Source organism: Saccostrea echinata, unplaced genomic scaffold, assembly GCF_033153115.1.
Source record: "Saccostrea echinata isolate AGI-Se365-2 ecotype Australia unplaced genomic scaffold, CSIRO_AGI_Sech_v1 ptg000034l, whole genome shotgun sequence".
Taxonomy (NCBI): Eukaryota; Metazoa; Mollusca; class Bivalvia; order Ostreida; family Ostreidae; genus Saccostrea; species Saccostrea echinata.
In genome coordinates this window covers 6,190,520-6,251,467 of record NW_026889783.1, presented here as the reverse complement: position 1 = coordinate 6,251,467, position 60,948 = coordinate 6,190,520, and the positions used below count along the sequence as shown (strand labels likewise).

Sequence of the window (60,948 nt, the reverse complement as noted above, 5' to 3'; positions counted from 1 at the left end):
CAACAACATATGAAATATTGGGATTAATTGTTACTTTGCAGTGTAACCATGGAAACAACGTACCAGTTGTTTAAAGTGATATTTTTTTGCTGCTTTAAGAGTTTACTTACCTTTTAATCAAGAAACATATTATTTGACTCACCTTGAATAGAGCTTATTTGGTAGCATTTAAGTTGAATATCATATAATGATAAGATTTGTTGAAAAATACAACACTGTTGCTATGGTCACAAGAAGGGAAAATGTTCGATTTTGTTAATGTTATATCAATATTAAATCCTATATGCCAGCTTTTTGCATCCGGTTAGAGATTGGGTAGTAGTCAAAATTGAAAGTCAGGTTAGCTGTTCATATATATCAATCATAAAAGTTCTGGGAATCTACATATAAGGGTACGTATCCAAGGAAACAAAATATTTTAAAGATTTTTATGCATATTTTTTCGGCTAATTTCCATAGCAACGCTCCATTTAAAGAATTGAATTTGAATTTTTTGAAATGTGAAAATTAGGGTCACACCAGTGCCTTTAAAAACTGATCATCAGTTATATAGAAATATGCTTTTCAAAAAGGCAGAATAAGATTAAAACGCTAAGAGAGTAAATTTAAAATCCCTTTGTGGTATTAAGACCATGGCAACCATTGCCAACCTATAAGAAATATCATATATCGTCTTTGGTATATGTTACAAGGATCTGCTTGCATTTAAACCTATAATTGTTTTTATTCTTAAGTGTATGACTTAAAAAATTAAATGAACAAAATTAATACTTTTGAACACTTTGTTTCCATAGTAACGTATGTAATAATGATTTACCAAACATGTTTATCATGCATTTAAGACATCAGGCCTTCAATTTTCAGAAACAGTCATTGCCACTTGTTTGCTTTGCTGCAAACGTTAACTGTGGGACTCTGAACATGTTGAAAAATGCCATTTTTCAAACTTTAGGACATGTTGCTATGGTAACCATGATACGTAGCAACCAATTTTTGCCTGATTTGAGTTTACGGTATCAAAGACTTTTTTCATAGAGAGTTTGGAGAAATTCTGAGACTATGTGTGCCACAGCTCCTATATAAAAGTTAAAGTCATTACAGAGAATGGCTCTTAAATAACAGACACAGTTTAAAGTCAATTTAACTATGGAAACATGAGATTATTCAAGTTCAAAATCGGTGAATTAACATATATCATGTTTATCTACACTGAATTTCGTATATTTATTTTTTTTTAGCTCAGATATGCCATAACAAAAACTTTTTTTCGATTACTCAATTCTGAAGACGAGGAAATTCTTAATTTTGTGGGCAAATGTATTAAAGATAACATATATCATATATTAGTCTTATAATTTTATAAATTATTTTTACTGTGTAATTCAATAAATCTGATTGGTTTGCTTGCTAGCACGTGCAAAATTATATTTTACGATATTGACTCGAATTACTAAAAATAACTTAGGGGACAAGCAAAGATGTGTTTATAATAGTGAAAAGTCTTTATAACTTAATACAAATTCCTATATAATGAATTTGTCTCTATCCTTTCCAGAAAAATAATATAACAAATGTAACCCATTGACTCGGTCATTCCTTAAGACCCTTTCACAATTGGCGCACGAGCACTTTACATTACTTTGCGATCGAAATTTTTTAGCTTCGCACGAGATCTCGCATACGTTGCACGATATCTCGCATTCGTTGCATGCTAATCTCAGCGAGATCCGTAGAGAATAAAAATTTTGGTCTGCATGGTATTTCTACGGTAGAAATACCAGACCAAAATTTTTATTCTCTACGGATCTCGCTGAGATTAGTTGCATGCATTTTAGTGATCGCATCAAGTCTCCTCAAAATAGTGGACATGCACACTATTCAGACGCGACCAAATGCGATCCAAATTATCGCAATGCAATGCACGAACATTAGTACGAACGTCTTACAACGTTTTTTGTACTTGTAAGAGTGATGCACGATTTTTAAAGGTCGTAAGATGAATCGCAGCCGTCTATGCGTGTGTTTTGCGACCATGAGACTGTTGCTCAACGTGTCTCATGTAATCATGCAACGTTTTACTATCATTGCACGATTTATCAGCTTCAATTTGCCATGCAAAGATTATATATATACACCATATATATTATATATATATACCAATACGATATCAAACCGCCGAAACACTTTACTGTCATAACAATACAGTCAATAATTAATTGCGCACATTCTAAACGATAACAATATTAGACGAAATAAGAAAAATCGCAGCACTGTGTCGGGTTCTCTCAATTTAGAATTGCGTGGCTGATGGGTGTTGCCTAAATGCACTCGAACGAGCATTCGAACCATGGAACGCAGGATCGCACGAGCGCCGCACGTCCAATCGCATTGGCGCATGTTCAATCGTCCGATCACCTGATCACTTGCGCGATCCTATCGCATTATCTTACAACACTCGCTTTCATTGTATATCAGTCGCATATAGACGCAAGATATATCGCAAGATTTAATGCGTTTGCATCGCACAACGGTCGCTTTAGATCTTGCGAATTTCGTACGAACACTTTTTCATATGCGATTATTTCGGCAATAGTTTACGATCCAAATCAAATTTTTTCGGTCGCACGAATATTTTGTCGCGTCTGCTCGTGCGCCAATTGTGAAAGGGCCTTTAGGTATATCGACTTCACAGAAAAGCATATCGACTTCGCACTTCGTGCTCAGTCGATATATGCTTTTCTGTGAAGTCGATAGTGAAGTCGATATAACTATGGATTGACCACAGGTACTCCCCCTCCCCCTCCCCCTATACATTTTAATGTAAAGTGGGGTATTTTTTGTGTGGAACGATTATTTTGGGGTTTTCACGATTTTTTCCTATGGTACACATGATGAATAAGTGCAATAAATATAATTTGTGAAAAAAATGTCCAACAAGTCCCGGGGTTGAATATGGGGGGGGGGGGTCCTGTCCACAAGTACCTGTGGGATTGACCTCATAAAAGGGCAATATTTGCATAATATAATATCCTTTTGTCATAATAGATCATTGTTAAAATGAGCAATGCCATGTACTTATTGTTACTATATATCCGTTCAATGACTTGTCTTTTTCCTTATTATGGCAATAATTTCATATTTGTTTATTTTTGGGCTCTAAATCAGAGATAAATCATGTATTCTGTATACATTGGGGTCAGCAAGTCCTTGCGTCCGATATTTACTCAGATAACCTAGCTAATGGCGATGAATCACTTGTGAATTATTTTTGTTGTTTTGTTGTTTGTTAAATGTGTCTATTGATTTTTCAATTTTTGACATAACATGGGGGTAATGTGAGAACCGAGGTTTAAATGGATACGGAAACGATCTAATCTTCATTGTCCAAGGTACAAATACAACAAGCGGTTTGGGGTGAAAACGCTCCGTCTCAGATATAGAGATATATATGTGATAGAGATGGGGGAAAATCTTAATAATTCACCTTCTTTTACTCTAGGATATATGTTTTTTTGTTTACTGTAGGATACGTTTACAAGAATGAACATGCTTTTTTTTAAATATAAAATTACTACAAAATTGACAGTACTAAATCTAACCTGAATTTTATGTTATTTGTTGGTTGTTATTTTTTTTTATATATCAATTCATATACTAGTGTATATATATATATATATATATATATATATATATATATATATATATATATATATATATATATATATATATATATATATATATATATATATATATATATATATATATATATATATATATATATATATATATATATATATATATTGTAAATACTCATATGAGGTCAAAGAGAGTTGCATCAGTTGGCATAAAAAGGAGGATACGGAGAGTGTGTCTGAGAGAGGTACGAACGACAACTCTACCAGGGAGATTGGTTCTTCTGTTTGCATTAGTAGAGTAGCAATTTCACTGGGAACCCATAAAAAACAATTTCCGGTTCCGGTGCCCAGGTGAAAAAAATGGCTGAACCTTAAATGAAACTAAAAACAAAAACATTTCTTTTTAGGATAGAATCGTAAGATTACCACCAGTGTGAAGGTGGGAATTTTCTGCTTTTTGAATTAGTAAAATATAGAGTATTCCGACAGATCTGATAATATATCGTGGCATCAGTTACTATACAAGTTGCACTGACCAAGAGGTCACACATTGAATATTGAGGAAGGGTCGCGATGTAAGAACTGTGGATTGATCATGCCGGCGTACCACCTAGTCTGGCTGACACTCGAGATCTTTGTTTTTGGTTTGTTTCACTTTTCTTTATTTGGTGATGTCATATCTAGTTATCCTCTTTAAAAGTCACAGGTCCTATATATAGTATATATAGATAGGTTTCAAAAGCATATAAAATATTTTGCGATTATTAAAGGAACTATTGCAATATGGTCCAGTTTAAATTATATATGTAACAAATTATATTATGACATGAACATCTATTTATATCTTGTTTCACAAAAACTGTAATACTGCTCTTGCAGGGCTAATTGATGTAGTTTGGTGAAATATGATCTAACAGCAACATTATTTAATTATTAATTTGCTTTTCAAAAGAGCTGTGATGAGTACCTCAGTTATCTTGAAAGGAATAAAACATGTATTTTTATCTAATTTAATCTTGTTTATGTACCATATATTTCTAGTATTTCACTTTTTGATTAATAACACTTAAGCACAGGGGCTTGTGTAGAGAAAATAAATCAGTTAGAAAATTAGTACCTCGGAGAAAAAAAAAGTCTTAGTCAATTTCTCGCATAAACATCCAAAATCGACAACTCCTTGGCTTCTGCAGAAAACGAAAGTATGTCATGTGACGTAGAAAAAGTGCCAAATATGAAAAGAGATAGTAGTAGCACTTCTTGGTAAGAAAATGACAAAGTAGTGTCTGGCATTTTTTCTTCTTTTCAAAATTCGAAACTCTCGGATTTCATTCTTGGTAAATGTAAAGCTCTGAGACAAACCGAGCGACACTACGTCACGTGACATACTTTTGTTTCTGCAGAAGCCAAGGAGTTGTCGATTTTGGATGTATACGCGAGAAATTGACTAAGACTGTAAATGTAGTCGAACAAAGATTAAAACCGCATGTAAGACCTTCAAGAAAAAACATTTATTAAGGGATATGAACTGGCTTGTATGTCTAGTTTAATAATTTAAACGAGAAAATAGCCGATGAAGCAAGGTGGTATCCAAAATGGCGTCCTCCCTTGTTTTTTTCTCTGAGGTACTAATTTTCTAACTGATTTATTTTCTCTACACAAGCCCCTGTGACTTAAGTATGCAGTCCATTTCAAGTCGGTACAAAAAATGTATCCTAAATTAAACACTCTCACAACATCAAAGGTCTTGAGTCAACATATTGCTTGGACTGTTGCTGAGAAAGATCATTTGATATTTTCAGGCTTCCTTTTTCTCATTGAAAAGCACCAATCCAATTGAAGCTAAATTTATAAGTAGACAGATATGTAAACAGGAAGGGATCAGTTGACACCTCAAATGCATGTGTTACAAGTTGTTTATCACTGAAAGGTTTAATGTGATTGGTTGACAAATAAGGATAAAAAAAATTGCGAATTGCCCAGCAAGGCATCACTGCAGTCAGCCCATAAAATATCGAATGATCTTTGGGGTCCAACGGCAACATGTTGACTCAGGACCTCTGATGTTATGAGGATGATTTAAGGAACATTTTTCTAGCTTTATGAAATTAACCCTGATATTCCATGAACATAATTAATAAACACTTTTGAAATTTCTGGTGGTCACTTGACTCACTTTTCAGAATTTTGTTGTTGTTATTGTGACAGGGTCTTCCATCATAAGGATAAATAAGGCAAATCTACATAAGGAGGTTCAAATATTTTATTATGTCAAATAATGAAGAATGAATGAAGAAACAAATGAAGAAAAGAAGGTGACCTGTAATGAATGTGACACACTCATACAGACAAATTCACTCACACTATTATTATTTAATTTCAATAGTTTAAAATCAATATTAGATTAATTCTTACCAGATATGACCAAGATTCCATAAGGAATATCTTAGCTAGACTGCCTGCTTTGGTAGATTTTTTGCAGGAGAACATCAACCCTTACTAATTCAAAGTATTGTGCAAGTTCAAAAGAATGAGTCCGTGCCTATGTATTTATACTAACACACACACACATGCGTACATAGCAACTACCCCCACACTGTCTGGTTCTACCACGCTCACCCTGGAATCAACAGTAATCACAAGACAATCATGTGACATTCCAACAACACAATCATGTGACATTCCAACAACACGATCATGTGACACATACCACCTTACAAACCAGAGTACAATACAAACACGATGATGACAAGTATGAATGAAGGAATGAATGGAATTTTACTACAGCTATTTACTATTACATGTAATACCATACTAGCTGTACTAATTAAATAATAACTATAAGTAAAATAAAAATCAGTAATTTTCACTCTGTGACATTATTATTGTGTTTTTGTTTGTTTGATTTTTTTTTCATAATTTATCTTTCCTCAAAAATTATAAATTTATTTTGGCTCAAAATAAATAAAGTTTTGTTAGTATGTTTTGTTTGTTAAGTGCACATTCAAAGACTATTCAGTAGCTTGTTCTTGTGTGTCAAAAAAATTCACTGGTACTGAAAAATTGTACAAACTAGTGTATTAAATATTAGGACAGGTGTGAAAATTTTCTTATTCCAATGCACATCTAGTTTTATAAATCCACAGTAAATACATATGACAGGGCTTTCAAAATCTGCCGGTACCTGGTACTTTTACCCAGCTGAAATCAGAATTGTACCAGTCAAAAATATTCAGTGAAGAAAAATTTGATGACATTTTAATTAAATTGCTTCTGCCAGGTACCTCCTTGTAAACATGGTAAAAGTACCACCTGATTCAAATCTTTTTGGAAGCCCTGCATATGCCATGATGCTCTTTAGAAATTCAATAGATTTGAAGTATAGACAAATTATCAAAGGCTATTCTAAATAATAAAGATGATTATTGACCAGTTTTATATGTGTTAACAGTGATATCTGGGCAGGAGGATGTACAAACAACTGCTTGTGTGGGACGTTGTGACTTTGGCTACAGAATGGACTGTCCCCGAGGACATAGGGTAGCTCCTCGAGATTTGACGTACTATGCTAAACAGACCACAGCCCAGTGCCCTGACTCTGACAACCCGAGCCTGATGTGCCAGACCAGTGAGCAGTGTTGTAGTTACTATGGGGGTGACTGCAGTCTGCCCTTCTCTTATCAGAAAGCATTCCAGGTGTTTAACAACTGTTCAGGATACCAGAACTGTGGCTGGTTCCGTGCAGAGTCTGTACAGATTGGGTCACGCTGCAGCTATAGAGACAAAACAAATTACATCGCTGCCTCCTACAGCTGTATTAAAGGTCGGTCAAGTTTTGTATTATTGCAAATTTTATGCTCAGAGGTGGTTGTTTTTCAGATAGTTCAAAGAGGTGAGAAAAAATATGCCACACATCTAAGAAGTATACATGTCTTATTTTTATGATTTAACATGTTTAATATAAAAAGAACTAACAGAGTAATGATCTGAGTAAAAGCTGAATTTCCTGTCATGAAAAGACAGAAGAATTTATACAGTGTCTACAACAACTACATTGTAATAGATGATCTTCTTTGTACATTTCTCATCAAAATTCATTACTGAATTCACTTGTGAAGAGAGTATTTTTTAAGGAATCTTTGTATGAAAATTCCTTTCTAGAATGATCATGCTAAGATTTAGATTTGTTGAATTTTGTTCTTTTCAGAGGAGACTTTTATTGATATCTGCTCTGAGGCATCAAGACGGGGCAAGTCCGTCTCGCTCCTATACAACGGCTCCCGTTATGCCAATGCTACGGGGGATCCACGTGTCTGTTCCTGTGCTATTTCAACATCTGACTGTGATTCTCCGGGCAGGCTGAAGTTTCGTGCTGTAGATGTCAGACTTCATTCTCACAATGATATCAATCACTGTAATCGTCACAGTCGTGTGACCTTGACTGATACCAAAACATCAGAGGGTTACAGGTGTCAGAACAACTACTTCCAGAAGGGCTTCTATGATCTTTTCTACAGCGCCTCCCCCTATGCTAGGGTATCACTGTACAATCAACCAGGAGTATACCCCTCCCAAGTCTGGTTGGAGGTTTCAGGTAAATGCCTCACCTTTGCTTCAGTTTTCCCCATGTACATATAGGGTATGATGATACTTACATGTATGTGGTAATTATATATTCTGTGAAGCCTTTGACTACATTATAATGCTTCACCTCATTTCTTTTGTTTTAATTGTTTGATGTTGCAGCCACAGTGCGTAATATAGATGTGATTGTAACATGTGGGAGCAACCAGCCTGAGAATTTAGTATTCTGCGGACCCCCATCACTTCTCACCACACCAGCATTTGAACAAAAGACAACGACCAAAACACCAGGTAAGACTAGGCAAGCGCTTAATCTCAGGTGATACAATGGTTATTGAATTGAAATTGAAATACTTCTATGATAATGATATATTATAATATTTATATTTGCTTTCCAGGGGATATATTTGGTCCTTCTGGTAATGAAGGAGAAGTGCCATCTGGTGGAGAAAATGAACCCAGAGAAAAGGAGGATGCAACTCTCAATAAGAAGGGTAAGTGGTCTGATAATATGAGACTGACTTATGTACACATTTTTAGCTCACTTGAGCCAAAGCAAGTGAGCTTTTCTGATCAAAATGTGTAAGTTGTTTGTAGTCATTGTCATGTTCATTGTTTCATAGTTTCATCTCCAGAACCACTAGGCTAATTTCAACCAAACTTTGCACAGAACATCATTTTAATTAAGAAAAGGCAAAAATAGGGTGGGTGTTATAAAAAAATATTCTTCTCAACAAAAAATAAAAATGAAACTTATGTGAAAGCTTTTGACATAGTGTAAATTCAAGTTCAAATCATGACGCCCTGGGCTGGGCTGGGCTGGGCTGAGGCCGCAATAGAGGATCAAAGTTAAAATTTCTTTTCATATCTTCAGTAGACCATTATTAGAGATATGAATATGCAAGCATCCCCAGGTATTGCAGATTCAAGTTTGTGCAAATTGGCCCCCAAGGTATGGTTGGGTTCTAATAGGGGACAAAGTTTTACATGGGAATATATAGGAAAATATGTTTAAATATTTTCTTCTCAAGCATAGCAGGACCATGATTAGTGATATTAATGCAAACATTATCAGATGGTATAGATTCTACTATGTTCAAACCATGGTCGACAGAGGATAGGATGCAACCACAATTGGGCATCAGAGATTTACATGGGAAATTTTTTTTTAAAAAGCTTCTTTTCACAAACAGTGGGACCATGTTTAGTGATACTAATATGCAAACATTGGCATGTCTTGTAGATTTAAGTGTTTGACCCCATAGAGTAGGGTGGGGCCACAATAGAGAATTAATGAAAAAGACTCTACTTGAAAAGAACAACATGGTTATGATTAGTCATATTAATATGCAAGCATCCTATACCCTCTTCCCCCTCCCTCAAGGATAGGATGGGGCAAATATTCTGAAGAATAGTGACTCAGGTGAGTGTTGTGGCCTATGGGCCTCTAGTTATCTGCCTAACATATTGTTTTACAAACTGAAATAAATTTTGTGGAGTTGACAAGGATGCAAACAGATGATATGTCAATCAAATGACTATGTATGTTCTCAAATTGTTATACAATGTGATAAAGACAAAAGATGATACTTTTGAAGAGTTGATCACAGTAGTATTTTATGAATTATTTAAGGTTTTGCATGGCCTGGTAAGTTAATTACTGTGTTACATCTTATGAGGCAGTATGTGTCTGTTTATGACTGTCACCATTGTCAAATAGAGCAGGAATTATTATTTTTTAAATCAATTTTTCTTGAGGAAGCTAGCATAACCTGCAATTCTTACTGGCTAAATTTCATGTTAAAATTTAGTGTATAAACTTGTTCATAAATAAAAAGTTTATTTAAACATTCCTTATGATCAGGAAATAAGGAAGCAATAATAGTAAGCCATAAACAGAGACATTCTGTACCCCACCTTTATCAGCATCTGTGTAGTCTTGAACATATCCAGAGTAATCTCATTGAATGATATCACCACATATTGTTGATGTTTTGAGAGACATCACCAGACACTATTGATGTTTTGAGGGACATCACCAGACACTATTGATGTTTTGAGAGACATCACCGGACACTGTTGATGTTTTGAGGGACATCACCAGACACTATTGATGTTTTGAGAGATATCACCAGAAACTATTGATGTTTTGAGAGATATCACCAAAAACTATTGATGTTTTGAGAGATATCACCAAAAATATTGATGTTTTGTGAGATATCACCAAAAATATTGATGTTTTGAGAGATATCACCAGATACTGTCGATGTTTTGAGAGATATCACCAGATACTATCGATGTTTTGAGAGATATCACCAGATACTGTTTGATGTTTTGAGAGATATCACCAGACACTATTGATGTTTTGAGAGATATCACCAGACACTGTTGATGTTTTGAGAGATATCACCAGAAACTATTGATGTTTTGAGATGGTTTTGGTGTATGAGATACTGTATCAGATCCAGCACTTGTCACCCTCACTAAAGCATGATGTCTCTGTCACTGTTTATCACCAGATTATATTTACATGTACAAGCAGGGCTTATTGTGTACAGTTCAAGAAAAGTATATCATGTATTTTGTCTTGATGTTCTCAAAATGATTGTTTTGTTTGATACTTGATTCCATGTGAGGTCATAGTAATTAACAATACTATGTGTATTACTAATTATTATACTTAAAACAGTCAATCTGAACTATGCTGGATATATTCAAAAGCCTGTCAGAGAAATTTTCAGTATGACAAAGATGTGACACCATACATGACATAAATATATATGCTTATGTCTAATTTAGAAATATGTATGCTGAATACCATGATAAATCTAAAAGAATAAAACAAAATGGTCATTTTATTTTTCACACTTTTACAGGATCTTACTTGCCTAGTAAAAAGTGATGCCGGCTAGTAAAATTTTGCCATTGCTTGCTCGACTTGGCTAGTGCTGAAAAATGTTTTCGGTACACAATACTACAGGGTCCTGAATGACTTTGTTAGATTCATACAACTTCTCACAGATTTTTATTTTGCATGAAATTAAGATTCAGTCAAAATCACTATTTCTGTAGCATTGTTCACATTTTAGAGCTTTAAAATGTAATTTGGGCCCCGATCTGCCCTATAGTGATTAGTCTGTCTATCTGGTCCATCTATCCATCCGATTTCATTTGTCCAGAGAATATTTTCTCTCCCCTTGGCCCAATCAAACTCAAACTTCACCCATAGAATGCCCATAGGTAGAGGATGTGCAGTGACCTTGAACCAATTTCTAGCTGAAAGGTCAAGGTTGAAAAAACTCTCTATGTAAAATCCTTGTCTGGAGCATATTTTCTCTCTCATTGTTGAGTTCAAACTTCATTTATATAGAGTGACTGTGGGTAGAGGATGTGCAGTGACCTTGAACCAATTTTCTAGACAAAAGGTCAAGGATGAAAACTTCTCCGTGTAAAATCCTTGTCCTGAGCATATTTACTCTCGTTGGCCAAGATGAGCTCATGCTACATCTCACCGTTAGAGTGCTCATGTGTAGAGGGTGTGCAGTGACCTTTAGCCAAGTTTCTAAGTTAGTGGACAAATTATAACAAATCTTTGTTAAAAAAAAAAAATTGAGCTTTTTTTCTCCCATTGGCCCCATCCAGTGGCTAAAACTTCATGAAAGAGTGTCCTTAGATAAAGGTCTTTCTTCCTAATTTCCTTTGCTAAAAGCGGGCACTTTGAGATGGTCACCATTTCAAAGGTGTCCGGTTGCAAATTTATCTTCACAGGGATATACTGGAAACAATCATGCATATAATATTAACTTTTGATTTGAAGTTAAGGTCAAAATCTAATAAATGTGTGTTTGATGCTAGATTCATTATGATATCATAATTAATTTAAAAATAACTTTTCCCTTACTTTACAGCTGTGATTAAAGTGACACTGTGATGCAAACACAGGAAAAATGACAGAAATAAAATTTTTGCATGACAACCATGCATTTTGTTCAATTCTTAAAAGTATTAGGTTTCAGAAAGTTACAGGTTTCAGAACTTAAAAAATCTAATTTTATAGAGAAAAAAATAAATTCTTTTCTGCCCCAAGACCATCTTTGCTAGCCAAGAGTTTCTGATCTGCTACTTTTAAGAGTAGTGGATCAGAAACCCTTGGCTAGCAAAGATGCCCCAAGATGTATATTGTTTCTTCCTCCTTATTGTATGTGTGTGCAGAAAAGTTGAAGTTACAATGGTCTAAGTCCAAAGAAATGAGTTTCTGTAGACCGAGGATTTTAATACAATCTTCAAAAAAGATTATCAGAACATATTCCTCACCTTTGCATGCTCCAATTTTACACTAAAATGAAAGTCATGTGACCTTGACATGGACAATAACAATGATATGGTAGATACAACCTTTGTTTTTCTAGCACTTACAATTTGCCGTCTTTCTTGCTTTACAGTGCAGTTGAGTTTGTCAAAACTTCGCTATACTCATATTTTCCATACCACAGTAATTGTTTTGATTTATGATACAAATATCTTTTTAAAAAACACATGATTTTGACTCATTATGTAAGTTTGAATAATATTGAAAATGAAGCATGTTTTTTTTTTTTTATCATTTTTCATTGAAAATGATAGTTTAAAAATGTTTTTTTATTGTGTTTACCTAAAATTACTAGAATGTCCTGATACACCTTATTTTACCAGTTATAGTTATAAAACATCATTTGATTACAGGAATTCATCTCTCGAGAATTCTGTTGGCATCTTTCAGTTACTAGATCTTAACCTTTTATCTGATTCAGCTGCAGAACTATCTGGAACTGACTATCAATGTTTTGCATTAATTTTCATCAATTTAAAAAGAAATGGTTTGTGGAATTTTGTTTTCAACAGTAGACTTATACTTGACATTAGAAAATAAACCTTAAATTTTCTCACTTTAGGCAATTTTATGTTGGAAAATGTATGAAGAAGCCATTGACATTTTCTTTCCTTGCATATAAAGTTACTGTATATTGTGTAAGCACATTGGTTGAGATTTAACCTTTAAGTATAATAATAAATAGGTAGGGTTTGAACCGTTTGATGCTTTCTCCACTGACATTAATGTCAAACATCCTTGTCTTTCTTCTACTCTCCATTTACTCCTAAATACGTAAAAATTCATAAGAATTAATATATCTTACGTGGGGGTGATTGATTATTGGAAGTGTGTTTAACATGGTTGATGACCAAGGAAGATGACCTCAGTGACCTAGTATGGTCACAGTGGGTGATCAGGAGATCCCTAGTCATGCCTGACTGAGCACTGATGGCCTATCTATCAATGGTCAGCGATGGCTCCACGTGAGTCCAGTGTAACATTTCTTGTGTTAAGGAATAAACACCCAATGTTGGTTGACAGTAAGTCTTACAAAACAAAATATGTAAAACTTTGGGAGTCATTTAATATCTACAAAATATCAAATTATTGTGATTGTACATGTATCATTATTTTAATTTTATATATATATACGGTATATATTATGATTATAAATCCATCAGTATGTCATTGACATATCAACATGTTACATTTATTACATAATCCCGATACTGTCTTTAACATATTTATTGTGTATGCAATATGAAGTAATCCTCTCCCTTTATCTGTCTTTGTTACCAGTCATGTAAATGTCCCTTCTACTCTGAGTGAAGGCTCAGTGGGAACACAGTATACAGACTGCATGTTGTGAGATAATCATGTGTATTTTATATGTAAGACCACACGTTTTAGCTTGACATTAATGTTAAATATGTGAACAATTTCAAAGTACTTATGTAAGTAATCATTGTTATTTGACAAATTGGCGTTAGTTTGTTTCAGCACATGTAATGATAACCCGCTTTACTTGACAAGTTTTCCTATCTGTTAGGTGAAATCTGCTGTATTACAATTATATCTACACAACAAAGGAGGATATTGAGAGAAAAATTTAATCCTATTTGAGAACTTAGCATTACCCTGCTATACATTTATAGCTGAGATTGTTCATTGTTGATGCTGCTTATCTACCTTGATTATTTACTAATACAGGTTGTAATTTTTTCAGACCTTGGCCTCATTGTTGGTGCTGTGGCTGGTCTCTTGGTCATCATACTTATCATCGTTATTATCATCATCTGTATTAAACACAGGTTAGTCATCTCTATCAACCAAAAATTGTGTTTAAATAAGTTACATGAATAATGTACTCTTTTTTTTTTTTTATAGAAATTATACTATCTTAATATCTGTGAAATATTAGATGGTATCAAAAGGGAATGTCAGAGTTTGGATTTATTAAGTCCTATTAATGAGTTTTAATATGTGTTTATTTTACAGGAGAGAAAAGCTGCGTAAGAAGCCACCAATGTTGCCACACCCTGTCCCTCTGTCCACACCAAGCTCAGTCATTCCATCTTCATTCCCTTCATCAGACACTGAGGAACGCTACACAGAAGAGCAGTTTGGTGATGATAAATATGGAAATTACTATGAGAGCATGGCTCAGCCTAACGGCAGTATGGATAATAAATCTCCATTCACTCCAGGAAAAGCCATGGGGTCGTTCTTCCCCAATGATCGTCCTAGAGTACCTCCCCCAGCCCCTCCTAGTATTCCTGCCACCCCACCAGTGGGGAAATCTCAAGCCATACAAATCAGAAAATCACCGGAGAACAAATTGGATGCTAACCCTTACCATACTCCTTGGGACGGTTCTGTATTCCAGGCTCCAAGCAACAGAGTGAAGAAGAATGATCTGGCTTATGCCACCAGTGATGAGATTCAGGTGTTGATTCAGAGAATGGAGAACGAGCGTGGACATGTAGCAGAGGGACTCAATATTGCTAAACCTATTCCACAGAAAGGATATATTTACATTGATGATTATCAGAAAGGTCAAGGGGAAAGTTCAAAGGCCACAAATACAGACTTGTATGTCTATCAGAGTGATTCAGATGATTCAGAATCAGAGAGCGAGAACAAACAGGTGAATGGGGACCAATCTGATGAGGCCTCCAATCGGCCATCACAGGGGGAGCAGGGAGTAAGTGAGGGAACCCCCAGATCTAATGACAATTTCTGTGGGAGTGAGGACACTGGGTACCGCTCTGTGGGGAGCCCTGAACATGTGTTAGTGTCGGAGGATGATTATCTTGTGCCTGGGTCCGTGAAGTCAAACTCCAGTAAGGGGACTTCCTCGTCCACAGTAAAGGTTAGTGAGAGGGGGAGTGTGATCTATAATTCATCGTACGGAGAACCATATGATGCCAGACGGAGCGAGGCTGGGAGTAATTCATATGGAGATCCATATGACGCAGTGCAGAAAAAGGAGACTGTTGATGTTAAGACTAAATTCTAAAACTTTGTCTGCATTTATTTAGCAGCTTGCCTGAGAATTAACATACATTGGTAGTGTAAATATTAAGAGGAGTTTTGAAACCTGTGTAAATGTCAGATATAAAGAACATGTGAATATTTTCAGTTAATGTGATTTACAATTATGAAAGGTGGTTTATTAGTGTAAAGTAGAGAAAAAGACCAAGTTGCATAATGTAACAGTTGTATTTACACTACACACACTAGACTTTTACCTGCGAACTGCCAGTTTCCTGGATTGTCCCTGCCTTGTCTCGATGTTGTGATTGGTTGTCGTTAGTCCCTTAGTGTCCATTGTGCCATATACTGCGTGGTGCCGAGTGGGGCACCTGCCACCCCACCCCACCTTGTGGTGCTGTTAATGTTACAGACTGTATCTCATTAAGTTGGCAAAGGACACTGGATGTATAAGTCATAGTATTCTTACTAGTCATATTGGATTAACATGTTAACTGGGGCCTATTGTAGCTTAAAACGAAAGTGAGAGTTACGTAAATTTACCTCCCAAAAAGAAAGAGTGTTTTGTGCATCTACTCCGTTGTAGTGTTGAGAGTATGGTTGTGTCACATTATCTTACTATGCCAGATCTTAATGAGCTGGTCAGGTTGTCATGAAAAAGAAAAGCTTTTTCCCCCTACCAAAGAAGATGAGTGGGATTCATAAAGAGTTTGGGCTTTCAAGGTCAATGTATTTTCTAAATAACATAGTCTGTAGTTAGATTTTGTGTTCATTTGTTTCTTTTACACATAATATTGTAACATGTTTAACATATAATTTTGTGAATTTTATACATCAGTATTAATCTGATATAAAAAGGTTGTAAACAAGATAATATTGTAAACATATTACAAAGATTTCATATATTTGGTCATGTATAAGATATTTGTTGTGTTACATTGTTTCCATCATTTAGACAAGATTTCTTGAGGAAATAATTCTATTTTAATTTATTTTTATTTTTGTGGTTGTGAAATATTATTTACTAATAAAAACTTAAGAGATACAGGGATACTTGAATGATATACTTCTTTTACATTTTGACAAATCATATTTACATAACAATGTTTATGTTAACTCTTTAGCTTTAGAAGGAAGTATTTGTATGTTCATTGTTGTCTATAGTTTGAAGTACTAGGATAGGATCTGAATTTTATAAGAGATTTGAGTTCTCTCTCTTTCTCTCTCTCTCGACTTACTTAGCAGACAGACAGTCATATCAGAGTCAGTTGTAGGACAAGGTTGTGATTTTTAAATGAGGCATTTAATGTTGTTAGCTTCATTCCCTTTTTAGTATTTTTAACAAGGTTTTTCATCTTGATTCCTTCTCCAATAAAAATGTTGCAAAGAGTTTCCATTAGTTAATCATTGAATTACTTCATTGGGCCGATTAAACATTCCAGGTTTTTTTTAATTTTCAAAAAGCAGTTTTCCCTTCACTTTTAGGATTTATCTCCCCCTGGTGCTTCCCTTGTGATACTATCATACAATCATCTACAAACAAGTGGACATTTCTTGGATAGTGTGCTGTCAGCCTCATGTGCTAAAATTATACTTTGAACTCGGTGTTCTTTGCTCAAAGCATAAAGTAGAAGGGAGAATGCTTTTCTGTATCAGTATGTTTAAATTGTTGTATAAAAAAAGAGAGAGAAAAAGAAAAATAGGATTTCACCAAATCTGATTCATATAGCTTATTTCTTTCATTTTAAAAACCTGTGACCGAATGTTTTATTTAATCTATGCATTTGGAACCTTTTATTTAAGAAACATGGTAATATATCTAACTAAATTTGATTTAATTTTTTTTATGAAAAAGAACTAATGCTATTTATATTTACTCTATATAACCATATAAAAGAAGTTTTAAAAGTTGTTATATGTGTTTTGTCTTTTAGAAATTTGTATATAGTATCAATCTAAATATTAATTATAATATTAAATGTAATAAATTTTATATTAGATTTTTCTTTAATGTATTAAAATACTTGTTGTGAAGTATGAGATGAATATTGAAGGATGTTTATTATAATCTTATAGCTGAGTCAGATGAACGTTTTATGGTAAATCAGAGTCAGCCTGACACTTGTGTTGACAGGCCATGTTTTCACAATTTTTCTGTTGTGGTTGTAAAGTATATTGTATTGTTGCCAAATTATTTATTTTTGTCATATAATCTAGAAACATGATTCATTCCAAAATATTGCAAATTTATTTTAACATTCCACAGAATTCTTCATTTGTAGGAATACATGTAATAATTTTCATGACCATAGAAAGATGCATGTTGCCCCACTTTTTTTTTATTAACAAGATTTTAAAGGTGAAGAGAAGCATACTTTTCTTTTTGGTACAAGATTGTACATTCAGCCTGGAAAGACCATGGAGATGTTTAAGTGATAATAATTATAATGTTAAGCTTCACTGCATGATTGGATTACATTTAGTTTATAGGATACTTTTTTCCTCAAAATATTGATCAAGAATTTGATCATGATTCATTTACAGTAGCAACAAAAGTTGTGGTCATATTTTCATAAATTTTTGCCACCTATAAATAAAATATGCGATTATGCCTTAAATTTGATCTTTGTTTTGTTTATTTTTTAACAAGATCTCTCTCTCTCTCTCTCTCTCTCTCTCTCTCTCTCTCTCTCTCTCTCCAATGAGTTGCTAAAGTTAATGAATGAAAACGAAGTACAATTTTATTGATTTGTTTTGTGAAAAAAAAATACTATATTATGTTCATCTGCACAGACATTTCAGGTGAACATAAGGATTTATTTTTGTTCTACATTAGACTAAAAATAGATTGAGAACTTCCAGTTTAGTTCTGAAAAGCTATTTCATCAGCACCTTACCACTCGTGTGAACATAACATTCAGGCACGTGGAATCGAGGGATGGAAAAGGGGGGGGGGGGCTTTTTTTCTGAATGTAAACATCAACTATTAATTTAGATTTAAAATGTTCATTGAAAGTCTGCCCTTCTCCCTTTTTTGGTACAGTATCGTAAAATTTCACTTGCATTAATGGACCTGGCGGCAGAGGTATATGTCAGCTAAAAAAGCTGGTAATCAGGCATTATCAAAATCGTAGAAAAACTGGTGCAAGTTCAACTAAAGTTCAGTTTACTCACCCAAACCAACATACTGGTACATGAGATGACATAATCTTAACATTGAAAGTTTCAACTAGATTTTCTGTATCATGGAAACCATTTAACAATTTATCTTATAGTAGAGTCAGGGAAGGGGGGGGGGGGGTCAAAGATTTTTTTAGGTAACTTATTTTTTTTCTTGTAATGTCTGCCCTTTCAAAATCAACGCTACTTCCTGATATTTATCTCTTCCACATAGCATAAAAAAAATTATGAAATTCCAAATTAATACTTTTGGTTATGTTTAACCCTGCTTTTCTTATTGCATTTTAGGTAGGACTTAGCATAAATATATATGTAAACAAGAAAGATGGAAGAACAATTATTGCTGTTTTTTCAGTCAATATGACGATTTAGCCACCTGAGGACGATTTAGCCACATGAGGAGCCCTACGATAAATATTGTACTCCTCAAGTGGCTAAATCATCATATTGACTGAAAATACAGCAATAATTGTATACTAGTGTTTTCGGGCAACAATTATTAAGTCAGTCATCTCTGGGAAAGAAAATGCCAGCCGCTCGGCATCGGACGATGTTTCGTCACTTCGGGGCTAACACAATTAATGTTGCCCTTAGCCCCAGTCAATATTTTTGTAATATTTTGTGTTCGGAACTATTTTCACGGGGGGGGGGGGGGTTCTTACTTCAGTTACGATCATCCCAAAATTGGGGGGAGCAAAACAAAGAACATGCATTCTTCGTTTTCGCAATAATTGAGTCAAACATAGTCTTTCAGAGGGTTTGAGGGTTTGCAACAAATATATATATATATATATATATATATATATATATATATATATATATATATATATATATATATATATATATATATATATATATATATATATATATATATATATATCTCTATCTATCTACTGTGGAAATTTTCATTCTATGTCCATAACTTTTGTTGATTGAAGTGAGATGTGCGTAACTTTTCACGCGGATGTTGGTAACTTACTTTACAAACAAATTTTGCCGTGAGCAGTTGATATTGACAGCTCAGTACTTATCGAATTGTAATAATATGAATAAATTGATTTTTTCGATTTATCACACATTATCACACAAACAGTAGCATTACCAGCATCCATGGTCACAGCTGATTCACTTGGAGCCTCCAAGTCCCGAATCAGCTCCTACTCATTTTAGAAATATTGATGATTTTTTTCCAGATTTTTAACGGGGCCTTCCTCAGCATGATTTTAACCTTTTATACATGTGCGATAATGCCCAACATTGGAGCCAGGCTCATTAACCAGTTAACGGAAAAAGAAGAAGAAACATTATTGATATAGACAAGCAAAAATAAGCACGGAGAGTGTTCCAGCGCCTAAGGAACACTCCAAGACTACTCTTCAGATCTCATGATTCTCATAATTGATGCAGGGTACCTGTTAATTAACAACGAAAAGACATGAAAACAAAAAGAAAAGAAACTGAAAGAAAATACCCTCCTTTCCCCTACTCCGACGCCAAGGCATGTCAACGTTGTATGACACATATATTCGACAATCGGATATTATTTAAAATTTTGTATATGACAAGCTAGTAAGATATACATTGTTAACACTATAAACAATGTAACATATGCACTGGAACAGGGAGGGATATCGCAGTATATACTGGATATATTAAGATTAATTCAGGTCCATAGTACGCAGCTCCCCTTTTCTGATTATATAATTTTGCTATAGTAAGTTTTCCTTAATGTGTTGCCCCCCCCCCCCACTTATTGTTGCAGTAAGGTCGAGCAGTGGCAAATTCCAGGATTAGTTACGCTTTTTGTTTTGCTTGAAACCCCCCCCCCCCCCACAACTTTCCCATGCACTTTTGAATTTTGAAACCGTTGCTACAGGCCTGATTAATTTTAATTCACATTTGTCTTGTTTTCAGATATATATGTATTTAACTGAATATAATTTAATTCTTATGAGACATCTTCATTATTAACAGATGTCTTTACTGGAAGTGATCTACTCAATACATGGAGATATAATTCTTTCATGATGGACAAGAATTTGGACAAATAATGTGTAATAATTTTTTTTCATTTTTTTTAATGTCAACATTAATATCATAATGAAAATTCAATGAATGTTAGGTTAATAAAAAAAAGTTTCATTTTACTGTACATATCGAAATAACGTGAATTTTGATCGGGACCGAGTTCCTGATAATATGCAACACCAGTGGCGGGAAAGACCAACAGAGTGGGTAGCTGGATTCAAATCATAGGTAACTGAATTGTACGCTTGTTTTCAGTTGTCTAAACAGATTCATGATATTTTCTTGACGTTTGTTATTTCCTAAATTAAATATGTTGGCTATTTTGTAGGCAAAAATCAAATTTATTCACATCTCTCTAACAACTCTAGTGGTTTCTTTTCAATTCTCTTTAGAGAATATTGGACAGGCTTTATATATCTCATGTAAGCTAAATATGTCCACTTCCCTGAAGTAGCTATTTCACCAATAATATATTTTACCAATAAAATAAAATATCTGAATAGTGAAGTCCATAGCTGAAGAACTAGCATTATGGTCAGGTCCAGCACAATCTCTTGATTTAGCTATATAGCTTGAAAAAGCTATATAGCTTTATTAAGCTATTTAAATAGCTTGATAAAGCTGTTTATGTGCGGTTTTTTTAGAAAAATGTTTTGTGTAAAAAATAGACAAAAAGTCGCAAGTATTTGACTATTCATATATGTACTATGGGCTATCAAAACAACAACAGAAATCAATGATAGTTCTATCATTGCAGCATTTGAATACTTTTAAGATGAATTTCCATTGTTTGAGTAACTGTACACTACCTTGTGTGCGTGGATAAGTATGATTGCTTCTCATTGTATTGAATTATTACCAATCAATTATCTTGTTGACCATAATTGGCCTCTTTTATAATTTCAATGAAGAAGTAACTAGTGGTGTTCCAATCATTGATTATAATCGAAAATCAGTCAATTGCTGGCATAATCCAAGTGCTTGATTACAAAATTTTTATTCCGATTAATGGGGTTATTTATTTTATTTCACAAGCATAATAGTTTTTAAGCCGAATATTCCAGCCGCGACTTGTCTATTAACTTATTTGTGCATTGTAATGGCGCAGACGAACAGACGTTGTATTAATACCTGGGTAACAACGCTCATTCCTGGTATGGACGTACTTTGGATTCTACAAAATGAATGATGAACCAGCTGGACTTGATGGAACGTTCTATCGTTAAAATGATATTACCCTAACAACAAGGGCTTGTCCTGAGACACAGCTGGACCACCACAAAAAGTAGTTATTCACCCATTCTTACCATTTAATAAACTAAATTGACAGACTTTGTAAATGTCTGATTATAATTGATTATTAGTTAGTTACAGTAGCCCGATCATCGATTATGGAATTCTTACCGATTCCCATCACTAGAAGTAACTGTATCAATTGCTTTACAGAGCCCCAAAACTTTTAGAACTTTGAGTACAAAGTCTCTTAAGGAGAGACAATTTGATGAGTGATTTTTACATGCATTATTTTCAGAAGAGTTCAAGGTTGAATATTATCACTGCACCAAAGTGCGACTTTTTGTGCATGCTGAGAAAATGACACATTTAAGAAAAAAAGTGAGATGAAATAGCTAAATCAAGCTATTCTGAATAGCTTAATAAAGCTATATATCTAAATCAAGCTATAAAGCTAAATCAAGAGATTGTGCTGGACCTGATGGTTTTATATTTTAGTCTTTGACCATAATGCTACAGATCCCATAATGTAAATAAAAGGCAAATTAACGGTGCAAGATTTTCTGCACACTTTGAGGATGTATTATGCCAAAAAACTCGCTTGTTGTAAAATTTGTTGTCAGATGGCATAAAATTCACAACAAGCGAGTTTAAATGTCTGTAGAGACAACTGTAAAGGGTTAGGAGGTGGATAAAATATACAGGTTGGTTATAGAATATGTCTAGAATTAGGAAATGAAAGGTCGTTGATTGACCAATGCTGGAAAATGGTGAAATACATCCTAAAAGTGCACAGAAAGCATTGCTCCCTAAATTGCACTTTATTTACATTACGGGATCTGTAGCGCTATGGTCAAAGACTAAAATATAAAACCATAATGCTACAGTTCTGCAGCTATAAAGTCCTTCTTGTAATAGCCATTGAAAATAGGATAATCTGACATGATTTATAAGAAATAATTTATTTTTCTAACAAATTATTTACCCTAATCATATTGCCACAATTTTTCTGCCAACTAGTTGCATCTGCCAGGTGTAGAAACAGTTTGATTTTCATGGAATCAGGGATGCATGTTGTAGAACTACTACTAGTTTGATTTACAAATAAAGCTATATTTCGTCAGTTCACATGCATCTTTCTTACGATGTATTCACACAAAACATGTTTTTTTCTACGTCTTGTAAATACACAAAATAATCTGCTATTCCTAACCATTAATTTAAGTGTCTGAATGACCAAGAACAATAGCTTTCCGTTTTGGATAAGACTTGTAAAATTTTCAATATAACAAAAACAACAGCAGATTTATTTTGGGGGAAAAAGCAACTGAAATTGGGAAAGAGCCGATATTCGGATCTAAATTGGGTGTAGAAAAACCACTGCCCATTCACATTATCACTAAAAACAAAGTTATAAAAGACATGTTCTTGGTCTAGTAGATTTTTGGCAGGACTGATGACTTTCACTAGCAGTCAGCCCTGCATGGCTAGCTAATTTTATGGTGAGTTTCAAACACTGGCGAATGTCCATTTCAGCAAGTTGGATAAAGCAAATTTAAAATCACACAAATAAAGATGTTCTATTTATCTCATACGATTATTGTTTTAAACAAAACTTTGAGATATCACTTGTGAAACCATGAATGATTTCAACCCAAATCGATGACGCGTAAATTGATGATGTCGCAATGTTGCCGTTGACATACAGAAAGAAAGTTGTATGTAGATCATGTACTAAATATGAAATCTTGGGATGATATCTGTAGGGTCTTTTAAAACTTTTGTGACAAATTGTTGGAGATTTATTTCATACAAACTTTTGACTGACAGTTGTAAGAACAGAGGAATCATGAATCCTACTCTGAAATCACTCTGTGTACGACGACAATGGCAATGCTAGGCTACTTATAGATCCATGGTAAGTTACATAATACAGTGATTTTTTTCTACCCATTAGGAAAGGGTCTGGTACCGATTCAATTGGGAAAAATAGCATCGAAGTAGAACAAACTTACAAAGGGGGATTTTCTGTCATTTAAACAAATGAAACATTTTTTCCGTTTATTCCAACCTCATAACCTATTACTCCCTGTTTTAAAGAATAAACAACAAGTATATATTGTTTTTCATATCAATGTCCCTTGTTTTTGCATTTTCATGCTTTCAGTTTGTCCAAATGTAGGACACTATGCTGCCTACACAGGTTGGTCCGAGATCCCGCCATATTTCGACTAATCTCTACTTTCAATTTAAGCGGAAGTGAAACAATTAGTCAACTTGTACAATGTTTCATTTAAAAAGAAATACGATGTCATCATAGTCTGTTGCTTGGCAGTTGAATTGGGAATTTTTAATTTTAAAATTGGGAAAAATTAACGTTTTTTGGCATTGGGAATGGTACCGTTTATTGGTACCAGTTATATAAGGAAAAAAAACAAAAAAACGCTGTAGTATAATGTAAGAAAGCATTGTTGAAAGTGGCTAGACTTTCCTGCATGGTCAAATGAATCTTCCACCAAAATTTAACTGCTAGGCCTAAAGTTTCCTATCATAATGATAATGGGGGGGGGGGGGGGGGGATTTAACATCTGTCAGCGCAGTAGCAATGTACAATAAGTTGATCATTTATGAAATTTGACATCTCATTAAAGTATATAAATGAAACTTTTCTTGTTTGTAACAAACCTTTTTGCTCATTTACATTCATCTGATAGTACAGAACTTTCACAAATTGAAATTTCAATAAGTCTACATCTTGATTATGTCAAAACTGGAAGTGCTATTGATAAAGCATACCCGTGGTTAAAGCATAGGTTTATCTAATGGGTCGTATCCACCACACATATGAGATAAATCATGTCATAAAACTCTCCGATTCCAAACAAGATAAATTTTATAAAAATCTGTGCACATTTTTGGCTACACTTAAGATGAATTAGTTCATGCATGAAAAGAGTAGTAATCATGATAGAAAATCAACAGAAAGTAATTGACTTATTGCTAACATTGAAATGAATATCTGAAGATTATTGTGTATGCTATATTACCTAATTAAAGTACATATCAATCAAAATATCTTATTAAAACAGCTTTCAAACTCTCCGCTTCCAAAAAGATTCACCTGTCTCTTTGTTCTTTATTTGATACTCAAAGAGTCCTTTTTCATTATGTTTCATTAAATTTCTGCATTTGCAAGCATTTTTTGTCTGTTCTTGTTTTCATTCAACCCTTATATCAGATGCAAGCTTTTTATTGATGTTATGTTTTTTACGACTTTTCAAGTACATGTATATAACTGACATTTTGAGAAATCTATGACAAACAGTATGCACGTAATTTACTCACGTGTGACATTATCATTGTGTTACCTATTGCCAAGTGTGTTGTTATGCTGAGGGTAACATTACAAATTGTTAAATGCATCTAAACCAATCAGATTTTAGCATTTAATAAGAAAGTATAATGATGAATAATAATATTATAAATGTCTGACATCAAATTCAAGCAAGAATAATGATATCAATATTTCAGAATTGAGAATATCATTAAATACTTGAAGGGATGTTTGAGTTGAATAGTTGTGCAAATCAAATGAATTGATATCATCAAATAATTAAAGATACATTTAAAATTATTATTGAGAAGCTTGGTAGTCAGGTTTATAAACTTATGGCTATAATGGGCCTCTTGTCTGGCACTGTTACATTCTGTATTGATGATTCTGATTTTGGTAAAACTTTTTGTAGATGTGGAATAATAATTGTCTTGGCAACTTATAAACAAATAGAAGAAAAGGATGGAAAAGGATACAACCATAATGAGTAATTCTCAGGTAAAGGAGGGAGTAAAGTCAGTACAGAATGGCGAGTCACAGGAAGAAGACATGAAACACTGTGGCCATGGCAGCACTGCTCAGCCAGAGAAGAACCAAATCAATGCAACAACAAAAGTTGTTCCTGATCATTCAGCCCATCCAGTAGAATTAAATGTGGAAAAAGAAAAAGATTCTAACTTTTCAGCTGCACCAGTTGTGACTGATATGAAAACAGAGACGGATAACTCTAATGCACCTGTTGTATCAAGAAAATCAAGGCAAAAGAAGGATGCCAGTGGAGCAGGGAAAGATGCCAAGGAATCAACAGCCAGTGAAGTTGGGAAAGCAGACAAAAAAAAAACTAAATCAGAACCAAGAACAGAGGCACCTCTTACAGAAGAACAAAATACTAATGCTACTGTTACATTGACAGCTGGAAAAAAGAGAAGGCAGACGGTGGTTAAAATGGAAGCTAAGCCCGAAAGTCCTGATGAAGATGTCACTGGTTCAGAAGTTCCAGCCACAAAGAAAAGAGTGGGAAGACAGGCACAGGAAAAGTCAGTACCTAGTGACAGCAAGGTCCAGCACTGCAATAATGACGAAAATACTGAGGCTATTGAAGTAGGGACAAAGAAAAAAGGACATGGGAAGAAGGTTGTTAAAGAGGAATCTAGCTCACAAAGTAGTGAAGTGAATCCTGAATCAGCAGTTCTGAATGGCAAGAGACAGAGATCAAGACAAAATAAGGTGGAAGATGAATCCAGTCCCAAGAAGCCTAAGCAAGGAAGTAAAGGTACCCAGAATATAGCTGAATCTAGTCCCAAAAAAGCTAAACAAGAAAACATCGATTCCCAGATTATAGCTGAACCCAATAAAAGAAGAGGCAGGAGTAATAAAGCAGAGACTCACAATGGCACAGGGGTGGATGATCCAGCTGAACCAGACAAAAAGAGAGGAAGGGGTAATAAAACTGAGACTCACAAAGGCACAGGGGTGGATGATCCAGCTGAACCGGACAAAAAGAGAGGAAGGGGTAATAAAACAGAGACTCACAAAGACACTGGGGAGGATGATCCTGCTGTGCCGGACAAGAGGAGAGGGAGGGGTAATAAAACAGAGACTCACAAAGACACTCAACTGGATGACCCTACTGAACTGGACAAGAAGAAAGGGAGGGGTAATAAAACAGAGACTCACAAAGACACTGGGGAGGATGATCCTGCTGTGCCGGACAAGAGGAGAGGGAGGGGTAATAAAGCAGAAACAAACAAAGGCACAGGGATGGATGATCCTCCTGAACCAGACAAGAAGAAAGGGAAGGGAAATAAAACAGAGACTCACAAAGGCACAGGGGTGGATGATACAGCTGAACTGAACAAGAAGAAAGGGAGGGGTAATAAAACAGAGACTCACAAAGGCACTGAGCTGGATGATCCTGCTGAACCAGACAAGAAGAAAGGGAAGGGTAAAAAAACAGAGACTCACAAAGGCACAGGGGTGGATGATACAGCTGAACCAAATAAAACAGAGACTCACAATGGCAAAGGGTTGAATGATCCAGGGGAACTGGACAAAAAGAGAGGAAGGGGTAATAAAACAGAGACTGAATCGGACAAGAGGAGAGGGAGGGGTAATAAAACAGAGACTCACAAAGGCACAGGGGTGGATGATCCAGCTCCTAAAGTTCAAATGGGTAAAAAACAGAAACAAGATGCAGAGGAACATAGAATTTCAAAATGGGAAAAAAATGTTGCAAAGTACAAGTGGGCAAATAGTGCTAAGGACAAGTATGTAGGAGCCCATGTATCCATTTCAGGTATGTGTAAAACATTTGAATTGAAGTCTGTATACATATATTTATCTCTAGAAAGAATTTTTATTGCTTATCTTGATGATGTACTGCATTTGTCTTTGTTTTAGGAGGGCTATATAAAGCTGTTCTGGAAGCAGAAGAGTTAGGGGCTAGAGCATTTGGGTTATTTTTGAGGTCCCAGAGACAGTGGGCGAGTAAACCTCTCGAAGACAAAGATGCACAGAGGTTCAAAGATACTTGTAAAGTAGGTGTAGTCAAAGAATTCAACTGACTTTGAAGTTATGATCAGTGTTTATATCCTCAGAAAATGTAAATATAGTGACTTGAAGTCAAACTTGCTTTTATGTAAAATTATTCCTTGTTTTAATTAAAAAATTTTTTTTGTAGAGATGCTTTTAATACCAACAATTTTTAAAGCTTAAGCTACTATCATTTTCAGTTGATTCTAAAAAAAAATAAAAAAGAAAAGAAAATGTGCTATTGGTGTAGTAGTCTGGATACTCTTTCTATATCAAGACGGATCTAAAACATCGGCGTTAGCGTCGGCGTTCCGGTTAAAGTTTTAGGAGCAAGTCCATTCCCAAGTAACTATAAGCCCTACCTGGACCAGACTTGCATGGATTATGCTTCTAGGGATGGACACTACCGCACTTGCTTCGGATGCTGGATCTGACTTAGATTTTCCAGATGAGTGACCAGGTTAAAGTTTTTGGAGCAGGTCCATTCCCAAGTAACTATAAGCTCTACCTTGAACAAACTTGCATGGATGATGCATCTAGGGACGGACACTACCACACTTGCTTCGGATGCTGGATTCGACCTAGATTTTCCACATGAGTGAATTTTAGCCATATTTTAACCAAATTAGCATGGATGATGTAGCTAGGGATGGTCACTTCCAGACTTGCTTTGGATTCTGAATCTGACCTACATTTTCCAGATGAGTGACCAGGATAATTTTTTTGGAGTAGCTATATAATGATATTATGATTAAACTTGCATAGATGGTGCATCTAAGGTTGAAAACTTCCAGACTTACTTTGGATTTTGGAACTGACCAAAATTTTCTTGATTAGTAAACAGGATAAATGTTTTTTGAACAGGTCTATTTCCAAGTAACTATAAGTCGTACTTAAACCAAACTTGCATGGACATTGATCTTGGGATGTACACTAAATAAAAAAAAATATGTGAAATTTGCCTTACTTAAAGATAACATTCGTCAAGGTGAGCTTCGTAATCTTTGATTACCTATGTTTAATCATTGTTTTTGTAATGGTTACCAGGAAAATGGCTATCCCCCTCATGTGATTGTCCCACATGGCTCGTACCTGATGAACTGTGGCTCACCTGACGACGTCAGTCTCCAGAAAAGTCGGGACCTCCTACTGGAAGAGCTCCAGCGATGTGAGAAACTAGGCCTCACAAGGTTCAATTTCCACCCAGGTAAGTATTCACTTACACAGGAAAATTTACAGACTCTTGAAAAAAATTCTTATCTGTTGAAATTTTTTACAATGGTCCCTAGAATTATCAAGAGTCACCTGTATTTATAAACTAGATATCAGAACTGGTTCAATAAACAACAAAATAAATTGTTTAAAACTGTGGACTCAAAGTTTCTGAATATGTTTTTGGAAATTTGCAGGTTCTACGTGTGGAAAAATTTCTGTAGAGGAATGTTTGGACAGGATTGGAGAAAGTATCAACCAGGCACTGGCAAAAACACGAGGTGTCACAGCAGGTAAAATACAACAGGTAGAAACAGGTTGAATAGGGAAGATTCCCAACCGTGATATATTTATTTATTGAAAAGTCAAGATAAATGTGCATGCACGAACATACTTTTTTCTGCTCTTAATAATTCTCATGCCTTGTTCACTCGTAGAGTTTAATTCGAATTAAATGTTACTGCGAATGAAATTTGAACTGCGTTCACACAGAGAATTAAGTGCAAATTAGTTTAATTCAAATTAATTTACTGCGCTTCAAATTACTTAGCTCCATGTGAACGCTTAGTGAAGCTAATTCGAATTAAATTCGGACTCATGCGCAATGGCAAAATAAAGTCACATGGTTTATGGTTGTGGTCAGGTACAGGTAATTATGCTATTTTTGAGTGAGAAACAAAGAAAAAATATGTTAATCTCCAAAAATGTGTGCAGACACTGACAATATGTCAAATGGATCTGATCTGCATAAGATGATGTGATTTGAAAATGATGTCATAATAGCTGTACTGAATAGCCTTACTGTAGAAATAAAGTTTTAATGTGCATTAATTTACTTTGCATTAACTATCATGTGAACGCAATTTAATTTGCATTAGTTTAATTTGCATTATTTTCCTTCGCATTAATTTACTGCGAATCAAATATTTAATGTGCATCCGTGTGACCAGGGTATTAGTGTCTGTTGATTTCTGTCACATTTCTGATTGACATAATGACATGTTATGCTGCAGTGATTGAGAACATGTGCCGCCAAGGAAGCACTGTGGGAGGATCATTTGAGGAGCTGAAGGGAATTATCAGCCGAGTCCACGACAAAAGCAGGATTGGCATTTGTTTGGATACATGTCACATGTTTGCTGCAGGTATCAGTTTTTTAGCACTTTGAAACAAATATACAGTGGACTTAATTTATTCTGATGCTGTGGTTCTCAGTCAAAGTCGTCCAGTTAGGTGAAACATCCCAATATCTGATTGCCTTGATTTTAGCTATAAAACCTTTCATACCTTTAGCAATGGTGAAAAATGCTGTGTTAACTCAATTTATTATACTTTCATGTTAAATACTAAAATCTGATTGGTTTAGACACATTTAACAATCCGTAATGTTACCCTCAGCGTTAGCAACACACTTGACAACGGGTAACATTACAAAAATGTCACATGCGTTCAAATCATGCACATACGGTTCACCGTAGAATTCTCAAAACAACGGTTGTGCGTTTGAAAGAAGCCGAATATACGACGTCAATAAAAGCTTGCGTCTGATGTAGCTTACTTGAAAACTACAAACGACAGTCGAAACATCCTTGCGAGTGCACACTTTAGATGATAAAGGACTTTTTGAGTAGCAAACAAACAATAAAGAGGTTGGTAAATCTTTTCTGAAGCTTTCTTATTGAGAAAAATAGAAGTGGGGAGTTTGAATGCTTTCTAAGCGTGAACTTAACGAGGATCTCTGAATTTTTTTATGACATCCAAAATCAGTAAGACATCCAGTATAATAAAATAAATAGTGCACATTTTTGAGGGTAACAGTTGAAATTGACACCCCTCGGAAAACCATTGTCAACCTTCGCTGACGTGTCGGTTGACAATGGTTTTCTTTGGGGTGTCAATTTCAACTGTTACCCTCAAAAACGTGCACTAATTATATAATGTTTTATTTTGTTATTGTTGCAATATCTTTAATTTAAGAAATGAATTTAAATTTGAGAATTCATGAGGACATGAACTATGACGCTTCAAACCGGCATATTTCATGAAGGGCGTTAGCGCTTCATGAAAAATATTCAGGCATGAAGCGTTGTAGTTCATGTACCTCATGAATTCTCAAAAATTAAATTCATTTCTTAAATTTACATTATTTCACTTGTGACTTGCCACATATTTTTGTCACTCACCAATCATTTTTGAAAAAAAAGTTTGCACTTTTTTTTAAATTCAATAACGTCACATTGGAAATACCTGGTATTCTTACTCATCCCACGGTAGTTCATGAGAACATCAACTTTTTCAAATTTGCAAAGAATCTTAAGGAAAAATATACCCAGGCAAACTGTCAGTAGAGTCTTAATTTTAATTTGAACGCTAATAACATTTATAACTGTACATGTACATACGTACGCCAATAATCCAAAGCAAGAACGCAATAGTAATTGTGTAATTTTGAATGCGATTTTATAAACATCATCAAATTACAGATTGAAGTAAAAAAAATCTGATTTGTATATAAAATACTGTGCATAAAAAATGATTTTATAAAACACAGGAGTCATGGCTATATGTCAATTTGTAAAACCTTTGTTATTATTGTAATCTTACCATGCTTGTTAAAAAACATATATTTGCCAATTATTGAAAAGTTGTTTATATATAAAATTATTTTCCCCTAACCAATAAGTATCTTGAACATGTCAGAGAAGTAAGAGTTTCATGCGTACCTATCGACCTACAATTAACCTTTCACTGAGTTATTGACAACAAGACACAGGAGGTTAAACAATAGGGCCAGCAACAATTAATAGCTGGCTGAAGATGACCGACCAATTAAAAATTACTGTCTGGATAAATAAACTAAAATATAATGTAAAAATGCATTTTGTATTGAAAAAAGACCATCTGGATCTGGAAACCAGAATTCTGGATAAATGAGACAAAATAATGTTTCATTCTGTTCCCAAGAAAAATTTGCCAGAAGCTGAAGTGTCCAGATGTCGATATCTGAAGGTCCACTGTACATGTATTGATATTGTGTAAATTAAGCACAAGAAGGCAATGTATGCTGTCTACCATGCATCTTCTGCTACATCTATTATACCTTATGTGTGCAGACATTGAGAAAGTTGGGCTGAAATTGTTTGGTCTTATATTTCATTCTATTTGAAATTTATGTCCATTTTAACCTAGAATCTAAGTACATGTAAAGACTTTCAATTTTGATGTGGTTTTAATATGCTTTGTGCTTGTCATCAAGCAAAACATGATAATGTTAGTTGTACATGTATGCGTATATGTTTTATGGATGATGGCTGACCATGAAAGCCCTTTTAATTTTTAGCTCTACTGCTCAGAGACCAGAAGAGCTTATGCGATAGTAAGGTGTCCGTCGTCTGTCTGTCCGTCCGTCCATCTGTAAACTTTTCACATTTTAAACTTCTTCTCAAGAACCACTTGGCCAATTTTAACCAAAATTGACACAAAACATCCTTGGGTGAAGAGGAAGTTAAATTGTTAAAATGAAGGGCCAAGCGACTATACAAGGGGAGATAATCAAGAAAAGGCAAAAATAGGGTGGGGTCATTAAAAAATCTTCTTCTCAAGAACCACTGGGCCAGAAAAGCTAAAACTTATGTGGAAGCATCCTGGGGTAGTGTAGATTCTAAATCGTTAAAATCATGACCCCCGGGGTACGGCGGGGCCACAATAGGGTATCCAAGTTTTACATTGATATATAGAAAAAATCTTTTAAAATCTTCTTCTCAAGAACCACTGGGCCAGAAAAGCTGAAACTAATGTGGAAGCATCTTGGGGTAGTGTAGATTCTAAATTGTTAAAATCATGAACCCCGGGGGTAGGGCGGGGCCACAATAGGGAGTCCAAGTTTTACATTGAAATATATAGAAAAAATCTTTAAAAATCCTCTTCTCAAGAACCACTGAACCAGAAAAGCTGAAACTAATGTGGAAGTATCTTGGAGTAGTGTAGATTCTAAATTTTAAAAATCATGACCCCCGGGGGTAGGGTGGGGCCACAATAGGGAGTCTAAGTTTTACATTGAAATATATAGAAAAAATCTTTAAAAATCTTCTTCTCAAGAACCACTTGGCCAGAAAAGCTGAAACTAATGTGAAAGCATCTTGGGGTAGTGTAGATTCTAAATTGTTAAAAACATGACCCCCGGGGGTAGGGCGGGGCCACAGTAGGGTATCCAAGTTTTACATTGAAATATATATAAAAAATTTTTAAAAATCTTCTCAAGAACCGCTGAACCAGAAAAGCTGAAACTAATGTGGAAGAATTTTGGGGTAGTGTAGATACTAAATTGTTAAAATCATGACCCCCAGGGGGTAGGGCGGGGCCACAATAGGGAATCCAAGTTTTACATTGAAATATGTAGAAAAAATCTTTAAAAATCCTCTTCTCAAGAACCACTTGGCCAGAAAAGCTGAAACTTATGTGGAAGCATCCGTGGGTAGTGTAGATTCTAAATTGTTAAAATCAGATCCCCGGGGCTAGGGCGAGGCCACAATAGGTATTACAAGGGGAAAATCGGGTGAAAAACAGCAAGGCCAAAGTTACTCAGGTGAGCGTTGTGGCCCATGGGCCTTTTGTTCTGATTTCAATACAACTTGGCACACAAGTAAACTTTGATAAGATACATAATTTAGTGCATCGTTTTTGATTTCGATAAACGGTGTTGCCATGGTTACTAAAAATAGAAATTCTGTGAAATTCCTTTAAAACGCTACTCCTCCTACAGTTTTGGTCTGATTTCAATATAACTTGGCACACAAGTAAACTACACTAAGATACATAATTTAGTGCATCGGTTTTTGATTTCGATGAACCGTGTTGACATGGTTACTAAAAATAGAAATTTCTGTGAAATTCCTTTAAAATGCTACTCCTCCTACAGTTTTGGTCTGATTTCAATATGACTTGGCACAGAAGTAGACTACATTAAGATACATAATTCTATTTATTGTTGCATGTTGCAAAGTTTAAAATCCAAGTGCTACTTTTCCTTTGTTATACGTACAGACCAGTAGAGTTACAGACTTCTGGTTTAAAATTTGTTTCTTTAACAGGTTATGATATTTCAACAGAAAAGGGTTACCAGAACATGATGGATGAATTTAATTGTGTTGTTGGCCAAAAGTATCTGAAAGCCTTACACCTGAATGACAGTAAAGGTAAAACATTCAGACATTTTGCAGGGGGGTTATTAAAATAAGGCTTGATGCTATTCTTAGACATTTTTATGCCCCGCCATGAATATGGTCGGGTTTTTAGACATTTTTATGCCCCGCCATGAATATGGTCGGGTTATAAAGAGTGTGTCATGTCCGTCTTCCGTCCTTCTGTTGCGCTTTGAGTTTGGCTTAGTTCAGAGCTCAGTTTCAAAGAAACTATTCAAAATATTTTTGTTAAACTTCATATGCTGATACATATTGATGAAAACTATTCAACTGCATCAACATTTTTTGACCATGACCTTTTCTTTGACCTTGACCTCACTTTTCTTTAAGGAGATGGGCGAACATAGTGTGCAGAAAGCCTATAGCTTCAGATATATAAAAATCATGTTCAGTTTGTGAATTTAGCATTTAGAGTAAAGTTCTCATCATTGAAATTTTTAAAATTATGAAAACAAAACTTTTCTGAGGAAAATTTTACATGATAAGTCAAAATCATGTTTCTTTTAAGATATCTGTGTCATAAAGCGAAAAATTTAAGAAAATTATGAGTATAATGAAGATACGACTATTAAACTGCACTGCATAGCAAGAAAAGACTGCACAATATACTGTATGTGTACTTAAAAAAGCGGGCTTTATATTTTAGTGGCTTTGGCACAAACAACGATGCGCTAATTCATTAATACCGCTAAGAAATCATAAATACAATAAACAACATGGACATGTGTAGCGCTAATTCATGATTCTGCCACCAACTCCATACCCAGTGATTGCGCTAAATTTTGAATACATCAATATATGTACACGTACAGTAAGTTCCGGAAAAACAAAGGTTGTATCTACCGTTTCGTTGTTAATTGTGCATGTCACTTTTATTTTTAGCGTAAACTTGTAAACAACATTCAATTGGAGCATGCAAAGGTGAGAAATATGTTGTAATATTCTTTTTTGAAGATTGTATCAAAAATCTTGGTCTACCGACATTCAATTTTTGGTGCTTGAGACAATGGTAACTTCTTCAACTTTTCTGCGCAGGCGTACTATAAGGAGGAAGAAGTAAAGAATATTTTCGTGTTGGGCCATATAAAAATTATTTTTTTCCCCATAAAAGTAGATTTTTTAGGTTCCCAAACCTGTAATTTTCTGAAACCTAATACTCTCAGGAATTGAACAAAATTTGCACGGGTCATGCAAAAATTCTATGTTTGTCAATTTTCCCGTTTGTGCGTCACGTTGTTGCTTTAAAAATAATGTGGTGTTTGTGAGGTAAGAACCCTATCAATGAAAATCCTGAGTATCATTTTCTTTCGAGACTAGCACGCTAACCACTAGAACTGATGAACAGTGGCATTTAAATCATGTTTGTGATAAGACCCTTGACTTAATGGACTTCAGATATTTCTCAAGAAGATGCGAATGTTGTGTCATAAAAGTATATTTTTAAGGTATAATGGGTCTTTGCTCTATATTTTTGGTAACCAAAAATTGTATATTTTTATGCAAACTTTGAGGATTAACTTTCGAAGACCCACTCATATCGAAAAATAGTGTTATAGTATGAGAAAATGACTCTTTTGGCCCTCTTTAGTATGTGTATATTTCATAAGCAAATGATTTCAATCTTTGTGAGATTTTTGCCAATTGTATAGATTATACAAAGAGTATATTTTAATTTTAGATGAAATATCAAGGAAAATTTTGATATAATTGAGATTTAATTTTTCACCTTCATGTTTGTCACAATATAGGCTTTTCGCTCGTCATGTTCACCCATCTTCTTAGTGTTTAGCTCAGTTTTAAATAAACCATTCAAGATATTTTATCAAACTTAGTATGCTGGTACGTATCAGTGAGAGCTATTCAACTGCATTTAAAAAAAACTGTTGACCTTGACCTTTCCTTTGACCTTGACCTCCTCATTATTCTTAAATTTGCATTTTACTTGTAATTAGTTTTAAATAAACCATACAAGATATTTTTATGTAAGCTTATGCACTTACACATAATTTGGTGAGAATATATCATCTATATCCAATTTTTTAGAATTCAATTTTAAAGAAATTATTCAAGGTATTATCTTCAAACTTCATACCCTTATACAAATTTTCATGTTGCATTACTAATATACCCTCGACAGGTATTCATGTCCTATTAACATATTTGTAGTTGAATTTGAGACTATTCTCTGTTCGAAATTATTAAGTACAGACCTAAAAGTTGGCCAGTTTGGAAGAAATCTTAATAAATATGAATTAATGCAATTCAAATCATTAAATGTATGTTGATTAAAAAGAAAATTTCGATGTTTATTTTGATATATCTGTAGTCATCATGGATCAAATGATATTTTAGACATTGTCCTGTATAATTACAAAGTATTGAGTTTTCAAGAGCAAATGAGACCTTTTTGAAGATTGCTCGTAATCCATGAACCAGATCACTGTTTTGATGACCTTAAAATGGAAGATCAGGTAGAAATGACAAGTGAACTATGCATTTGTCAAGCCCTTCCGCTGTAGGGTTCAGAATGATTGGTGCAAATAATCTCAAACTTCTGAGTATTCTGAGTAATGACAACACATGTAAGATTTGGCAATTTATGAGGGGCACTTTGCAATAGGAATGCCCACTTCTCAGCCAGGAACAATAATTCTAAAAATTATTATTTATTACAAAGAATGAGTGCACTTTAGTACGTCATTTGGAACCTTTTCGGCTACCTATTTTAAGCTTTACATTACAATATATTGCTTAATTAAAGCTGAACACGACTCGTAAATAGACATACGCCACTTTCGATATTACTATCTTAGATATCAGCACCAGGGTATACTCTTCGCATTCGTTACACCTGACTGCTTTATTGTCACGGGTATCGGCGTGGAATGGCGACCCGTGTTCGTGCTGGTTATCTTGCATTCCCTTTGTTTACATTTTATTGCAGTTACGTATATTTGTGTTTGTTTTTATACTGCATTGACCTGTGCAACTGTTGTAAGTGTCTTTGGTATCTTACTCTCCTGCATTAGAAGACTTAGCACACAGTTATTTTTGTCGCTACCAAGTGCTGTATAGCATATGTCCGTCTACACCGGTGACGATTGATTACACTGAACAGTGACCAAGTGAGCGGCTCTATATATAGGGGCCCTCAGATACAGCTCCAGTCCATTCGAATATGGAGGACACATTCTTTTTACGAAGCGTGTTCAGCTTTAATCTATGATTATTGTGCAAGTATATTCTTTAGATATTTATTCCTTGAATTTTTTGTCATACATATTTCTATAATTACAGACAATGTCATTGAAAAGAACATGTAGAAGCCTTAAATTCCGGAAATTTGAATGGGACCACTTTCGTATTTAAGGTATTCGCAAATAGGCGGAGACATTTAAATTGCATGGATATGGAATGTAAACATTAGCACATATGATTTTTTTTTCGCACTGCGAATTTAAATGGAGAAGAGAGAGATTGTGTAGTTTCATGGTGCACAAATAATAAATGATTCTAGTGTTTAGGGATGGGGAAGATGTCTCGCCCTGCAGACCATTATACAGAGGCGACATGAGCCTGTACATGTACTTACTAATCACACTGTCAATACCAGAATTCTTTCAAAACACCCCTAATGAAAAAATACAAAGTAAAATAAGAGACATATAATCTTCAAACCCTATTAAAATTTGCGCAAAAATCTTCCATAGTTTGAAGTTGGAAGTACGATAGATACTGTCACAATACAAACACAATGAAATGTTCAGTGAAAGCCTTAGCGTATCGAACAGTGGAATGTCACGTGAGTAAAGTGATTATAATATCAATCGTTGACACTCGGTGAACTGTTAATTTAGTGGCTAATTCGACCGTAGTTTGGAGACTTTTTCAAAAAATTAGATATGAGCCACAATTTGTCCAACATTGTCCTTTGGATATGTTGAAGTTTAAATTAAAATACACATTCCGTGCAAATGAGACCAATGGACAAGTTGCAGCTCGATGTAAACAATGTCGTTGAAAACTAGTATGCATATGAATAACAATAGAAATGTGACAAAACTGTTAGACCCCCGTCTCAAAAGCTAGTGTCGCTCGGCATTATTTAATACTTTCGTGTAATATAATATACCAAAACCTGCTCTTAAGACATTGTTTAATACCTATAAAACATAAAGTTTATGAACTTCGGAATTTTATTTTGCGCAAAACACCGGGACCCAACTCTCATAGCTTAAGTGCACTCATCCTTTGTTAAGCAACTATTTTCATTGCATGCATCTTGAAATAATTCAAGGTTATTTAAAGTCTTTGAAATGGTCTTATGATATAGACATTTGCACCCCAGAAAGTAACCCCCCCCCCCCCCTTCAAAAATACATTTTAGAGAAATCGAATTTCCTTTAATCTTGCCTAAGATAGCACTATTTATTAGCATGAAATGAAATTGGAAGTGATCTGTGTTATCTTGCAAATACTTTTTACACTGTATATTAAATATAACAGTTGAAGTTAATAAAATTGAAATGAGGCTTAAATATTTTTTAAAATATGTAATTTTTCTAAATGCCTTGATACCTATAGTGTTTTATCCAAAAATATATTTTTTGGTCAATTTTCAATGAGAAAATGCATTATTTGTGCTTTTATTCACATTTCTTTAAAATATATTTGAGATTTTATCATTCTCAATAATAATTATAAACTATAATGATTAACTCAAAGAAATAAAAAACATGGGTATAGATGGTTTTCTTATGGCGTATTTTCTCTCCGAGTTATTTCCCTTTGCCGCTATCTTGGAGGTCAACCTGGTGATTTTTTTATTCTTTGTTTTACCAAATTTGAGAGGGTGTAGCAGATATATTTGGGAAAAAGTCTTTATAAAATGAAAATTTAAAAAAAAGGGAGGCCATAACAATTAACTGTATATTCCTCAGAAAAACAATGCTTCCTACCCCACAATGGTCAGTGCAAAAAGTTAAAATTGGTTGAATAATGACGAGACCTCCAATATGGCAGCCAACAGAATATATCTCTTACTAAATTCAGGCCTATCGAAACTATCTACACATGTTTATTCACATTATTTTGTGAATTCAGTGAAACATTTTTGTGAGCATTTTAATTACTTAACTGCTGATTTTCAAAACCTGAGGAATGGACTAACATCTTGTATTATGTATTTTTTGGACTGTGTGATTTCAGCTGAAGTTGGGAGTCACCTGGATACCTTAGAAAACATCTTGTATTATTTATTTTGTTTGGACTATGTGATTTCAGCTGAAGTTGGGAGTCACCTGGATACCTTAGAAAACATCTTGTATTATTTATTTTGTTTGGACTGTGATTTCAGCTGAAGTTGGGAGTCACCTGGATAGGCATGAGAACATAGGACAAGGTAGGATTGGTAAAGCTGGATTCCAGCGGATAATGAATGACCCTCGACTAAACAACATTCCCATGATTCTAGAGACACCCTGTCCCAAGGATGACACTTACGAGAAAGAAGTCCGAATTCTCTACTCCATGTGTAAGTGAGAGCCAAAATAAAGGTCCAGGGCTTTGACTGAGATGGTGTAAAGATACATGTTCTTGATTGTGAACCTGGTTTTGATTTTCGTTTGTTATTAGAATGTACAAAATAAAAAATAGCATGGTCAATGAGTATTTGTCATGGTTTATAAATTAGAGGGGTGATGAATATTTTACAGCACTATTATCCTATCTAATTTCTTAAAGAAGTATATTTATTTACATTTGAGACAAATATGAAAGGGATTTTACTTGAATACAATGAATAGTGATGATAAATTCATTTTATAAATTAAAATAGGGCTTTTCTGATATAATTCATCTTTTGATCAAACTTTCCAGTACATTGAGGTAACACCATTCATATAGAGGCGAGGACACCCATTAAGTTAACCTGACATTTATTAATAAATTAATTGGAGTCCACTCCACAATTTGAGTTACACACTTTATCTTTTATGCATTAGTCTGTAATGGAAGGAAGAACAAAATCTAGAAAAGTAATGATCATAAATCCACTACTGAGTTGGATATTAATGCTTTTGAAGTTTTGTTGAAAGTTTGAATCACAGATAGATCAACTGTTAACTCGAGATAATAGCTAAGGTTAAAAAGACATCTGTCAAATTAATAATAGGGAAATCACAATGGAATACACTGAAATAACTAGTGATGATTTTATCATTTAATATGATAAGCATTGTCATTATATGCGTGTAATTTTAATTAAGACATTTAAAGAAATATGAAGTTTGGCAGTGCATACAATGAATACTCAAATAGAATAGATGAATTGTTTCCTTAACCTGTTTTCCTTTATATCAGATGTTTTTAACAATTCGGTTAGTTAAGCAAGCAGTCGTTGAGTTTATCAATAGGTTGATTATTTATCAGCTACATAATTGATTGTTTTTTAAAGTTAGAATGTATAAACATAAGCAATATTGCCTCGATCATTGAACATTTGATGTTTTTCACTAATGAGGAGAGCTCGAGACCTCATGTTGAAGTGCATGGGTCCTGGGTCTTCTACAGTCAAGTCTGTGCTGCTAGCTGCTGACTGCAAAGAGCTTTGTAGAAGGAGAGCACACTTGGAGGAGAGGAACTCTGATTTCTTGTGACACATGATGATGGTACTTCCTCGAGATCTTAGTGCTAGTATTTTATCACCTTTTTTGGATCCCAGTTCATGAGACTCTAAATGTGATGGTCCAGTAATATGGAATTTTTTTGCTATCCCATCATTTCCCAGAAACAAGATTTGATCTCTGATAGGGCAGTAGTCAAAGTATCCATTAGCAATAGAGAAAGAGTTGCCAAATCTGTCTTTCTCAACAACTCGAAGAAGTTGGTTGTCACTCCTGTACATGCAAAACTGCCAACAGAGAGACCCAATCAACTTATACCCAGACAAATGGCAGGATACAACCAATTTCTGCCCTCCGTACTCAACACCAAAACATTTTCCTTTTGTATCAATGATGTCTTTTGCTTTAACTGTATTATTGGAAGAGAGAGTAAAATAGCGAATCTTGCATAGTTTTGGAAAAGTAACGCAGAAACCTTGATCCCTTTCAGTGATGTCAAATGGAGGACTCTCCATTACTAGGGAAGTGCCACTGTAACCCTTCGCTTCATACAGTTTAATTGAAGAGTTTGCATTGTCAACTAAAGCTATCATGCCATTTTTGAGTATAGCACAGCCAGTTATGGATGCAGATTTCTCCGAGGACAGTTTGGCATCCAGTTCTCGGATGAGTTGGAGTTTTGGATCCGCCACTGGAGGGTAGATACTGTCTACCAGTTGACTTGTCTGTACTGCCTGTTGGAATGTTACGATTCTCTCTGGATCAAGTAAGCAAGCTAATTTCCAACTAAGCAAGTATTCCACGTCACATGTATCCAGTTCTTTGCGCTTACTATCTATTATATTCTTGTACTGTTGTGTGAGGTGGTAAATATTTGTTACATCTTGGGAATTGTCACAGAGTGTTTTCATATGATTCCCGATTTCTGTCAATATATTACTTGATGCAGATTGTATCTCGGAGCATTTCCTCGAACATGTTGTTTTGGTTTCATCAATGCATTTTTCTGTTTCCTCCTGCAGATTATTTATTTTCGATTTAAATTCTTTAAATATTACGTCCAAGCTCTCTTTCACGCGTGCTGGTGACCGTGCTTGCAAATCTGAACTTTTGGTCTGAAGTTCTAATGCCTCCTTGTAGTTTTCTATGCATTGATCGTAATGGTGTCCGCTCTCAGTTTCGGAGGGTGGGAATTCCTCCCTTATTCCAATGGCATCCTTTGGACAGTATTTATGCTGTTCAGCAAACTTGCACTCTGCACACATGGGGATTTTGTGGTACAGGCACTGATAATCTGCCTGAGCGGCGTGGAGAGAACACAATAACTGTTCAGTCGACATCTTGGTGCTATGTCACCAGGAAACTGCGCAATTTTATTTACAAGTGATCGAAGTTAAAAATAACGTTTATAAAATATTCATAAGGGAAATCCTCTTTTCTATTTTTATCAGTCGTCATGTCAGGGTTATTGAACCCCTGATGTAGCTCAGCTTACACAAAATTCGAGTTGGTGTTAAAAAAAGAAAAGAAAATTAATCTATGTGACGCTTGTATATAGTTTTATCATAACGATGTTTACATTTAATCGCATCCCGTGCACTGTCAGAAAAAAGTGTCCTTTTTTAAAAGAATGAACTATATTTTTTTTTTAACTTTTCAGACAGGTCCAAGTAACTTAATGAATTCCAGTTCATGTCACATAATTAATGATATTTATTTGGAACTTTAGCTGTTTAAATGCGTGTCTACGAGAAAACCATGCAGAATGCTATGAAAGCAAGTTTTTCAAAATTTCTTGAAACTTTGCATACAAAGTGAGATCAAGGTCACTTACTTACTGCGTAAGTTTGGTGACGTCATTTGATTTGTTACCATGGATACAGGGAGAATTAGTTTATCGTCAGCCTATTTCTATACCCAGTATGGAAAAATAACACCTTTTGTACATATTCTGTTTGTGTATAAAAAATTTCCATAATATCATCATAACTAATGGATTTAAGGAATTAAAACCTTTGAAAAAAATATTTACAGAATTTTTTCCACATACCTTTTTGAATGTGAAGAGCTACGAGTGCAAAAAGGTCACGATAATTGTAAGAAATAAAGATATTTGAATAGTCTGCAGAAAAACAGCTATAAAATTCCAAGAAACGCTTCCATTGATTTCATATTTTTAAAAAGTGATTGTTTTTAAATATATTATTTAGTAATAATGGGATTTTGGTTGCAAATTTAAATTAATGGAGTTTTCACTCTTGTAAGTGCAGAACTGCAAGTGCAAAAAGGTCACAATAATTCTAAGGGATATTCTGTAGAAAAAACAGGCATAGAATTTTAAGAGACACTTCAGTGATTATATTTTTTATCAAGAAGTATTTGTTTTAAGATATTTAAGTAAAAATAACAGGCAATTTGGTGGCACATTTGAATTAGTTGATTTTTTCACCCTAGCAAAATTACACAATATCTGGGTAGAAAGGCATACTGGACTACTAGAGTGATTACATTTTGAACGTTAAATCATTTCAGGCACATGACCTTCAATCTTCATGACTGAAATTAGCTTATATTTATCCAGAATGTCACAAAGATGCATGATTTGAATATTTGTTTAACCAGAAGTCTTTTTCGAGACTGTAGCTCTACTGGTTTGTACTTCTAACAAAGGAAGAGATAAGTAGCAGTTGGACTTGAAACTTTGCAACAGAAATAAATAGAATAATGATCCTTGATTTGGTCTCTTTTCATGGAAATCTGACTAAAACTAAAGGGGGAGTAGATTTTAAAAGAATTTTACAGAAATTTCTATTTTAGTAACCATAGCAACACCGTTCATCAAAATCAAAATCCGATAAAAAAAATTATGTATCTCAGTGTACTTTACTTGTGTGCCAAGTAATATTGGAATCAGACCAAAACTGTAGGAGGAGTAGCTTTTGTTGACGGACAGACAGACGACCAACCCCTTACTATCGCATAAGCTCTTCTGGTCTCTAACCAGTAGAGCTAAAAATCATGAGTTTTTGACAAGGCTTAATGTATTATAGCAATGAACTGGCTATACATGTAGCTATGGGGCTCATTTTACAGGATCCCTTAGCATGAAAATGCACATTGCAAAAACTGCAAATAACTTGGACATTGCAAAAACTGCAAATTGCAAGTTTAACAGAGAGAGTGTTAAAAAGTGTGAACACATCAGTAAATAAAATCCACTTTTTCACAGTGTTGCCCAAATTTCATACAGTTCTTCATTGCAAAAGTTGTTTTTAAACATGCAAAACATTTTATACAAATGCTGATTTTGTTTGCCCTAAAATTATACAAATGAATGAACAGAACAAAGTTTATGTCTTTTTTAATACCATAAAGTCATAAAAACACAACTAGTATTTAAATGAAATATTTGACAATGCTCAATTAAATTCCTTCAACTGCATTTGAAAAATACCAAATGTATCATGTACATGTACATGTTACTTTTACAGAGAAAATTTAAAGACAGCAACATTATAAAAAATTTTATTACTAAGATGATCTCTAATTTTAAATTGTCAAAAAAAAAAAAAAAAAAAAACAACAAAAAAACAAAAAAAAAAATTAAAAACTCATTTGAAGCTACTACACTGAAATAAAGCAAAATAATAATATTTGAATTAATATGACAAATAATGGCTATGCTGTTCTTAAAAAGACAATTTTTTATGCCCCGCCATGAATATGGCCGGGGCATATAGTGTTTGTCATGTCCGTCTTCCGTCCTTCCGTCCTTCTGTCCTTCCGTCTGTCCTTCCGTCACACTTTGCGTTTAGCTCTGTTCAAAGCTCAGTTTCAAAGAAACTATCCAAGATATTTTTATCAAACTTCATATGCTGATAGATATTGATGAGGGCTATGCAACTGCATCAACATTTTTTGACCTTGACCTTTCCTTTGACCTTGACCTCACTTTTCTTAAATTAGTGTTTAGCTCAGTTTTAAAGATACCATTCAAGATAGTGTAATCAAACTTCATATGTTGATACATACTGATGTAAGCTATTCAATTGCATCAACATTTTTTTGACCTTGACCTTTATTTTGACCTTGACCTCACTTTTCTTAAATTAATGTTTAGCTCTGTTTTAATGAAACCATTCAAGATATTTTTAACAAACTTCATATGCTGATACATACTGATGAGAGCTATTCAACTGCATCAACATTTTTTGACCTTGACCTTTCCCTTGACCTTGACCTCACTTTTCTTAAATTAGTGTCAAACTTCATATGCTGATACATACTGATGAGAGCTATTCAACTGCATCAATATTTTTTGACCTTGACCTTTCCTTTGACCTTGACCTCACTTTTCTTAAATTAGTGTTTAGCTCAGTTTTAAAGAAACCATTCATAATATTTTCATCAAACTTCATATGCTAATACATACTGATGTAACCTTTTCAACTGCATCAACATTTTTTGACCTTGACCTTTCCTTTGACCTTGACCTCACTTTTCTTAAATTAGTGTCAAACTTCATATGCTGATACATACTGATGAGAGCTATTCAACTGCATCAATATTTTTTGACCTTGACCTTTCCTTTGACCTTGACCTCACTTTTCTTAAATTAGTGTTTAGCTCAGTTTTAAAGATACCATTCAAGATAGTGTAATCAAACTTCATATGTTGATACATACTGATGTAAGCTATTCAATTGCATCAACATTTTTTTGACCTTGACCTTTATTTTGACCTTGACCTCACTTTTCTTAAATTAATGTTTAGCTCTGTTTTAATGAAACCATTCAAGATATTTTTAACAAACTTCATATGCTGATACATACTGATGAGAGCTATTCAACTGCATCAACATTTTTTGACCTTGACCTTTCCCTTGACCTTGACCTCACTTTTCTTAAATTAGTGTCAAACTTCATATGCTGATACATACTGATGAGAGCTATTCAACTGCATCAATATTTTTTGACCTTGACCTTTCCTTTGACCTTGACCTCACTTTTCTTAAATTAGTGTTTAGCTCAGTTTTAAAGAAACCATTCATAATATTTTCATCAAACTTCATATGCTAATACATACTGATGTAACCTTTTCAACTGCATCAACATTTTTTGACCTTGACCTTTCCTTTGACCTTGACCTCACTTTTCTTAAATTAGTGTCAAACTTCATATGCTGATACATACTGATGAGAGCTATTCAACTGCATCAATATTTTTTGACCTTGACCTTTCCTTTGACCTTGACCTCACTTTTCTTAAATTAGTGTTTAGCTAAGTTTTAAAGAAACCATTCATAATATTTTCATCAAACTTCATATGTTAATACATACTGATGTAACCTTTTCAACTACATCAACATTTTTTGATCTTGACCTTTCCTTTGATCTTGACCTCACTTTTCTTAAATTAGTTTCTGAATCAAACGTCATATGCTGATACATACTGATGTAAGCTATTCAACTGCAGCAATATTTTTTGACCTTGACCTTTCCTTTGACCTTGACCTCACTTTTCTCAATTTGTGTTAAAATGTTGCATTACTAATATACCCTTGGCGGGGCATTCATGTCCTATGGACATATTTCTAGTATTGATATAACATTTGTATTCCTTTGTATAACTTTGATCCCCTGTTATGGCCCCCCTATTCTCTTGAGGGGGGGGGGGGGGGGTGTCATGATTTGAACAAAATTTGAGTCTACATTACCTGAGGATGCTTCCATTTAAATATGACTAATTATGGCTTTGCTGTTCTTGAGAAGAAGATTTTAAAAGGCTTTTTCCTATGTATTCCTATGTAAAACTTTGATCACCCATTGTGGCCCCACCCTACCCCTGGGGGGAGGGGGGTCATGACTGGAACAAACTTGAATCTTCACTACCTGAGGATGCACCCATATAAAAATGACCAATCATGGCTTTGCTGTTCTTGAGAAGAAGATTTTTACAAATTTTTCCTATGTACATGTATTATATGCAAAACTTTGATCGACCATTCTGGCCCCACCCTACTCACAGGGGTCATGATTGGAACAAATTTGAACCTACACTACTTGAGGATGCTTCCTTTTAAATATGATCAATCATGGCTTTGCTGTTTCTGAGAAGAAGATTTTTAAAGGCTTTTTCCTATGTATTCCTAAGTAAAACTTTGATCACCCATTGTGGCCCCACCCTACCCCTGGAAGTCATGATTTGAACAAACTTGGATCTACACTACCTGAGGATGCTTCCATATAAGTTTCATATTTTCAAGCACAGTGGTTCTTGACAAGTTTTTAGGTGATGCCATCAATTTTTCACAAATTCATGATTATCTCCCCTTGGAAGAAGGTGTGGCCCTTCATTTGAACAAACTTGAATTCCCTTTACCCAAGGATACTTTGTGGAAAGTTTGGTTGAAATTGACACAGTGGTTCTTGAGAAGAAGATGAAAATGTGAAAAGTTTACAACCACGACAACGACGACGACAGACAATGGACATATTTCGATCAGAAAAGCTCACTTGAGCCTTCGGCTCAGGTGAGCTAAAAAAAAGTTTCATCCTTTTCCTTTGGAATGCCTTCGACAGCTTGAAGCATCAACTCTGTACCTTGGCATGGTGCAACAGGCCCTATTGCTAAATGTACTGACTGTAAAATATTCCTGAACAGTATTGCAAATAGTCCAATTTCTGAGATACTTGACACTTTAAGGGAGGGTAATCTCCATTTGACAGGATATGCTTTGCATGATTGAACAATTTATGCTGAGATCTTTCATCTTTTGACCAATTTATATGCACTGATGATATGAATTCAAAATCTGTAAAAGCAATGACAAATTGATGTTTGAATTAAAGTTCATAATTGATATTGCAATAATTATGATAATCAAAGAAGACATTTTAGTACAATAAATTTTTATTTATACCCAAAAGCAAAAGAGCATGTATTTTGATGTTCTAAATGACATTGGGAATTAGGGAATAATTTCAATTTTACAACAAAGGGACCTTGGCAATGCTAGCCTGGATCACCTTTATTTCCTATTTTGTAAGAGATCCAAATGCCTTAACAAGGTTTGCTCCTGAGCTTTTGAGCAGATTTTTGTCTTAACCTATAATTAAAAAATTCTGCATAATGTTTTAGTTCTTACAATAAATTTGAATTCTACAATACCAATTAAACGATATTCAGTTAAAACTCCATGATTAAGTTCCATACCAAAAGCATTAAGAGAGGAACTATATCTTGTGGCGGATGGATTTTTAGAAGAAAATGATCATTTTTTCTCTTTTGAAGTATTTGAAATATGTTAAGTTTGGATTCCTATTTTTCCATGCAGCCTGCACACAGAGTTATTCTGTGCCGTGAACTGTTTCATGCAGGTCCTAAATTATATATTGAATAAAATATCATGAATTTTATCATCATATTTAATAAATATAGCAAATATATTGCGAAAATACAGAAAAAAATAGCCCTAACTTTTGCTTGAAATTAGCACTATTTTAGTATTATCTAAAAATTAACATCACAGGCCCCCACTTTTTATTTTATTTTCTGAATATATAAGATATTTTTAACCATTCTACTTAAATTCAGTAAAATGTCATTACTTTCAAATGATTTTATTGCTTGTTAAAATTTTTAATGCCAGAAAAATGATATTTTTGAGTGCAAAAAGGTCAAATAATTAAACATGCGAAGTAATTTAAAAAAATTTTGTTGTCACAAATTTTAATGTATTTATTCAAAATGAAATAAGGCTATGTTTGTTCCCATAATTTATTTGAATAAAAAAATATTGGAAGGAAAACTTTAAAAATTGAATCATGTGTATGATGTATTTACAGTGCAAAAAGGTCAAACTAAATGCCCTGTAGCGCCAAAAGAAGCGCATTGACTCCCATTTTTTGTTTTCATTTTTAATTAAGCTATGTGTGTAGATTCTAAAAATATACTTGATAAAAAATTCTCATTACTTTTGACGACAGGATCCAACCTCCTTAAATGGCTAATTGAGTTTAATGCAAACCTGCAAATGATCCAAATATAAAACAAGCTAATTCAGAGAATTGTGGCCCCCACTTATGGAAAAAAATGAGGATGGAAGAACTGGACCAAAAAAAAAATGCAGATGGAAAAAGAAAAAGGTCAACCTTAACCTTTCAGCTTTTGGCCTTAAAGTCAATTGGTGTCTTTTTTTATTAAAGAAATAAATTCAAGACCTCAAAGAGAACCAAAGTTATCACCAGGACATTATTTATTGCAAGATATGAATTTTTCAACTAAACCTTTTAACTTTGAAATCAAAGGGGATTTCTTTAAGTCATTGGGAATTATGATATAAAATTTAACAGAAAAAGCTCAAGGGAAACTAAAGTTATTATTTGAGGTTTTTTTGTATTGTAGGAATTTCCAACCTTGACCTTTTGACCTCAAATCAATAGGGATCTTCTCTAGGCTGTAAGGAGTTGTGATTAGAAATGATATTGCAAAAGCTCAAAGGCTTTAAGAGATATTGTTCCCAAATTAAAGTGTTATAGTACATACATGTGCAGACAGAATGACCAATGGACAGACCAATAAACATTTATTGGGGGGGGGGGGGTTGGGGGTTGGGGGGGGGGGTTGGAGGCTGTTACCTGCAGGTATTAGGTCATATGTTTTCTGTTAAGTCCATGACTTCTTCCATTTTCCTCCACTCTTTGCTCTGTAAAATAATTGAAAAAGCCATGAAGTATATATACCCTTATACATTACAGTTAATGCTAAAAATGCTAATGCTGAAACATTTTGAATGAATCATAATTAAATAATTTTAAAGCTCAAAACTTGAACTATATGGACTGGACTTTTCAGTTTATCAGTCACATATTCAGGCATCTTCACCATTTAGACCTAACTTCACATAAATTGTTCTTTGTTATTTTACTTATCAGTAATGTGAATGAGCAGTTACATGTACATTATCATGATTATAGTAACTTGTATGTATACATTATAAAATGTTAACCACATGTACAAACTCTGGTTCATCTCATTGAACTGCATGATAACAATGTCCACTTGATTATATTTTTCAGTGTGGAAATGAAACATATTTGTTAATTTTATTTTTTGAGATATTAAACATTGACATTACCTTTATTATTATGTAGCACCTTAAAAATATTATATTATATTACAGTAAGTGATCACCTGTTTGGTTTGATTCAATTGTTGCCTTGTCAATAGGAACACATTTCTGCTAAAGAATAAACATTAATTTTAATATTAACTATACAATACTTAATAATCCTCATAGTTACATGAATACTTATAACCAGTTATGTACACATAAAATGAAACAGAAATCACACTTGAGATTTTATTTTTAGAACTAATTCAAAACAATATGCAATTGAAATTTTATTTCCAAACAGGATTGGATCATTTACGTGTGAAATGATCAATATTATGAAACTATTGAGTGTAAAAGCCATTCATCAACATTTACTGTAGAATCCTTAATTTATGTGAGTACTAAATATACTCGAATGAGAACAAGAATTAGCAAGTGGACTGCTGCTCAAGAGTTTTCACTTTTTACATGTATTTCAGCTATAACATAATAAAAGCAGGTAATTTTGCTTCATAAGTGAAACTTGATGTATAAGCTACTGAGTAAATTTTAGAAATAATTTGATAAAACTTTTACATATAATTATAAACACACAGTATATGTATATGTACCTTTAAGCTCTTCCTTCAGCTTTACTTCCATACTGATTTTTTAAAGTGTGTTTCTATACATCTTTTGCATATACCTGTAACAATTAGGAATCAAATTAGTTGATAGATATAAATCATTATAGATTGGACATGTAAGTTGTATAAACTTGATATCAATAGGTTTTCACAAACTATAAACACAAAGTCAGTAAATATTTCCAATTATGATATCACTTTGTGATATTATATTTACATGTATAGGGTTGTCCTTAAGACCTGTGGGACTGGGGAATTTCTTCACCTATAATGACATAATTCCCCAATTACTCTGGTATTGCCCTCTCAACCCTCACTAAGGGGAGGAACCCCCAACATGCTTTTTTTTTTTTTTTTTTTTTTTATAAATCTGTTTCATTTCTTATTGACAACCCAAATATCATGTACAGTGTCTCTCTGAAAACTTTAAGGTCAGAAATTAAGTTAATTTCAATGGTTTAGCAAAATTCTTTAAGTTTTTAAACTGCATAATGTTCTTACCAGTTCCAACAGGCAAAACCTCATTCAGCTTGACCCTCTCGGTTAACGGGTTTGCATAATAGCGTCTCCCCTATCAGGTATGGGTGACAACATGTTCTTTTTTCCTTTTCCAGTGTAGACCAAGTATATTTCTGTGTTTGACACATACATGTACATGTAGGTATGTTTACAGAAATTAGACTGTCCAAGTCCCATAACAGCTGTATGGTTCAAGATGGTTAACGATAAGAAGCGTTTCACGGACAGAAATGTCTTATGTGCTGCATTTAAAATACCTTGTATATTCAGCTGAATCTATTTTACAATCTTTCAACAAAGCTAGAGATCTTTTATCATAATATTGTCCTCAAATCAACACTTCATCTTTTCGTCTGCCATTAAGACATCACACTTTTAATTCCTTTAAATAAGGAGAGTTCCACTAAGGGAGATAATTTTTCTAATAGTTTCAGCCAACTTCAATCTATTTTTAAATTAGCATAATGCCATTTGCAACCAAATTCCTTTTAACTATATATTGATTTTGAAGGATTTTTGCAATTAAACTGATATTTATAATGTTTTAAGCGTTTCTTGGGTTTTTACAGCATTCTAAAGATAGTGGTATTTTAAACACATTGATTTAATCTAATTTTAGACCCCACTTTTACAGAATCAGTGTTGATAAATGAAATTAAATAAAATATTTCTAGTTAGAGCACTTTCTTTAAATTTATTTAATATGTAACATTTGAATAAAAGTGCATTTTTTCCTGCAATTTTTTTCTCTTAATCTATGGGTGTTTTTCAAAATATTTTCATAAAATGTGCTAAAAATAGAATATAGGGCTATAATAGGGATCCCCAAAGGTACCTGACAGTTTTGATACTGGGATTTATTAGAGGACACATGATGCTAATCAGAAACAATAAAATCAGTCAAAATGATCACAATGCCTTTCATAATAAAATTTGGATTTTGCGTGGTTTTCTCGTAGACACGCATTTAAGGAGAGGGCATGATTCTTCAAAATGATATTAAAAAATCTATAATCTGATTGATGATCCAGTAAATGATTTTAACAATAAGAAGATTACTGTAAAAAAAAAAAAAATGAATCAACTATTTAACATTCAAGAGGCCTGTCTCGCATAATGAACCTCTATTAGGGCTGGGTATTGGCTAGAGATTTTGTATTGCGATATTTTTAACTGTAATGTGATATGTATTTCAATATTTTCAACAAAAGTTTAAATGGTATATAGATTATTATTATATTATCTTCCTTTTACATGAAGAATGTACATAACTGTGGTAAATAACCAATAAAAGATATCCTGTTAATTGAATTACAGTTAGGCAACGAAATACACCCATACAGCAGCTTTTGTCTTACTATTTGGCTTGATCGCAAATCTTTCTAAAAACTGTTCTTTATATATATTTTATGATAGAATTCCTGAGTCCATGCATTTTGCCGGTATATAAGTATTGCAAAATCGTATTGAAATACGATATTTTTTGGTCAACATATCGCTATATACCGGAATATCGGTATTATTGCCCAGCCCTACCCTCTATACATTAACCAAAAAATGCTTGGACATTGAGAGAATTAATTACGAAAGCTTCTGACATCCTCGCAAGCCAGGGGTCCTGAGTCAACACGTTGCCGTTGGACCCCTGGCATATTCAATATTCGTGGGCTTGCTTCTCTCATTGAGAAGCACCAATCAAATTAAAGCTTTCATAAATAGTTAGATAAGGATTCAGTTGACACCTCAAATGCACGTGTTAAAAGTTGTTTATCATAGAATGGCTTAATGTGATTGGTTGAGAGATGAGAAAAACAATCAAGATTTTTAAATTTTCCGAAAGACGTCGCCACTGTCAGCCCACAAATATTGAATGAAATATGCCAGGGGTCCAACGGCAACGTGTTGACTCGGGACACCTGGCTTACGAGGATGGCTTCTGAGGGCTGCACTAATGTCATATCTTAATTTGTTATAAAATTATTTCAAAATTTGAATTACAGTCTATTGATTGAAATTACAAATTATCGATATCTTACAAATAAGTAATTTGTAATTAAGATTAGAAATGTAATAGATTAATAATTTGAAATTACAAATCGGTAATTTGATATTACAAATCACTAATTTTTAATTACAAATTAGTTATAGGTTATAACAAATTATAGTACTATTAAAACACCTAATTTTCTGTTCATATGTTCTGGAAAGCGTCAGAACGTCAAGAACAGTGAAATACCTATGGTGTTCTGCAAAAAAGCTCAAATAAGACAATACAAGATAAATGAATTGAGGATTTCTTCAAGATTGGTTTGATATTTATGGGTTGTATCCACACTGCTCTCCAATTCGTGATATTATTTATATTCAAATCATGACCCCTGGAGTAGGACGGTGCCATATTATCCTCAATGTGTGTCTTCATTTATCTGTTCAGTTTGCCGTGTTCTTTGACGACTTTGGAACAGAACTGACATTGGAATGATCTCTCGTTTGTGTGGGTGCTACAATGAAGTACCTAAAATCTATCATCTGCATAAGGGTATAATGGGCAATCAAAGTTTTACATTTGAATACAGAAGGAAAATCTTTAAAAATCTTCTTCTCAAGAACAGCAAATCCATGATTAGTCATATTTATTTGGAAGCATCCTCATGTAGTGCAAATTGAAGCTTGTTCAAATCATGACCTCTAGGGATGGGATGGGGCCACAATACGTATGTGATCAAAGTTTTACATACGAATATATAGGAAAAAGAATCTACTGATGGAGAACAGAACGCCCACAGTTTCCCAGTGAGCGTTGTGGCCCATGGGCCTTTAAACTTTATTGAACACAATGACATAAATGCAGTTATTTGTGTTTCTATTCTATATTAGGTTTATGTTGTTTTTAGCTCTACTGGTCAGAGACAAGAAGAGCTTATGCGATAGTAAGGTGTCCGTCGTCCTTCCGTCTGTTTAGCTGTCTGTTTGTCCGTCTGTCTGTAAACAATTTTTCAAAACGCTACTCCTCCTACAGTTTTGATCTTGATTTCATTATAACTTGGCACACAGGTAGACTACACTAAGATACATAATTCAGTGCATCGGTTTTTGATTTCGATGAACAGTGTTACCATGGTTACTAAAAATAGAAATTTCTGTGAAATTCCTTGAAAACGCAATTCCTCCTACAGTTTTACTCTGATTTTAATGTAACTTGGCACACAAGTAGACTACACTAAGATACATAATTTATTGTATCGGTTTTTGATTTCGATGATTGGTGTTGCCATGGTAACTAAAAATAGAAATTTCTGTGAAATTACTTTAAAACGCTACTCCTCCTACAGATTTGGACAGATTTCAATGTAATTTGGCACAGAAGTAGACTACACTAAGATACATAATTGAGTACATCAGTTTTTGATTTCGATGAATGCTGTTGCCATAAAAATAGAAATATCTGTGAAATTCCTTGAAAACGCAATTCCTCTTACACTTTTAGTCTGATTTTAATGTAACTTGGAACACAAGTTAGACTACACTTATATAAATAATTTGATGAATTGGTTTTTGATTTTGATGTATTGTTTTGACATGGCTACTAAAAATATAAATTACTGTAAATTCCTTTAAAACATTAATCCTGCTACAGTTTTGGTTTGCTCTCAATTAAGGACAGATGTTACAAACGAAAAAAATGGATGCCTGGATTGGTATATATTTTTTGACCTATTTTGGTTCTAAATGATTAGAATATTAAATTTCTAAAATATTAAGACATTGTAAACTTTATACGATGTTCAAAAGTCCACCATTTTTCACTTATCCTTATTAATCTATACAAATTTTTGTCACTTTAAATCCAATTATTGTGAAATTTTACAAGAAAAAGAAAAATCTATGCAGTTAAACTTATTCAATTTATCTATATAAACATGACTTTAGTTGTTATTTTCAAGATTTTTGATAAAAATTTGTTTGTATCATCTGTCCTTAATCTAATTTGGCACACAATTAGACTGCACTACCATACATAATAGTGTATATCGGTTTTTAATTTCAGTGAATGGTAATGCCATGGCTACTAAAAATAGAAATTTCTGTGAAATAAGGCTACTCCTCTTACAGTTTTCATTTGATTTCAATATAACTTGGCTACTTTAAGATACATAATTCTATTTATTGCTGCATGTTGCAAAGTTTTAAATCCAAGTGCTACTTTTCCTTTGTTATACGTACAGACCAGTAGAGCTACAGTCTCATCAGAGACTTCTGGTTTGACTTTCCTGTTACTTGAAAAAAATCACAGTTCATTAATGATTCCCATCATAAAAAAATCAATAATTGTTCATAATTAATATACGTTCCTATGCTAGTTCGCATTGATCTTTTTCCCCTTAAGTTTAACCCACCTCCACCTCCTTTCAGCATTCTTAAATCCTTCACCAACCAATTACTACAGGAAAAACACCATGTTTTCCAAACGTTCTTGAAGTGAGTGACCAAATTGGTTTACTAAATTTAAACTAAAAAAAAGAAGAAAAACAAAAACTTTTAACAAAACATGATATCACGGTTACATTACTACTGCATTATGTGTATTCAAATTGGAACTTAGACTAATTATAGCCTGCCAACTTCCCATGTAGGTATATTTAGAATCTTTAAATTTGACCTTCCCATGGGTTCTGCAAACACGCTTCTACAAGTTACTGTGTAGACTGACTTTTCAGACCACAACTCCAAGATGTCGACTGAAATAAGGTGCATTTCTCATGGAGCTTTAGCGGGTCACCTTTGTCTTTACCACAAAGAACCAATGTGTGCAGAGTGCAAGTTTAATGACAAGCACAAATTTTGTCCAAAGGACTCTATTAATATGAAAGACAATATTCCAGGATCAAACACAGACAGAGGACAATGTTATGAACAATGTATGGAGAACTTCAAGAACGCCTTGGAACTTCAACAGAAAAGTTCAGATTACAATGAAAGATTCGCGATGCGCCTACAGGAAAGTCTGGACACACTTTTCAAGGAAATCAAATCGAAAGTAAACAGTGTTCAGAAAGAAACGGAAAACTGCCTTAAAGATACCAGAACAGAATGTATAGGGAAAAGTTCCGACATAGCGTCAGCATCCAAAGACTTATTGACAGAGATTGGGAATCACATGAAAGGCCTTTGCGAGAACACACAGGACGTTACGGATATTGTCCAACGGATTCCACAGTACAGCAAGGTCATCGACAACAAAAGAAAGGAATTGGAATCATGCGACTTGGAATGGAAGTCAACATTGGCGCTCGCTTGTTTGCTAGATCCAGAGAAGATTAATTTCAGACAGGCAATTTTGAATTGTCAGCTGATCGATAGCATTTACCCTCCAGTGGTGGATCCTAAAGTTCATCTCATTAGTGAGTTAGACAGCAAATTGACGTCAGATAAAAATTATCCGTCGATTACCGGATGTTTCGTGCTAAGTAGTGGCACCATTGCTTTAGTTGATAACGCAAACTCTTCTATTAAGATGTTTGCTGTAGACAGTTTGAGAAAGGGTGTAATACAAATTCCAGACAGCTCCCCGTTTGACATTACAGAGAGAGATCAAGGTTTCTGCTTGACCGTACCGAAATTATGCAAGATTCGCCACATTAAGCTTACTCCCGAGAATACGGCTGAGAAATGGCAGGATATCATAACTACAAGGGGCAAGTGTTTTGGCATCGAGTGTGGAGGGCAAAAATTAGTTGTGTCGTGCCATTTGTATAACATGTTTAAGATGATTGGACCTCAATGTTGGCAATTTTGCGTGTATGGGAACGAAAACAATCTTCTCCAAGTGATCGAAAAAGACAAATTTGGGGAATCTTTTTTCATGAAGAAGGGGTATTTTGACTACTGCCCATTCCGAGATCAAATCTTGTTCTTGACGATTGATGGAAAAGCCAAGCAGTTCCATCTTTTTGGGCCATCAAACTTGGAATTTCTTGGAGAGCTAGGATCCAGGAATGACGAGGAGATAACGGCACTGACATCAGCTGGGAGCATGATCTTCACGTTTCACACAAAATACATGTATCTATCTCACAAGTCGTCTCTCCGTCTTCAGAATTATTTGCAGTCAGCGATTAGTGACGTAGACACTACAGGAAGATGTCCAGGCCCCATGTATTGTAATGCTAGGTCTCGGATTCTTGTCGTTTGCGAGGGATTCCGACAAGGGTGGTTTTCTAATTCATTAGAGACTGCAAATGTATATAAATTTTAGCCTTCAGATGTGCAAGTGTCACATGACAAAGCTCATAAATACAACTTTTTTACATGTTCTTTTTTATCAATTTTGTGACTGCGTTACAAAATTGAAAAATGAAAATAATTCAAAGGAAGAGGAATCGAGATATATCAATCTTCGCATGATTTCCCCCTCCCCTTTTTGATATCTACTTTATTTGTATTGAATTATTGACTCATTAAATGTACAGTTTAATGCACTGAAGTCAGTCTTGATAGAATTAACGCAACCCGAGTCATACAGGTGACCTATAGTTATCTGTTGTCGTGCTTTGTTCGTAAATTGTTTCTCGGGATGATACCTGGTTAGTAAATTTCATACCTGGCGAGGCGAAGCTCAAGAGCATTTTTAGCCTCTTCTCATAAACTGGACCAATTAACTTAAGGATGTACAAGAACTCCCCCCTCCCTTCCCCCCAAAAAATCTTGTGGTTTAATTGTTAATTTTACATATTTTATACATGACTATATATTCTATATGTATGCACATTTTTGACAAAATCGTTTGAGTCGTATTTAGACAGGAAATTCCAAAAGTTACCCCCCCCCCCCTTTGGCTGTTCACGAGGAGAAGAATTTTTCAACCGACGCTATAAAATCCTTGATTTGGAAAAAAAAATCAGGTTAGCCTAACTGTCAAATTTCATTGACTCATTCGATTACCAGTCCTATTTCTCATGTATGTACACGATTTTGATATTTGACATGCCAGAAAAACGTCAGAACCGGCGCCATAATGAAAAGTGGAAATTTGCCGCCTCCTACCGGATATATAATATTCATTTCTGAAAAAGTAAGCAACGCTTCATACTCAAACTATTTTCCATTTGAATCTAATGCTATTGTTGCTGATGAAAATCAATGTTGGGAATTTAAAAAAAAATGGTGAAATTTAGAGCAGAGGGATATTTCAACTTAAAAGGTTTTGGAGAAGGTTAAAATTTCTTCAAAAAAAGGCCAAAAACCAAGCTGTTTTTTTTTTACATTTTGCATATACTTCAACCTCTGGTCCAAATGGTCAATTATATAGAGGTAGAACTGTTTCAGAAAATAATAATCCAGGTTTTATTTTTTTTGGATTGAGGGGTGGGTTCACATTTTAATTCTTCATATTTTCATGAAAATTCAAGAAAATTGCAATTTCACAAAGCCCTTTTTTCAATATCTGGACTCTCAGAGGAAACTTTTTTATAGGAAACTGAAAGCACTAAGTCTCTACTTTATAGCGAGACACTGGGACTTCGTCATTTTATTTTTATATATGGGCAGGGCCATTTTATGGAAATCTTAACTTTAAAAACTAATTCACCAAACTTGTTTGAGTCATGCGTCCAGTGTTTGACACTTGCAGTCTTGTTTCTCATACTACATTTGGCTTACATTGCATCTAACTCACACTTAGGGATAGGGTTAAAGTAGGCTGTACCTGCTGTCCAGTCCGATTTACGAGTTCAGACCGGCCATGTGCTCTTTGTCATGATCGACTAAACAGAAAAATCTGTAGACAATTCAGTGAAAGAATGGCCTAAAATTTGTATAAAAGACATCTTTCAATATTAGAACAGATTGTATTTGCATACAAGGTTATTGTATCGACCATAGAATTTGCCAAATGTTGACTTTAAACGAGGTTGTTGAATCCTTGTATCATCAATTTATTTATCAAAAGCCTGCCTCGTTTTAAGAATTGTTCGTACTTACTTGCGTATCGAATTAACTAATGGAGACATTAACTCCATATGCAGGTGATAATGGTACGAGTGATGTTCCAAGAACAATGACACTAGGCTGTTTTTACCCACATTTATTAATCTTTGGTCCTTTTATTCGTCCCTGCCCTTCAAAACACTCACTATTGGCCTGGATACACTTTTTGGGAGTTGATTTTATCAACTTCTCATAGTCAGCGCGCCAGAGGCGCATCAATACATACAAATGACAAACAGCTACCAAGGGGGTGTCCTCGATTAAATGCAGGATGTTGTGAAAATGGGAGAAAGGTTGAAATTAGAGTTTTAACCTACAAATAGAGCAGGGTGTAAGGATTTAAAAATGCAATGTATAATCACAGTAAACGGCAGGCCTAAATACTTATGTAAGAAAATAGATTTACAGATATTGCGAATAAGAAAATAGTACATATATTCTAATTTTAAGATAGGAAACTCGCTCCTAAAATAGCTTAGATACGTCGTTTTCATCAGTTTGTTGGGAAAGGCTGAAGATATTCTCGTGATTATAACAATGCATAAACACCATGCTTCGACAATATGAGTCCCATAATAATGGGATTAATAATCAGACATAAGTTTAAATGCATGTCAGTATATACAGAGAACGCACAATTAGATTGATACAGACAACTGATGTAAATGTTCATATGCGAGCAAGACTGATTATCACAGCGGGCATTATGTTCCTCCAGTATCTCTAACTTGTGTAAAGTTCTAAAGCCACAGACAAGATCTCTAAACTGCAGCAGACGTGACCTACTTGACAAACTTAATTTAGCAGCCTTTTACTTTTGTGCCTGGAATGATAATTATTGATAGTATACACAGGATTAATTTTTATTAGATGTGTAATTGAGATGGCTTGTTTCATATTTTTATTTTTGCAGTAATATTAATGCTGTGCATGTAATCGTCTCAACTGTTACACCGGTGAATTAGTTCACTGTTGATAGAACGGAATTCGGAGTGGATCCAGAATTTTGCTAATTTTGGGCACATTGAGTATTTTGGGAGTGGAGTGGGGTGTTGAAATAGCCAATTTCTTTCTAAAACAAAACCGTGTGATTCGTATACATTTGCGAACAAAGACCAAATATGTTGCTTTGTTGTTTAATATACCTGTAATGAAATATTTCATCTCGCTGCAATCTTAGTTAGATTCCAGCGAAAAGTAAAAATAAAAAATAAAAATGATACTGTAACATTTAAAAATGAATTATGCCACGCAATAAGGTTTAATTTATAAACAAACGAAATTCATTTATATGTAAATACACTGTTATGTCATATAGTGTATCTAAATACAAATATCTAAGTGTATCATTTCTCATGCTCTTATCTTTTGCTCAAAGTATATTAACTTTATCAAAAAAATTAATTAATTAATTAATTTTTAAAAAAGGAAGAAAAAATTCATAGTTTCAATAAATTTAGACATTAAAACCACTGTTCACTTTTTTGATCATTCAATTCACACTATTTTAATAATTGTATGCATATGAAATTTGGGTTTATTTTAATCCATTTACTAAAAAAACAAAATAGCATCCTTGGCGGTACAATAAACAGGATGTTATCCAAATCATTTTGTGATAAACTGAAATTTTGCAAATTAATACTTGGTGTACATAATTATGCAACTAGTTTTGCTGTACTATCTGAATTTGGTAGATTTCCCCTATACACTTCGACATTGTAAGATCAAATTAAGATAAGCTATTGGTATAGACTTAAAAATCTGGTAAGTCTTTTCCACCTTTACAAGAGTGA

At 34.2% G+C, this 60,948-nt stretch overlaps 2 protein-coding genes and 1 long non-coding RNA gene across 3 annotated transcripts; 2 read left to right on the top strand and 1 right to left on the bottom strand.

The window, feature by feature from the left end:
• Positions 1-4,063: 4,063 nt before the first annotated feature.
• On the top strand, positions 4,064-18,179 carry LOC133199642 (uncharacterized). Its single transcript, XM_061335497.1, has 7 exons — positions 4,064-4,279; positions 7,084-7,455; positions 7,840-8,226; positions 8,379-8,507; positions 8,615-8,710; positions 14,294-14,378; positions 14,566-18,179. The coding sequence occupies exons 1-7, from the start codon at positions 4,231-4,233 to the stop codon at positions 15,584-15,586; spliced, it is 2,139 nt and encodes a 712-aa protein (XP_061191481.1). The 5' UTR covers positions 4,064-4,230; the 3' UTR covers positions 15,587-18,179.
• A 7,577-nt stretch (positions 18,180-25,756) lies between these two features.
• Positions 25,757-39,909, top strand: LOC133199641 (protein hsr-9-like). Its single transcript, XM_061335496.1, has 7 exons — positions 25,757-27,632; positions 27,737-27,873; positions 28,916-29,075; positions 29,278-29,373; positions 30,094-30,225; positions 34,171-34,275; positions 39,638-39,909. The coding sequence occupies exons 1-7, from the start codon at positions 25,799-25,801 to the stop codon at positions 39,820-39,822; spliced, it is 2,649 nt and encodes an 882-aa protein (XP_061191480.1). The 5' UTR covers positions 25,757-25,798; the 3' UTR covers positions 39,823-39,909.
• Positions 39,910-49,543: 9,634 nt separating this feature from the next.
• LOC133199444 (uncharacterized) lies at positions 49,544-51,694 on the bottom strand. The gene is made up of 4 exons (XR_009722797.1): positions 51,149-51,694; positions 50,633-50,706; positions 50,099-50,147; positions 49,544-49,610 (listed from the first exon to the last, which is right to left on the bottom strand). It is a non-coding gene; the product is annotated as an uncharacterized LOC133199444 (long non-coding RNA).
• Positions 51,695-60,948: the final 9,254 nt, after the last annotated feature.

Excerpts from the sequence above, each read along its gene's own strand:
- LOC133199642 (XM_061335497.1), top strand. The coding sequence starts at position 4,231 with ATGCCGGCGTACCACCTAGTCTGGCTGACACTCGAGATCTTTGTTTTT. Across the intron at positions 8,711-14,293 it reads TGCAACTCTCAATAAGAAGG|ACCTTGGCCTCATTGTTGGT; the intron begins GTAAGTGGTCTG and ends TAATTTTTTCAG. Across the intron at positions 14,379-14,565 it reads ATCATCTGTATTAAACACAG|GAGAGAAAAGCTGCGTAAGA; the intron begins GTTAGTCATCTC and ends TTTATTTTACAG.
- LOC133199641 (XM_061335496.1), top strand. The coding sequence starts at position 25,799 with ATGGAAAAGGATACAACCATAATGAGTAATTCTCAGGTAAAGGAGGGA. Across the intron at positions 27,874-28,915 it reads GGTTCAAAGATACTTGTAAA|GAAAATGGCTATCCCCCTCA; the intron begins GTAGGTGTAGTC and ends AATGGTTACCAG. Across the intron at positions 34,276-39,637 it reads ACACCTGAATGACAGTAAAG|CTGAAGTTGGGAGTCACCTG; the intron begins GTAAAACATTCA and ends CTGTGATTTCAG.